This window comes from Akebia trifoliata, chromosome 5 (assembly GCF_017979445.1).
Source record: "Akebia trifoliata isolate Shusen 1 chromosome 5, ASM1797944v1, whole genome shotgun sequence".
Lineage (NCBI taxonomy): Eukaryota > Viridiplantae > Streptophyta > Magnoliopsida > Ranunculales > Lardizabalaceae > Akebia > Akebia trifoliata.
This window is the reverse complement of record NC_141379.1, coordinates 22,732,690-22,804,778: the sequence shown is the minus strand read 5'-3', so window position 1 is coordinate 22,804,778 and position 72,089 is coordinate 22,732,690. Positions and strand designations below refer to the sequence as shown.

Genomic DNA, 72,089 nt, shown 5'->3' with positions numbered 1-72,089 from the left:
TTTTAACTAATCTTAGTCATTATTTCAAAAGTCAAAAATCTCAATTTAATGGGTATGAAGAAAAGGAGAGGCAGAATTGTCATTTAAGTGGAGTTGATTTATTAACCAAGTTAGAAACAATTCATATAGAGTTTGAAAAATTAGCAGGTAAAAAAATGAAAAAGTCTATGAATGATGAGATTCCATGGTCGAAGAGATCAATATTCTTTGACTTTCCTTATTGGAAAGATTTACCACTTTTCCACAATCTTGATGTAATACACGTTGAGAAAAATGTGACTGAAAATCTCTTCGCAATAATTATGAAGATGAAGAATAAGACCAATGATGGCCATAAAACTTGATTAGACTTGAAAGAAATGAAGATAAAAATTTTTTTGTGGCCGATGAACATTAATGACAATGGGGTTTTACCAATTTTTTTTTATAAACTGTCTAATGCGAAAAAAATTAATTTGTAAAACCTTGTGGGATTTGAAAGTTCTTATCGAATATAGATCAAATTGAAAATAAAATGTGAGTTTACAAGAACTTCAATTGAAAATTTTGAAGTAACATGATTATCATATACTTATGTAGCATTTATTACCGGTGTTACTAATGCACGCGTTCAAGATGAAGAATCAGAAGCCGTTGTGTGCCGCTATTTGACAACTCTCGATATTTTTCAATGTTTTATGCTAAAAAAAAATCAATCGTATGAAGTTACAAAGTTTTAAAAGACATATTATCGTATGAAACAATGTGTGTATTCAAAAAATATTTTTCATATTTTTTTTGTTTCTATAATACATTTCCTTGTGCACTTGGTGGAGGAAGCACTGATGTGCGGATCAGTTAGATATTGATGGATATATCCTTTTGAACGGTATGTGGTGATCAATAAGCAATGAATATTTTTATTTGTTTTATTGCTGTTTAGTTTGTAAAATATTATTAGGATGATGAAGAGTTATGAACGATATGTGGTGAACCAAATATTCCCAAATGGTTTTATCACAGAATGTTATCTCATGGAAGAAACAATGATGTATGCTATGCATTACATGCTCGATGATTTACGTAGAATAGGAAATCATCAACGAGGCTAACATATGATTATGAATGATGACTGTGAATCTATCTACTCTATTGATAAGAATGGGAAACACTATGCTCTGAACAATGTGGAGTACGAGCAAGTTCACAAATGGGTACTTTGCCAGTCTATTGAGAATTCTTAATGAGAAAAGTATGCAGCAACAACTCAAATATATTTTTATATCATATGAATCTAAACTTTATTAATTCATACTATCTTCTATAGGAAATATAATGAATACCTTTAAAGTCTTGCGTCAAGGGCTAATAGTCAAAAGACCAGTTCACAAGTAGAGAAGGAAATATCATAGGGTCATTGGGTTAGAGAACAACTACATGATGATTTTAGCCCTTCAATCACAAAAGGGCTTGCTAATGGCCCAAATGCTTCTGCAATTTCATATAACGCATATGTAGTAAATGAGTATGTTTCCTATGCAGCGGAATATGAAATGAATTTATCAACATAAAAATCTGGGGTGTAAATGAAAGCTGTAACTAATTTTCAGGCAAATGCTAGAGATACGAATTATGTAGATGAAGAAGTTACCTATTATGGTATTGTAAAGAAAATACTTGAGTTAGACTACCTAGATTTCAAAGAGATAGTATTTTATTGTAATAGGGTGCGTATAGAAGATTCAAATGGGTATATGGTTGATCAAGACAAAAATTAACGATATGTTAACCTAGAGAGATTGATGAGAAATACAAAAGTGGATGATGAACCATTTATTTTTGCCTCACAAGCAACTCAAGTTTTTTATTATAAGGATCAAAGTCGACCTACAGAAGCTTGGCATGTGATTTTAGAAACTCCAAAGAGATTGAACAAATATGTAGACGCTTTTGAAGATCCTTTAGCATTTGCGACAGATAACGTGGATACTTTATCATCTGTTCTTAAAGATGATATCATTGAAAATGATGATGAAAACTAACTATATTGGTACGTTATGTATATATTTATGACAAATAGTATGTTATAATAGTAATGATATACTTTTATTTCTTTCAAATACAAATTCATTGTTGATATTGTGTAATATTTTTGCTTTGGTTGCTATTTAACTCACTATTTGATTTATTGCTTTCATTTTTAATTTTATTGCTTTTAAATATCTATACTATTTTTTTAATGTTAATCCATACATGCATTATGTCGTTAATAGAGGATTCTGATAGCTCGTCGATGGAGAATTCTGATAGTTCATTAACATCGGATTCTGATAGCTTGGCACCCTCGATTCCTACACGAGTTAGCCATCAGAACTCGTCGATATCAGATTCGTATTCATCATCTGAAACACGCCTCCATCTGAAATTTAATTCTATAGGACAATGCATTGGGGATAATTCGACAGACTTATTAACCAATATAGGCCGTTATGCGATGGTACACATGCCACCTGTAGACACCCCATTTTTGCATCCGCCTGATTAATCAACTCGTCAACCCGATTGCAATGATTCCCAATGATGGATGTGTATTCCATTGCTTTATTTTGTTACCCGATATGTTTCAGAAATCCGGATGAGGTATCTTGAATTGAAAAAACCTTAGAAACCACGCTACGCTAGGAAAATACGATCCCAGAAACATAGAAATCATCATCTTGCAGACCAAAAAGAAGTTTCACGATAAAAATCACTAAAAATTGACCAAATTACCAAAATACCCCTAACCTCAAAACAACCCTAGAGCCTACGTTACGCTTAGGAAAACTCTCTCGAACACATAAAATAACAAATCGGAATCAAATAAATCATTTCGCCAATTTTAACAGAATTCGACAAAATTACGAAAATGCCCCTCATAAAGTTCATGATCATTTCACACAAAAAATTTCATAAATGACACAAACTAATACTTCCATTGAATTCTTACGAAAACCGATTCTAAAACATCCTAGACATTAAAACCAACTTAAAACGTGAAAAGTCCTCTCCGGGGGCAAAACGGTAATTTCACAATTTTCATAATTAAAAAATTCGAAATTAATAAATAAAACATTAAATAATTAAAGTGAAATATTAATGAAATTAATTTAAAATTTTGAACCGAAGAAATCGATCAATCGGATTTTCTAGTAAAATTGTTGAGGGTTCGTGAGATATTTCTTTAAGGACCCCTCCATTTGGGGGTCCAAAGAATTAAAGATTTTTTAGAGGGGGTTCTCCCAAAATTAAAAGTCAATCAAGCAAGACTAAGGTCAAGGTATTAAAGTCAATCAATGAGACTAAAGTCAAAATTAAAGTCAATTAAGCAAGACTGAAGTCAAGATATTAAAAGTCAATCAATTAAGACTAAAGTCAAAACATTAAAAGTCAATCAAATAAGACCAAAAGTCATAATAGAGTTCTAATTAAATAATAACTCAATCTAATAGAGTTCTAACTTAAAAACAATTCTACCTAAAACAATTCTAATTAAAACACAATTCTACCTAAAACAAGTCTAACTAAAACACAACTCTAATTAAAAGAACTCTAATTAAATACTAACTCTATCCAAATCAATCCCTAAAAACATCTATAAATAGAGGTGCTCACACCCTATTTTCGTATCAAATCATAAACCCTAAGAGAAATAGGTCTAGAAGCCCCCATAGCCTCCCATAAACCCTAGTTTTGGAGCCCCAACTCCTTACCTAACATCCCTCCTTTAATTTTAGCCTAGAAAACACCTAAAAGTCCTCCAAAAACACCCCCAAATCCGCAACAAATTTGAAGAGTTCAGATCAAAAAACAATGAGATACCTTGATCTCGGAGATCCGAAATCAAATCCGGAGACAGAACGAAGCAAGGGAGTACGGTATAAGGAGCTATTTTTGTCAGATCTGAGGGAATAAAGCTTGCTATCGGAAAGGTATAAATTTTTATTTTTTTTATTTTTGTTTTTATATAGGCTTTAAGCAATGTGATTTATTTGGGAAGTTAGTAGAAACTGGCTTTGGCCGGGCGGGGTTGGTGCCTAACACCTTCCAACCCCGTAACGTGATCCCCGGACTCTCTTTCTCTTTCGTATATTAGTTTGCCTTTTTTAGAGTCAGTTTGGTTCCTAGACCTTAACAACTAGGTGGCGACTCCCAAACCTCAAGGGTCAAAAGCGGATCCGCGCACCCCCGCGGATCGAGGGCGCTTTCAGTGGCGACTCCACTGGGGACTATTGAGGATCAAACTTGAAAAACCCCAAGTATGGGAGCATTGTCAAGATGACCTAGTTTTTTTTTTATTATTTAGTTCGATTTATTTTATTTATTTTTGTGACTTGATTATAGATGATTTTGGGCATTGCATTTTTTTTCCAATTAAGGATCACTTTTTGATGACCGCTAAATAATGAAAGATTCAAATTGACATATGAAAATGATGGAATGATGAAGGTTGGGACAGTAATGTTAAAACGTTTTTACAAAATATTTTAGTAAGAATTAAGTCTGGGAACCTCTTAATAAAACATAGATCTCATCGAGTAGATTAATTTAGAATCTGAGTTCACTCAATTTCGTTATCGGAAGCTTTAGATATCATCAATGCAAGTTCAATCTATAAATCTGGAATTGTTGCTGAATGAAGGTGGGATAGCAATGTTAAAACGTTTTTATAAATATTCTAGTGAGAATTAAGTCTGGGAACCTTTAATAAAACGTAGATCTCATCAAGTAGATTAATTTAGAATCTGAGTTTACTCAATTTCGTTATCGAAAGCTTTAGATATCATCGATGCAAGTTCAATCTGTAAATCTGGAATTATTGCTGAATGAAGGTTGGGATAACAATGTTAAAACGTTTTTAAAAAATATTCTAGTGATAATTAAGTCTGGGAACCTCTTAATAAAACGTAGATCTCATCGACTAGATTAATTTAGAATTTGAGTTCACTCAATTTTTTTATCGGAAGCCTTAGATATCATCGATGGAAGTTCAATCTGTAAATCTGGAATTATTGCTGAATGAAGGTTGGGACAGCAATATTAAAACGTTTTTACAGAATATTCTAGTGAGAATTAAGTCTGGGAACCTATTAATGAAACGTAGATCTCATCGAGTAAATTAATTTAGAATCTGAGTTCACTCAATTTCGTTATTAGAAGCCTTAGATATCATCGATGCAAGTTCAATCTGTAAATCTGGAATTATTTCTGAATGAAGGTTGGGACAGCAATGTTAAAACGTTTTTACAGAACATTCTAGTGAAAACTAAGTCTGGGTACCTATTAATAAAATGTAGATCTTATCGAGTAGATTAATTTAGAACTTGAGTTCACTCAATTTCGTTATCGGGAGCCTTAGATATCATCAATGCAAGTTCAGATTGTATTTTCCTAATTCACAGAAAATTCGAATTTGTCTAATGTTGGCACAATTAATGTTCCTGAGAGTGAGCTCATCTCAACCATTGTCATTCTATCATCAATGTAACATCTATTGGAATCTCGATTTATTTGGATCACCCAAAAGTGATCATTGATTGGACCTTAAAAATTATAAAAATTATGCCTATTGCAATGTTTGTTTGATCAATTATTATATGCCATGCTCATTAATTGATTTGCCATGATCTTGACAGATATATTGTGATGTTTTGCTTTCATCTTAATTTCGATGTGATGGGTTTTGTATTATTTTCTTGATCAATATTCATTTGATATCCATAGGTGATGACATAATCTAGCCCATGGGCCCATGTGTTTGAAAAAGGCCCCGGGCACACCCCACCCTATTTTGCACACACCACATGCACGTTTACTGTTTTGCACACTTACACATCCTATATAGCCAACGTGGCACTAGTGCGTGGCCCGATCTCTTCGGAGATGCGACGTCATTCATGAAAACCACAACTCCAGTCACGTACCTTAGGGTATATCAAACTGGGGCATCAATATCGTTTGATCAGGTGATTCTGAGAGATGTATTGATGCACCCAGGCTAGAGCGACCTGAGCCTTTACCTATTGTGAGCCACACAGTCACATGTCCCGATTGCCAACGTAGTACTAGTACGTGGTCGGTCCCCTCATGGGATGTCAAACCATTTATGAAAGCTACAACTCTTGACTCGTACCCATAGGTATGTAAAAAATAATCTAAGTATATCAATTGCACTTCTTGGTCAAAACCGGTGCCTAAGCAAGATCTTGCCCCACTGTACCCTACTGTACGAGGGGGATAGACTACGTCTATTCTAGATGAGAGGTATTTAAGTGGGCCCTTGCTCAGCATTGTGCGCCACCTCTCAACTGGAGATCAAACTGGCTGTTTTTGACTTCAGAGAAGTGAATTGAGGTTTTAGATTATCACCTATACGGTATATCAAACCAAGTCACCACGTATCGAAAGGTATATATGTGTGCTTGGGCAAGGGTGGCCAGATAAATTGCATTGCACGTAGTAAACCTAGAGTCTAGAAGCCTTCCTATAGGTCACGATCCGAACTGACTATGGATATTCCCGGGTTGCTTTATTCAATCCAACCAACAGGTAAGTGGGCGGACCGATCCAAAATAATCAAACAAAACCCGCAATATCGGTCCGACCCAATCAGTGAAATATACCGATCAATTTGAACCAATTAAACCAGTTGGCCCAATTGACAAATGGATCAAACTGATCAATACCAAATCAGTTGGACTAATTGGTTTCACTTTTAAAGATCCAGACCACTTTGTATAGAAAAATTCAATCTTAGGATCAAATTAATTTGTTTGATCAAAGGTTCAATCCCAATCAGGGGTAGACCCGCGTCTAACCTTTCTCACTTTCTTGGTCACTATAGACTTATAGTGCATTTGGATTCGATATTTTCCACTGGACTTGGGCTATTCTATATCAAAATTTTAATCATGTGGTTAAAAGTCAAACCTTCATAATCGATGGTTAATTTTAAGTGCCCCTAAAAGTTCTAAACCCTCATCTGTGTCATTTAGGGTCCGTCAGAGTCGTCTAGTCAAAGTACCAGTGTCAAGTCCAAGTAGTCTATCCACCTAGAAGGACCTTCTCGCTTTGTAGATAATTATCCCTGAGTTTTCTTTGAATTTCAATCCAGTTTTCGTCAGTTTTTAAATCCAATTAGTTACGTTAGTCTTTCTTCAACTTTCAAGTTTTAGTCGAGTTTGTCAGTTTATGTTTTTCAATTCCAATAAAATATAGAAGCTTTTGATTATCATGCGTTCAATAACGATGTGAACACAAAATTGGATATGAAGAATGCCTCAAAGCTCACTAATCAAGCTCGATAAATATTTGAATTAAAGTGTACACTCAAAAAGTGTAAATGGGTACTACATTTTTCTTAGAAGAACATGAAAGAATAATAAATTTACCTGAAAAATTCAACAACGTTCCTGTATGGTATTGTGAGAATATATGGATAGATTACACCAAAATAGATCAAATCCTAAAGTTGAGGGTGAAGTTCAAAATCAAAGATTATCAAGAATGATGTAGTTGAAACCATCAACAAAGGTGTTAAGATTTGCAAGAAGGGATTTATCATGTTTTTCATTTAAGAAAAAATAGTTCTCATTCGCGAAAGAATATAAGATTTTTTTTCGAAATTTGGAAAGGGTTGAATGAGTCAACGTCAAATACAAAGAAGTCAATCACACTCAACTTTGTAAAAGAAGATTGAAGATTTCTCTTTATCAGAAAAAGACTGAAGATTATTCCTTCTCAGTAGAAGATTGAAGATTACTCATTCTCAAAAGAAGACCTTACTCGATAGAGCAATCAAGATATCAAGTTCCTAGAACTTTAACCAAATCAATTAGCACTTCATCAAGGGAGGCCTTTTTTGGTCGAACCATTTTCCTGTCTTACTAAGAAAAAGAAAATCTTCTTTAGCCCCTTGCAGCCTCTAAAAAAAATCAAATAGCCTGATTCTTTCTAAATCACACCCACCAACCTTGGGAGGGAATATTAGTATGAACTACGTTTTGACCTGATCCTAAAAGAGAAAAGAAATATTTGGGGTACGTAGGCAACCTGAGAAGTTACTTCAGCCCGGTCATACAAAAAAACTATTCTCTTAAGAAAAATGTTATCCAAAAGGAAAATCCCCTATTGAAAGGTTTAAAAGAAAAGAATGCCAAACTAGGGGCACTAGAAAAAAAAATCAAAAGAATTGATAAAAAAAAAAGAATGCCAAACTAGGGGCATTAGAAAAAAAAAGAGTCAAAAGAATTTACAGAAAATAATGACAAAAAAAAGAAAATATTAGACTAGGGGCATTTTGGGAAGTCGAGCCTTTTACCTTTTCTTTCTAAACCATGTCCTAAGCCCACCTATTAAGTCCTCCTGAATGCTTATTGACTCGGTTAAGGTGCAGGGAACCAAGAAGTTGTCGAGTTAGTTATTCAAGATCATCAAGAAAAAAAAGAAAAGCCCACTAAGTCAAAAACCCGAAAAGGCGATTTAGGCAAAATTTAGGGCATAACTATAAAAAGAAAGCCTGCTAGGTTGAAAACCTGAAAAGACGACCTAGGCAAAAATCAAGGCATCATTAGAAAAAGAAAAACGAAGTCCGCTAGATTGAAAACCTGAAGAGGCGATCTAGGCAAAAATTACGGCATCATCAAATGGGAGGAAATGTCCCATCAAGAAGAAAAATTCAGAAGGAAGCTTGTGCAGAAATTAGAAAATACAGAACCATTCAAGCCACAATATTCATTTTTCAGCTAAGAGCTCACATCCGATGAAGACAATGTTGAAGTCAAAAAAATTAGAAGTCATCTTGAACATTGTAGGATCTTCAAAAGTATGTTTACTTGTTCAAGTGTTCGCTAATGGAAGATGTAGAATCATCGACCACTTTGAAGAGAAAGATATTCTATTCTAATATTTATCAAGATTTTTTAAGTCCAGCTCAAGCATTTCTCAAAAATAATGATCAATTCTTTATTGTACATATGATAATCTTAAGAGTCTTAAATTTAAGAGAATGTCAGTTCTTCTATCTGTCATACATCAGAGTCCGTATTTTTCAAGCGTAATCCATTCCATCAGTCTCGTAGTCAATTCCCAGTTAAAGTCAGCCTTGAAACTAGGGGCATTTTTGAAGGTCATTTTAATTCCAAAGTTTTTATTCTTAATCACATGATAAAAAGAAAATCTTACAAAAACTTAAAAGTCTGGCGAAGCCCAATGATAATTATGAATCCAGATGCATGATAAGCCAATAAAGGCCTGATCTTTTAAACTTTGAGCTTGATTTTGAATCATAGAATGAATTAATAGGATTGTTTAAATTCCTATAAATCTAAGCCCGAGAAACGTGACTTAGTAAGTTCGAGTCCGAGAAACGAGACTCCAACTTTTTGAATCATAGAATGAATAGGCTTTTTGAAGTGCCTACAAACCTAAGTTCGAGTCCAAGAAACGAGACTCCAACTTTTTGAATCATAGAATGAATAGGCTTTTTGAAGTGCCTATAAACCAAAGTTCGAGTCCGAGAAACGAGACTCCAACTTTTTGAATCATAGAATGAGTGGACTTTTTGAAGTGCCTACAAACCTAAGTTCGAGTCCGAGAAACGAGATTCCAACTTTTTGAATCATAGAATGAGTGGGCTTTTTGAAGTGCCTACAAACCTAAGTTCGAGTCCGAGAAACGAGATTCCAACTTTTTGAATCATAGAATGAGTGGGCTTTTTGAAGTGCCTACAAACCTAAGTTCGAGTCCACGAAAAGAGACTCCAACTTTTTGAATCATAGAATGAATAGGCTTTTTGAAGTGCCTATAAACCTAAGTTCGAGTCCGAGAAACGAGACTCCAACTTTTTGAATCATATAATGAATAGGCTTTTTGAAGTGCCCATAAACCTAAGTTCGAGTCCGAGAAACGAGACTCCAACTTCTTGAATCATAGAATGAATAGGCTTTTTGAAGTGCCTACAAACTTAAGTTCGAGTCCGAGAAACGAGACTCCAACTTTTTGAATCATAAAAGGAGTAGGTTTTTTGAAGTGCCTACAAACCTAGGTTCGAGTCCGAGAAGGTAGACTCTAACTTTTTGAATCATAGAATGAATAGGCTTTTTGAAGTGCCTACAAACCTTAGCTCGAGTCCGAGAAACGAGACTCCATGTTTAATAGGATTGTTTAAGTTCCTGTAAACCTTAGCCAAAGTCCGAGAAACGAGACTCCAGCTTTGTTTGAATCATATTGAATTAAAAGGGTTGTTTAAGTTCTTTAGCCCGAGAAGCTTGGCTACAATAGGCTCAAGTCTGATAAACAGACTCATACTTTTTTCGAACTCTAAAAAAGAATTTCAAATAGGATTTAACGAAGTTCCTACATTGTTATGACTCCAATTACTTTATTGTTCAACCTTGCCATGATTGCTTTCGTTGCATAAGCACATTTCAATTTTGAATCATTATTGTCAGTGAGAGATGATCTCTAGGACCTGACACATTTTTACTCAGTTTCACATAGTACACACACTCACACTTGCACTTTTTAGTCAAGGAGAATTCTTTAAAATTCAAGGATCTGACACTGTCAGTGAAAGCTCGTGCTTGAGGACCTGACAACATTTTTGTTCGGGGAGAGTTTTACTCTCAAGGATCCGAACACCCCGACAAATTGCTAAATCAGGCTACAAAATGAACTGTCACTAGCTTTGGCATTCGGATATCGCACTATCTACCGAAATAGATTTGCTATCTAGTTTGCTTCAACCCTCTGCCAAAGAGGGGCATCTGTAGACACCCCATTTTTGCATCCGCCTGATTAATCAACTCGTCAACCCGATCGCAATGATTCCCAATGATGGATGTGTATTCCATTGCTTTATTTTGTTACCCGATATGTTTCAGAAATTCGGATGAGGTATCTTGAATTGAAAAAAACCTTAGAAACCACGCTACGCTAGGAAAATACGACCCCAGAAACATAGAAATCATCATCTTGCAGACCAAAAAGAAGTTTCACGATAAAAATCACTAAAAATTGACCAAATTACCAAAATACCCATAACCTCAAAACAACCCTAGAGCCTACGTTACGCTTAGGAAAAACTCTCTTGAACACATAAAATAACAAATCGGAACCAAATAAATCATTTCGCCAATTTTAACAGAATTCGACAAAATTATGAAAATGCCCCTCATAAAGTTCATAACCATTTCACACAAAAAATTTCATAAATGATACAAACTAATACTTCCATTGAATTTCTTACGAAAAACCGATTCTAAAACATCCTAGAACATTAAAAACCGACTTAAAACGTGAAAAGTCCTCTCCGGGGGCAAAACGGTAATTTCACAATTTTCATAATTAAAAAATTCGAAATTAATAAATAAAATATTAAATAATTAAAGTGAAACACTAATGAAATTAATTTAAAATTTTGAACCGAAGAAATCGATCAATCGGATTTTCTAGTAAAATTGTTGAGGGTTCGTGAGATATTTCTTTAAGGACCCCTCCATTTGGGGGTCCAAAGAATTAAAGATTTTTTAGAGGGGGGTTCTCCCAAAATTAAAAGTCAATCAAGCAAGACTAAGGTCAAGGTATTAAAGTCAATCAAGTGAGACTAAAGTCAAAATTAAAGTCAATTAAGCAAGACTGAAGTCAAGATATTAAAAGTCAATCAATTAAGACTAAAATCAAAACATTAAAAGTCAATCAAATAAGACCAAAAGTCATAATAGAGTTCTAATTAAATAATAACTCAATTTAATAGAATTCTAACTTAAAAACAATTCTACCTAAAACATTCTAATTAAAACACAATTCTACCTAAAACAAGTCTAACTAAAACACAACTCTAATTAAAAGAACTCTAATTAAATACTAACTCTATCCAAATCAACCCCTAAAAACATCTATAAATAGAGGTGCTCACACCCTATTTTCGTATCAAATCATAAACCCTAAGAGAAATAGGTCTAGAAGCCCCCATAGCCTCCCATAAATCCTAGTTTTGGAATCCCAACTCCTTACCTAACATCCCTCCTTTAATTTTAGCCTAGAAAACACCTAAAAGCCCTCCAAAAACACCTTCAAATCCGCAACAAATTTGAAGAGTTCAGATCCAAAAATAATGAGATACCTTGATCTCGGAGATCCGAAATCAAATCCGGAGACAGAACGAAGCAAGGGAGTACGGTATAAGGAGCTATTTTTGTCAGATCTGAGGGAATAAAGCTTGCTATCAGAAAAGTATAAATTTTTATTTTTTTTATTTTTATTTTTATATAGGTTTTTAGCAATGTGATTTATTTGGGAAGTTAGTAGAGACCGGCTTTGGCCGGGCGGGGTTGGTGCCTAACACCTTCCAACCCCGTAACGTGATCCCCGGACTCTCTTTCTCTTTCGTAGATTAGTTTGCCGTTTTTAGAGTCAGTTTGGTTCCTAGACCTTAACAACTAGGTGGCGACTCCCAAACCTCAAGGGTCAAAAGCGGATCCGCGCACCCCCGCGGATCGAGGGCGCTTTCACCACCTTTCTATTTTTCTTGGAGAAAGGTACCGATGGAGTTGCTTGAACTTATTTGGTGTCTTCTCCAGGTAGTTTAAATATTCTTTTAATTAGTTGTAATAATAATGAATATTTTCATTATATTAGAATTAATATTTTTGTTCATATTTTAACAGTCCCATTACGACATTTCTGAAGACTACAAGAAGTTCTGCCTACAGAAAGTTGGCCTTGCAAGGAGAGATTAGAAATATTGATTAGAGAATGAATATTATAGAGTTAGTAGTACTGATGCAGAACGAAAATTGAATAAACCCAAAAGTAGATGGATCAAACGGGATGATTGGGAGAAGTTTGTCGATTTAAAATCGATATCGGCTAACCAAGAAAAGTGTAATAAAATGAAAAACTTCGTAACAAAAGTAAAACTCCACACACAACCTGTGGCACCCCGCTAAATACTAACACAAAGTCTTATGTCAAATCTCGAGGCACCAGGTGGTGCTTCGAAATTTCAGCATGGTCTCCTCTGTTTATGTTAGTATTCCAAGGCGTTCAACGTATTTTACCTGATAAACAAAATTTACATCATCTTGTATATACATACAAGAATAGAATTATAACGAAAAATCTATATACATCTAGCCATGAAGATAGATCAGAGTGCGAAGGGATAAATAATATACAGGATTACTCTGAAAATCCTTATTCTAACAAAAATCATAACGCTCAATACAAAATCTATAATATTCCTGGTCTAACTGATACCACTAGGGGGTGTAACCCCAATACTAATAAGGTCCCAATAATTCGATTTTATGATTTTAATTCCATGAATATTATCAAGTATAAATGTCAGTTCTTATAAATAATAACAAAATATATGAAATTTCCAAATTAATGAAGCTAATGAGAATTTCTTGCTAATTACAGGTAAATAAGGTGCATTTGGAGACCAACAAATCATATAACGAATGTTGTTAGAATGTGCAAACAAAAAGAAAGCATCCAACAAAGTCTCAAAAAATTTCGTCCCCACGTCATCGCGCCGCCATGGCACCCTAATGCTCCACGGTGATCTCGAGGAATCTTACCTCGAGATCTATACTGAAGTTTTTAGATGGTTCGGCCGTTGTAACTGAATGGTCCTTTCGAATCAAATCAAGCAAAAAAAACTCGACCAGACAACCCGATCACGAATGTTATAAATTGAGGGGTTGTCTATAGAAGAAGGGGTCCCTCTTAGGTCCATCTTGGATCATCAATCTCTATTTTCTCTTATTGTAATTCTCTACAATTCTCTGTAGTTTTCTTTGTTCTTTGAGAGAACTCTTGATTGTAGTGAGAACATCAAGAGTGATTTCATCATTTAATATTTTTTGTAATTCTTTGGAGAATCATTTAAAGAAAGGATCAAAAGTGCAGTTTCATCTTACATCATCTTTTTCATCTATCATCTTCTTCCTTTTGTTATTGTTATAACTATGAACCTTGCAATGAGTGGCTAGTTCCTCCTTAGAGAGATCAAAGATGCCGAAGTAAGTTCATCCGTCTAATGTAGTTTTAATTCTATATTCTTGTTTTACAAGTTTATTATTCTGAAAATTCTTCTATGATTAGATAATCAAACTCACATTTCTGATTCAAACATTGATAGCCATTGCTTAGATAAGTTCAAGAACGGCTATGCTTTGTGAAGAAGCTAAATATAAGTTAGACAATATCAATCAAATTAGGATTTTCATGAATAACCTTTGGTTACCTTTGATGATTAAACTGCTCCACCTTCCGATCCATGAGCAATGACTTGCTACATGGATTGAGTTATTCTTAGAATTAATCTGCATTATGGATGGGTTGCAAAGATTGAATTGACTTGTCTAATTCCTTTTTCTTATATCTTCAATCTCTATTTTCTATTTTTATTTCAATTACAAGTTAATTTCCATCTTATTTGTGCAACATATCTGTTTTGTTTTTCAATCAATTTGTTTTAAACTTTGTTTTGGTTTACAATTCAAATTTTAAGTGACTCTCAACTATCCTTGAGGAACGAATCTGACTTACTCAAAGTCTATATTTTAATATATATCTCTGTAGTCCACATCAAGTTTTTACATCGATCAAATTAGCACCGCTGCCAGGGACAACAGCTTGATTCGTTTTCAATTCGGAAAGAGTTCAAAATAGATTCGAAATAGAACCGAGACTCATTTGCTTGAAACAGACGCTAAACGAACATAAACAATCTTCAAAATATATCCTTGGAATATTAGAAACTAGTTCCAACTGAAAAAATTGATTTTCGTCAAAACTTCACCGCTCAGCAGTAGCCTCCTAGTGCTCCGCGGTGACGTGGCAACCTTTGCTGTTGATTTTTGTCGAGCAAGTTTCTGACATCATAGACATTGTAATGGAAATATTTATTTTCTTTTCTTACCATTTTGACTTGGATAATTTTGTTACTTTCAAGTGAATAAATCGACGGAAGTTGACGAAAGGCGACACGTGAAATTTTTATCCACCAACTCAGCTTATTTGCCAAAAAGACAACAACTTTCCAATTTTATTTTTATTAGAAAACAAATTGTATTAGGAACTTGAATTTGTAATAATTTTTTTTAATTTGATCCGAGAAGGCTCGGCTTGTAATAATTCTAAGAACAGACAACAGTGGGATGAAACTATCTCGACCCCTTGGGTTCGTACATCGAAATTAGTGTTGGTGGCCCGAGTTGATTCAGATTGTTCATCCCCCGTCTAGAACGAGAGGTAATTTTCACACCACCCACGCAACTCTTGTTAGTGGGTTTCTGTATTGATTTTGGATGATTAAACTGTACACGTCGATCTACACATAATCATAAGGACACCCTTACGAGGATGACACCATAAGATAAGAATCGGATTTCATCACCGATATCTTGCCTTTTTAGGAAATTGGATTCACAGTCACAAAATTAATTAAAATTGGCTAGACTTGACTCTAGGTCCCATCGAGCTCATTAAGCAAAGCTAAACAAAATTGTACCAACTGCACTTCTTGATCATAAACAGTGCCTAAGCACAATCCTACCCCGCAGTACTACGTGTATTCGGGAGATAGACACACGTTTATTCTAAACCAAAGGTGACTTAAGAGTGTCCTTGATTAGCATTGTGCGCCACCTCTCACCTGAGGATTAAACTAGCTGTTTCCGATTTCAGATATTTGGGTTGGAGGCTTTGATTAATTCTTTGAATAAGTTAGGAGCTATCTAGTCTTAGGAACCCAATAATCACGTGTGAATTCCTCCCTATCTTGTGTGCAAATCAACAGTGTATAGATACAGAACCCCGAGCAGATTTACATCATCATGGAATTTAGTAGAGAATCTGTGATCCCGTACATCTTATGTGATAATTATGGTCATTCTTCCAAGTATTGTCCAAGTCTGCCCATGTTTCGTACTACACGGGCCAATATGCATAATTCTCAAAACTCGTATTAGATGCCGACATCCAGTTCGTTCGACCAACCATACCATGTAGATAATTGGTTTCCCTCAGATTCCGTACGGTGTCAGAACGAGTTCACTCAAGGTAGTCATTTTGGTAACATCAGGATTTTTATATGCATGACACCTCGATGATGAATCCAACCATAATTTCTTAACAATCATATGATTCTCAACATTTTTCCAATTACAGAACTACAGAGCCTAAGCCAACATCCACTCACTCATATTTATCTTCTCCTTAATCATCGTCATTAGAGTTTATGATGTCTAAAATCTTAATTCAACAACAACAACTGTTAAATCAACAACAACAGTTCAACCAGCAACAACAACTCCATCTACAACAATGGGACATGGGTCAAGCCTTAGTCAACATAGGAATTCAATTGAGTCACCTAGCGTTATCTTTAGAAGAAGGAAAATTTGATAAATTTGAAAATGAGGATGTCTCAATCCTAGAAAATCCACCATTTTTTCAAAATACCCTTAGTGACTAATTCAATTTTTTTGAGGAATTCGATGATTGTCTATTAATAACTGATAACCCCATCTCAATGGAAGTTCAAAAACAAACCAATGAGGTTACAGTTCCAACTGCAGCAATGATAAAAGTTCAACTAGGTCCGTTTACTATGCCCTTAGAAGACATAAAGAATGGTCAATTTGCAAATGAAATAACCCATGAGAGCCAATCAATGTTTCAAATTCCCAATGAGCAAGTTGATTGTACAAATTTGGATAAGAAAATTGACCCACAATTAGAGGAGACTGTTGTCCAGGAGGAATCAAAGACCAACTCTAATTTGTTAGTCACACCACTTCTGACCATTACTGATCCAACTTTGTATCCCATCCAACCTATCATTTCGTAAGAGTGTAAAGACCCTTCATGTCTTACAATTTCCACTCTATTTGAGAATACGATGATTGAAACTTATTTTGAAAAAGTGATGACACTAAGAACTGAAGACAAACGAGGGTTGTTGATCATTTTAAAAAATCATTTTCATATCTTAACGATGGTAAAAATATGTCTGCCTATCATTTGGGGTGGGAAGTTGATCGCCATGTCTATCAAATTGGATACTAGGAAAATACCTAGGATTCAGACCTTTTGATAGGTCTGGTTGAAAACATTAAACTTAGTGCTGTTTGAGAAGCAACCCATGTGTTTTTGTTTTAATAAGTAGTGTAGTTAGGAAACAAAACTGTAAAAAAAAAAAAAAAAAAAAACCTTCCAACCGTAATCCCTTTCTCATTATCTTCCTTTTCAAAGTCCACTATCAACCAAACAAATCAATCAATGTCACTAGGATTACAGCCTAGTTAGCAATTGTTGATTAAGTAATAGCAATAAATGTTGGTCTACATTGAGGAGAAGAAGGCACAAGCCACTAAAAATTTAGATTTAGATTAGAACGTTTTTAGGTTATTTTTCTATTTTAGGTAGGATTTCTTTTATGCAAAAACCTACTTCGAAAATTATCATTGTTATAACTTTCACTCTTAATTGTAACAAGATCAAATCCGTTTCAGGTGTAATCTAACTTCTTTCTCTTTCCTTGCTGCTTGCATATTGAGGATAATATTTCATTTAGGTTTGGGGGTATTAGGTTAGCTCATAATTGCATAACATTTCATTCTAGTTTAGTTTCATGTTTTCAGAAAAACAAAATTATACAACACTTTCGAAATATTTTTTTCAAAATCTTTGTATGCACTTTTTACATATGAATTTCAAATCTCGGCCTCATGTCCTAACTTTTGATCATTAGTTCTTTTTGGTTATTCCTCATTAAGAAAATCATGAAAGAATTACTTTAAAATTTTACTTCTGATTGAGTACTTGGAAAAATAAGATTTTATGGAACAAAAGTTGACCCTCTTCTCTATCTATAGTGTTAGGGGAAACCTAATCTAGTGAAGTATGACTTCTTTGTCTTTTGGTTGGCTGGTTAGAAGAAAAATAGAACTGGAGTTAGTATCACTTGGACAACAACCATATGATTTGATTGGGTACCTTGAAAAGGGCTATCTGCTTTTTGTAAATAGAACACCAAAAAAAATGGTGACGCATGAAATAGTTGAAAAAGAAAAATTAAGAAGTAGAAAAATGCAAGAAAAATGTTAAAGATGGCTAAAACTGCAAAAATGAAAAGAATCATAGTGAGACCAAATAATGCAACAGAGTGAAAGCCGTCAATGGTAAAAACGTGAGTAAACTGGAATATCACAGAGAAAGTCCCTTAGAGGTATTAAAGTGAACATCCACACTTCTCACAATATTAGACAAGATACTTAGTTTCGAGTAGAACTTAGGTAGAACCGATCATTCTTAGCAGTTAAGAGGTGAAATTTTGTTCCTAAAAAAATGTTGTTTTTAAAAAGAAAAAAATCAGAAAATCGCACAAGCACTCAAGTTATCTTTGAAATTTTCTAAAATGAGGAATAAAAAAATAATAATAATTAGAACTTTGTTCAAACGTAAACGACCTTTGATTGATTTATGAAATGTCGTTATGTTCACTTTACATACTTTGATTTTGATTTTAATATTTTTGACAAACGTTAGAATTTTGTGAATATATTTACAACAAACCTTCACAAGTCAAACTCGTCCACTAGGGGTAACCTAGGGGTTTATGGGCTTACTGCATATGCTAAATGCAGTCGGAAACCTCACGAAAGAGGTGTTGTTTATACTTAAGTTTAGCTCGGGATTAGCAAAATTAAGGTTTGGGGGTGTGGTAAGGTCCCAATAATTCAATTTTGGGATCGTAATTCCACGAATATTATCAAGTATAAATGCTAGTTCTTATAAATAATAGCAAAATATATGAAAATTTTAAATTAATGAAGCTAATGAGAATTTCTTGCTAATTACAGGTAAATAAGGTGCATTCGGAAACTAACAAATCATATAACGAATGTTGTTACAATGTGCAAGCAAAAAGAAAGCATCCAACAAAGTCTCAAAAAATTTTGTCCCCACATCACCGTGTCGCTGTGGCACCCTAGTACTCTGCGGTGATATCGAGGAATCTTGCCTCGAGATCTGTATTGAAGTTTCTAGATGGTTCGACCGTTGTAATTGAATGGTCCTTTCGAATCAAATCAAGTAAAAAAAACCTGACCCGACAACCTGATCACGAATGCTATAAATTGAGGGGTTATCCCTAAAAGAAGGGGTCCTTCTTGGGTCTATCTTGGATCATCAATCTTTGTTTTCTCTTATTGTAATTCTCTACAATTATCTGTAGTTTTCTTTGTTCTTTTAAAGAACTCTCGATTGTAGTGAGAACATCAAGAGTGATTTCATCCGTTAGTACTTTTTGTAATTCTTTGGAGAACCATTTAAAGAAGGAATCAAAAGTGCAACTTCATCTTACATCATCTTCTTCATCTATCATCTTCTTCCTTTTGTTATTGCTGTAACTATGAACCTTGCAATGAGTGGCTAGATCCTCCTTAGAGAGATCAAGGATGCCAGAGCAAGTTCATCCTTCTAATGTATTTTTAATTCTATATTATTGTTTTACAAGTTTATTATTTTGAAAATTCTTCTATGATTAGATAATCTAACTCACATTTCTGATTCAAACTTTGATAGCCATTGCTTAGATAAGTTCAAGAACGGCTATGCTCTGTAAAGAATTTAAATATAAGTTAGACAATCTCAATCAAATCAGGATTTTCATGAGTAACCTTTGGTTATCTTTGATGATTAAACTGCTTCACCTTCTAATCCATGAGCAATGACTTGCTACATGGATTGAGTTATTCTTAGAATTAATCTGCATTATGGATGGGTTGCAAAGGCCGAATTGACTTCTCTACTTCTTCTTTCTTATATCTTCAATCTCTATTTTCTGTTTTTATTTTAATTACAAGTTAATTTCCATCTTATTTGTGCAATAAATGTGTTTTGTTTTTCAATCAATCTGTTTTAAACTCTGTTTTGGTTTACAATTCGAATTTTAAATGAATCCCAACTGTCCTTGAGGAACGAATTTGACTTACCAAAAGTCCATATTTTAATCTCTATTTCTGCAATCCACATCAAGTTTTTTCATCGATCAAATACTCACCGGGTAATGAACTCTAGTCGTTTATCTATCCCACCAGATGGTCCCCACTCGTTGGTTCTACACTCGCCTCGTCAACTACAGGCTTTAAAACTAAAACAAAATAGAAAGGGTAAGTAACAATGGTTACCCAGTAGAGAAACAAATAATTTCTACCAATAAACTTTTCCTAACATGAATGAATAAACATACTGAATCATTTTAATATAAACAAAGTTTTATAGAAGAAGCTACAATTAACTTGTACAAATAGCTAGGGATGAGCAACTAAACGTTTTAATATTGACATTACATCAATCAACAATACTCAGTATAATATTTTCTTTTTATACCAATCTAATTGACCAAATGAAAATATTAAACATGCATTTCATTTTATATATAAAAATAAAGTAACATTACATAATACACAATGGTGGAGTAATGAAATTAGAGAGTTGGGATTCAAGACTGGATTACTCCCAGTCAGGACATGATGTTATAATTCATTATTGACTTTTAGTTCTTGATTTTGTGGTCGGTCGCTGCACTTACCATACTTGGTTGACCATTTATTCAGCTTAGGCTGGCCATTTGACGTGATTGTAAGCAATGGGTCTCTTTTCGATGTGTCAGGATATTCGACTACTATAGATTGTTAGTGATCACTGACTAATCATCTTTATCTATATCTATCAGGCGTGCATGTGATTCTCAAATATACAATACATTTGTATACGACCACCTTTACATTACAATTTCACTGATAAAAATAAATAGGAATAAACATAGATTCCAATTATGACTCCACTCTCATACGCGTTCCATACCACGTATGAGTTTGGTTGTCCCTACCATATATCCCAGGATAGTATATCACTCCGGATGATATGACAGACTATCCCTTCAGGTATTCGCAAACTTTTTAACAGTTCACAAAATATCTATATATATATATCATTTCCTTTCTTTGAAAATAAATAAGAAATTTTCTTTGAAAACAAATGAGAAATTAACATTACAAAGTTGAGAATGGATATCTAGTTTCCTACCATGCAACTGTGGCCATGCGGTCTAAAATAAATAACAAAATAGAAAAGTAACCAGCGCCTCGTGCTAATAGAAAGTAAATAAACATGCAACCAATATCATTATCCCTGGATATTCGTTCATCAACCCACACATAGCATCACAATGTAAAGTGCAAATATCACCCATCGGGTGTGACTATAACATTTTACCGTTTCATACCATTTTTCCCTTTTTTCGATTTTTACAGTTTTCAATATTTCAAATACAATAATCATTTTCTGACATTCATCAACTTAATATTAGTTCAATGTTTATTAAAATATTTTTCAAACCTTAAAATTCATTTTTATCAGTTACACTAAAAAATTATAAAATTTATATCAAGGGTCCGAGCAGTGCATAGAACCTAACTGGCCAATACAAAACACGGTGAAATATCCTACACATGTTTAATTTGTTATAAAATAGAATTAAACATATCAAATATACAAGTTCTGTCGTGAATTTGAAATGACCAATTGAATTCTATATTTTTGGAAACATATCACAAATTTTTGTTAAAATCCTAAATACAATTTTCATAATCTACGATTACTAATAGAAATTGAGAGTTTCTTACAATATTTGTGCGAAATTGAAGTACGTGTGCGAAAATTGAGACGATTGATGCAAAAAATCGAGGTAGATCAAACTTCAAGGTGGCTGATTTTTTAATTTGACCCAGTAGTTTCAAAGATCTCGATGCCGTCGTCCTTTCTCCCTTCTACGACGAAGGACGATTTGACTTTATAATAGATGAAATCTAGGATCGAAGTTTCGAAACTCCCATATCACATACGACTGATTTTTTATGATATGAGGTGAAAAAGAAGAGAAAACCAAAGAACATTTGAAAACGTCCTCAATCCGCAGGGTGTGCAGATCCGCTTTTGACCCTTGAGGTTTGGGAGTCGCCACTTAGTTATTACGGTCTAGGAACCGATCAATGACTCTAAACGGATAAAAAAACTAATCTAGAACCAACAAAGCTGAATTTGGGGATCATGTTACGGGGTTGGAAGGTGTTAGGAACCAACCCCGCCCGGCCAAAGCTAGTCTCTACTAACTTCCCAAATAAATTACATTACTAACAACCTAGATAATAATAAATAAAAAAATAAAAAAAGTTATACCTTTCCGATAGCAAACTTTATTCCCTTAGATCCGATAAAAATAGCTCATTGTACCGTACTTCTTGCTTCGTTCTGTCTCCGGATTTGATTTCCAATCTCCGAGGTGAAGTATCTCTTCTTTCTTGGATCTGAATTCTTAAAGTTTGTTAATAGATTTTGGGGTGTTTTTGGAGGGCTTTTAGGTGTTTTCTAGGCTAAAATCGAAGGAGGGATGTTAGGTAAGGAGTTGGGGCTCCAAAACTAAGGTTTATGGGAGGCTAGGGGGGACTTTTAGACCTACTTCTCTTAGGGTTTATGATATTATACGAAAATAGGGTGTGAGCACCTCTATTTGTAGATTTTTTTAAGGGTTGATTTTGATGGAGTTAGTGTTTAATTAGAATTTTTTTAATTAGAATTGTGTTTTAGTTAAACTTGTTTTAGGTAAAGTTGTATTTTAATTAGAATTGTTTTAGGTGGAGTTGTGTTTTAGTTAGAACTCTATTAGATTGAGTTATTATTTAATTAGAACTCTATTATGATTTTGACTTTTGGTCTTATTTGATTGACTTTTAATATTTTGACTTTAGTCTTAATTGATTGACTTTTAATATCTTTGACTTCAGTCTTGCTTGATTGGCTTTAAATTTGTGACTTCAGTCTTGCTTGATTGACTTTAATACCTTGAATTTAGTCTTGCTTGATTGACTTTAATTTTTTGGAGAACCCTCCTCTATTATATCTTTAATTCTTTGGACCCCCAAATGGAGGGGTCCTTAAAGAAATATCTCACGAACCCTCAACAATTTTCGTGAGAGCCCGATTGATCGATTTTTTAATTCAAAATTTTAAATTAATTTCATCAATGTGTCACTTTAATTAGTTAATATTTTATTTATTAATTTCAAATTTTTTAATTTTGAAAATTATGAAATTACCATTTTGTCCCTAGAGAGGACTTTTCACATTTCAAGTCGGTTTTTAATGTTCTAGGATGTTTTAGAATCAATTTTTCGTAAGGAATTCAATGGAAATATTAGTTTGTGTCATTTATGAAATTTTTGTGTGAAATGGTCATGAACTTTATGAGGGGCATTTTCATAATTTTGTTAAATTCTGTGAAAATTGGCGAAATGATTTATTTGGTTTCGATTTGTTATTTTATGTGTTTTAATGAGTTTTCCTAATCGTAACGTAGGCTCTAGGGTTGTTTTGATGTTAGGGGTATTTTGGTAATTTGGTCAATTTTTAGTAATTTTTATCGTGAAGCTTCTTTTTGTTTGCAAGATGATGATTTCTATGTTTCTGGGATCGTATTTTCCTAGCTTAGCGTGATTTCTAATGTTTTGTCAATTCGAGATACCTCATTCGGATTTCTGAAACACATCTGGTAACAAAATAAAGCAATGTAATACACATCCATCATTGGGAATCATTGCGATCGGGTTGACGAGTTGATTAATCAGGCGAGTGCAAAAATGGGGTGTCTACAGATGCCCCTCTTTGGCAGAGGGTTGAAGCAAACTAGATAGCAAATCTATTTTGGTAGATAGTGCGATATCTGAATGCCAAAGCTAGTGACAGTTCATTTTGCAGCCTGATTTAACAATTCGTTAAGGTGTTCGGATCCCTGTGAGTAAAACTCTCCCCGAATCAAAAGGTTGTCAGGTCCTTGAGCACAAACTCTTACTGACAGTGTCAGATCTTTGAATTTTAAAGAATTCTCCCTGACTAAAAAGTACAAATGTGCAAATGTGTGTACTGTGAAAAATGAGTAAAATCTAAGTATAATTTGAGCATAACCTGAGCATAAACTGAGCATAGACTGATCATAAACTAGGCATATCTGAGCATAAACTGAGCATAATTCCAAGAAAACCCTCGGCGGTAACTGAGCAAAATCCAAGATAACCCTTGGCAGCATCTGAGCAAAATCCAAGATAACCCTTGACGGAAACTGAGCAAAATCCAAGATAACCCTTGGCGGCATCTGAGCAAAATCCAAGATAACCCTTGGCGAAAACTGAGCAACATCCAAGATAACCCTTGGCGGCAACTAAGCAAAATCCAAGATAACCCTTGGCGGCAACTGAGCAAAATCCAATCCAAGATAACCCTTGGCGGTAATTGAGCAAAATCTAAGATAACCCTTGGCGAAAACTGAGCAAAATCCAAGATAACCCTTGGCGGCATCTGAGCAAAATCCAAGATAACCCTTGGCAGCAACTGAGCAAAATCCAAGATAACCCTTGGCGGCATCTGAGCAAAATCCAAGATAACCCTTGGTGGTAACTGAGCAAAACTGGCAGAGGAATGAAGGAATTTTGGAAAATAATTAATGAATTTGGAGAAGACTGATTGGAATGAGTTGGAGAATGAATAAATTTGAAAGATAATGAATCTAGAAGAGAAATGATCGAATCTAAGAATGATTGGATCTGAAAAAGAATCTGGAGAACGAAATAATGCCATATCTCCTATGTGAGATCCAAAATGCTTTTGTTTGAACCTCAAGGATTTATCAAAAAGTTTTATGAATTTAAAACCTGAGTTTTTATTTCTTTTGAACCGCAAGAGTTTTTCGAAAAACTGTTATGAAGAAGGTAACCTTAAGTTTGGGGTTCTCATTATCTCTTAGGATTAACATTACTCAAAAACAAAACGCCTCTAGTTTGACAATGAACATGGCCTTGAAAATAATTGAACACATCGTGCAAAAAATAAAAAAATGCCCTAGTGTAAGGGGGAAAAGAAGAAAGAAAATGCCCCTTATATGAAGGTTTGAAATAATTGATTACCACAAGTTTCATAAAGACTCAATTTTTAATTTTGATTAATTTTATTGAAGGTTTTGAGTCAGGCTCAAGAGTACAAAATTATTTCCTTTCGAGACTCATCATAGAATTCACCCTTATCTCCCTTAGTTCACTTGGGGGAGTAAACATTTTCAGATCGATCGTAGACAAGATACTTGTGGCTTCTGAGTCTATGCCTGATTTAAGCTAAGTATTGAACTTGATTATTCGGACTTCTGATGTTTCAGCTCGGACCGCTCTCAGTTTGAGATTTTCTTTTGTTTTTTCTTTGTTGCTCTAACTTTTGCCTAGATCGCCTTTTCAGGTTTTCAATCTATCGAGCTTGCTCTAACTTTTGCCTAGATCGTCTTTTCAGGTTTTCGATCTAGCGAGCTTTTTTTCTTCTTTTTTCTTAGCTCTGATTGTTGCCAAAATTATCCTTTCAGATTTTCAACCTTGCGAGCTTGTCTTAATTTTTGCCTAAGTCGCCCTTTTCGGGTTTTCAACCTAGCAGGCCTTATCATTTTTTTTATCTTTTTCTTCTCCTCTGAACTTCTAGAGTTATTGTCTGATCATGCTTTGCTATCTTCCTTGACTTTTCGCACGGTACTTAGGAGGACTTTCATGGGTAGGCTTAGGACTGGGTATAAAAAGAAAGGGATTTTGAGACTCAAAAACCCAAATGCCCCTTATGTGGCATTTCCTTTTAAATTATTTCTTTTTCTTTAAATTTTCTTTCCTATTTTGGATGATATTTCTTTTCTTTTGAATTTTTTCTTGATTTTTTTTTTATTGTGTGGGAAATATATTTTTTTATTTTGATGTGGTCGGGCCTGAAGTAACGTCTCAGGTTGCCTACGTACCCCAGAATTTTGGGATCAGACCAAAACGTAGTTCGAATCTTCCCTCCCCTAGGTTAGGTGATTAGGCTGAGAAAGAAAAAGGCATAATTTTTCTTTTTGAAAAGGCTGCAAAGGGGTTGAGAAAGGATATGTTGAACTGGGTAATAGGAGAATTGATTTGGCCAAAGATGGCCTCCTTAAATGTAGTACCGTTTGATTTGGTCAAGGTTGGTTGGTTCTGGTAATTCGATTCCATCATGATCTTGAAGTCTGACAGCTTTTCCTGGTAATATTTCCTTGACGATGAACGGACCTCCCCAATTTGGTTTGAACTTCCCCCTAGGATCAAAAATAGGTATCCTGTTCTCTTTGAGTACTAAATCCCCGACTTGTAAGTGACGGGCCTTGATTTTCTTGTCAAACGCACGAGCGATTCTTCTTTGATAAGCTTACACGTGATACAACGTTCTTAGTCGTTTTTCTTCGATCAAATTCAACTCTTCATACCGTTGACGAACCCAATCTTCTTCTGACAACTGACTTTCTAACAAAACCCTGAGAGATGGAATCTCCATTTCAACTGGCAAGACTACTTCCATGCCATACACTAAGGAGTAGGGAGTAGCTCCAGTGGAGGATCGAATTGAGGTTCGATATGCCCATAATGCAAATGACAGTTTTTCTGACCAATCTCGATATGATTGACACATTTTTCTGAGGATAGTCTTAATATTCTTATTAGCTGTTTCGACTGCTCCGTTAGTCTGAGGTCGGTAAGGAGATGATTTATGGTGTGAGATTTTGAACTTTGAACACAATTTGATAATCTCAGCCTTGAAGTGCGACCCGTTATCAGAGATCAGCTCCGAAGGTACCTCGTATCGACTGATGATGTTCGTTTGAATAAACTTTGCAACTCGAGACGCAGTGAGGACAGCATAAGAGGCAGCTTTGACCTATTTGGTAAAGTAATCGATGGCAACTAGAATATATTCGTGCCCGTTTGATGCCTTAGACGATATTTTACGAATAATGTCAATTCCCCAGACTGAGAATGGCCATGGTGAAGTCAGACCCACTAATTGAGATGGTGACACATGCATAAGGTTCGCATGTATTTGGCACTTATGACAGGTTTTGACCATGTGATGACAATCTGTTTCCATCGTGGGCCAGTAGTATCCTTGTCTCATAATCTTCTTAGCTAACATTTTCCACTCATGTGAGGGCCACATTGTCCTGAATGTAATTCAATTATTATCTGTTCAGCTTGATCTTCATCAACACACGACAAATGGATCCCATCATAAGACCTTTTGTATAAACTTCCTGCGCACAGGATAAATTGAGATGCTAATCTTAATAGGTCTGTCGTTCCTTCCTCGATGCTTCTTCCGGGAATTCTTGTTTTTCCAACACTTTCTTTATATCGGTGTACCATGGCATTCAATCAGGTAGTCGAGTAGCAATGTTTATCTGATGACAGTATGCGGGTTTGTCTTTAACTTCAACAGTGATCGGTCTCAATTCCATGCCAGGGGGTAAATGGATCATTGAAGATAAAGTTGCTAAGGAGTCAGCAAATCTGTTATCCTCCCTTGATAAGTGCTGGAATAGGATAGCTTTAAACTTATTGACTAAGTTTAACAAATACTCATGGTAAGGTTTCAACTTTTCATCCCTAGTCTTCCATTCTTCCAATGACTGATGTATGACCAAGACTGAATCCCCAAAAACCTCAATTTCTGTAATGCCCAGGTTCAAAGCAGCTTCGAGCCCTGCGATGCACGCCTCATATTCAGCCGTGTTATTAGTGTTCGAAAATTATAACTTAATAGGATAGGAATATGACACCCTTTCGGAGAAAACAGGACTGCCCCTATTCCATACCCATTTTGATTGGCGGCTCCATCAAAGTATAACTGCCATGTTTGGTTCTGCGGTTCTTCTTTAACGTGTAAGATGTTCTCATCTGGGAATTGATCGACAGGCCTTATTCCTTCTACTACAGGGTGATCTGCCAAGTATTCTACTACAGCTTTCCCCTTGATAGACTTCTGTGTAACATGCGTGATGTCAAACTCTGATAGCAACAACAACCATCGCGTGGTTCTCCCTGTCAATGCCGATTTCTCAAAAAGATACTTGAGAGGATCCATCAGAGATAATAGGATAATTGAATGAGACAACATATAATGCCGGAGTCTCTGAGTAGCCCATACCAATGCTAAGCAAGTTTTTTCGAGAGTCGAATATTTTCGTTTATACTCTAACATCTTCTTGTTGATGTAGTAAATGGCTCTTTCTTTACGAGTATCTTTGTCATACTGTGCAAGCATGCATCCCATAGCTTCTTCTGTGACTGACAGATAAAGAAGAAATGGTTCGCCCGGTGTGGGTGGAACCAAAATAGGCGGGTTTAAGAGATACTCCTTGACTTGGTCGAAAGCCTTTTGACATTGCTCATTCCAAACTGTTGGTTCATTCTTTTTTAGAAGCTTGAAAATAGGTTCGCAGACGTTGGTGAGTTGAGCGATGAACCTGTTAACATACTGGATTCTGCCTAGAAAACCTCGAATCTACTTTTCAGTCTCCAGCGGTGGCATCTCTTGGATAGCTTTAATCTTTATAGGGTCTACTTCGATCCCTCTCTGATTGACTACAAATCCCAATAACTTTCCAGAAGTTACTCCAAATACACATTTCTGTGGGTTAAGGCGGAGTTAGTACTTTTGAATTCTTGTGAGAAACTTTTCTAACGCAATAACATGCCCTAGTCGTTCTTTAGATTTGACTATCATATCATCTACATAGACTTTGACCTCCTTGTGTATCATGTCATGTAGTAAAGTCGTGGCTGCTCTTTGATAGGTAGCTCCAGCGTTTTTCAAACCAAAAGGCATGACTTTGTAGCAGAAGTCCCCCATTGCGTGATGAACGACGTTTTTTGCATATCTCGAGGATCCATTTTTATCTGATTGTACCTTGAAAATCCATCCATGAAGGACAACAAAGCGTGCCCTGCTGTACTGTCCACTAGAACATTTATATGTGGTAAAGGGAAACTATCCTTTGGGCTTGCTTTGTTTAAGTCTCTAAAATCCACACACATTCTAACTTTTCCATCCTTTTTCGGTACCGGGACGACATTGGCAATCCACTCAGGGTATTCTACTACTTCCAAAAATCCAGCGTTAATCTGCTTCGTAACTTCTTCTTTGATTTTCAAATTCCATTCCGGCTTCATACGTCGAAGTTTCTGTTTGATTGGTCGAGCATCAGGATATAACGGAATCCGATGTTGAACAATATCTGTGCTTACCCCCAGGCATATCCTCGTAAGACCACGCGAACACGTCTTTGAACTTTCTGAGCAAATCTACTATCCCTTTGCGTTCATCAGGAGATAAAGTGACCCCTATAAGAATTTCTTGAGGACTTTCTTTTGTTTCGAGGTTGATAACCTCTACTTCCTCTATTAGAGGTTGAGCCCGACGTTCCTCTTCTTATTCAAGTAATTTGATTATTTCAGGGGGAGGTTCTTCGTCAGAAGACTCTCCCTCCGAAGCCAGATTATTAGTTAAATTATTATTGCGCTCGGGATAATCAAAAATTTCTTTCATTTCATTAAAAAGAGATGGGGTAACAGAACTCATTGCAGACTTGACAACCTCACTTGACTCAACAGGAAAAACACTCACTAGAAATAACAGACTCAGCAGAAACAACTAACTTACTTGACTCAACAGAAATAAAGGACTCAACTGGCATGTCAGACTGAACAGGACTAATGGGACCGACAGACCCAGCCTTGACATGCAACACAGGATTGATTACATGATAATTTGATAAAGACCCAATAGCGGGTTTGATTACAGACTGAGGATTTGGGATTCCTTTCTCAACTGACAACACTAAGATACCATGATCTTCAATGAATAGTTGATCTATGTTGAGGGAGTCCAGATCGAGCTGCCAGTCTTCAACTTTCTTCTCCTTAACTTCTATGCTTGCTTCCTTTTCTGGTCATTCCATGCCAAAAAAGATTTCAAACCCCGACAGACGAGTACCTGTGATGTGATCAATGAACGGCTCTGGGAACCCACAGTAGCAGAAGTCTTCTCCTTCTTTCACAAAATAACCATTGATGGTATTTCGATAGGGCTTCATTTTAATGAGATCTGTGGTACGCCTTTGCCTTTTAGCAATGGTCTTATCCCGTTTTGTCTTCCAGTATTGGGCCCAATCTTCCTTAGTAGGTTTATATCCTGGTTCGAATGTGCCGATGGCCTCTTTAGTCACTGGTGCCTCCTTAATACCTTGCTGCTTGCGACCTAAGCCCATACCAGGGAAGAATCTCATTTTTTTGAATATATTAGCCATGTAGCAATTAGAGGTATTTTCCATTGGAAAATATTCTTTCATGGCTTGATCCCATTGGACTGAGCATATCTTTTCAAATTCGAACCCACTGAGCTCTACTCCCTGTTGTTCTGGTTGAATCTCAAGCAACGGCTCATCCTTAGCCTCAGTATTTTTTACGATCCCTACAATTTCAGCGTCTCCATGAAGAGTAATTACTAGCCCATCCTTGATAAACTTGACCTTCTGGTGTAGCGTAGAAGGGATGGCTTTGATCTGGTGTAACCATGGTCTCCCTAACAGTAAATTGAAAGAAGACTGGATGTCAATGACCTGAAATTCCACAGGAAATTCAGCTATGCCTGTGGACAGTCGAAGGTGCAAAATTCCCAGTACATCTCTCTTGGTGTTATCATAGGCCCTAACACCTTTATTAGTGGGCTTGAGATCTTCAGCCTTAAATCCGAGACAAGTAGCCGTTTTCAGCGGGCAAACGTTCAGTGCACTCCCGTTATCAATCAAAACCAGAGGTACCCTCATTCCGTTACAGTCAACTGTAATGTGCAACGGCTTAGTGTGGCTTGCCCCTTCTTTTGGGAAATCTGAGTCCGAGAAGGATAGGATATTCTCCACGTAAGTTGCCCCCACTATACTGGCCAGTTGATCTGGAGAAGTATCAAGGGAGACTTGGGCTGTGTTTAGTGCTTTGAGAACATCCTCCCTATGAGCAGTGGAAGCCATGAGTAAACCCCATACTGAGATATTGGCCCATGATTTTTTCAATTGTTTGATCACGGAGTTATCTTCTTCGATGTTTTTCTTAGTGGGATCTTCTCCTTCTTTTCTTGCCAGGACTGCAGGATTATCAACACAGAGTTTTTGTGGCTTAAAAACTCTTCCCCCTTGAGTCATATGTCTAACTTCATCACAGGAAAGGGGGAAAGGCTCATCTTCCTCAGTCAACAAGTATGGATCTTCGTCTGTCAAAGGTACAGGGCTTTTCAGATTCATTTGGGCCAACAAGTAACTAGTGAATGCGGGACTATCATAACGAGGCGGAGATAGACAATATGTATCATCCGAAGTTAGATCAAATGGTTCATAATTCGTAGTGAAAACCTCATCAGTGAAAGTTATCTCGGTAAGGGGGTAACTAGGCGGTTTGACTTGGATTGGATGGATAAGAGAGATGGGATCGAACAGCAATGAGGTATGAGAAACCATATTTAGGGTTGGTGGAGGTTGATAGGTAGGTAGTGGATTAGTGGTGACATTTGGTGGGCTAGGGATCGTGATCTTTTTGTTATCAATAAGGTTTTGGATGACATGGCGCATGGTGATACATCGATCCGTGTGATGGCCAGGATTTTGATGAAATTCATAGAATAAGTTGGGGTTGTGTCCGGCTGGCAAGGGATTTGGTAAAGGTCGGGGTTGGATCGGGGTAAGCAACCCTTTTTTCAACAGTTTTTGCAAAGCTACGGTAAGGGTCATCCCTAAATTGGTAAATTGACGCGGAGTTCGAGGTTGATTTGGGTGAGTCTGGTTATTAGTCCGGGCCGGGGGTTGAGCTGGGGTAACTGAGGTATTGGCGATGTAAGTATGGTTGATATTGGGTTTGGGAACATATGGTTTCTTAGGCTTGTTATCTGAGGGGTTAGAAAGGATCCCAGAGGTAAATGCATCCTCGAGTTGGCTTCCGGCTTGCAGCAAGGATTCAAAAGTAGGGAGGTATTGAGCCACTAGGTGCTGAGCATATCCTTGAGAGAGGTTCTTTAGGATAATCGCTACTTGTTCCTTCTCCGAAGGTCTATCCCACATTTGAGAAGCCTTGGCCCTCCAACGACTAATAAAATCGGTGAATGTCTCCCCATTTTTCTGTTTAGTTGCTTTCAAATCCCTTCTTGAAGTCTCAATCTCAGTACTGTATTTATAATGATGCCAGAAGGCCTTTGACATGTTCTCCCATGTACCCACAGTAACTGGATCTTGAGACATTAACAAACGTAGTGCTGATCCTGATAAAGTCCTTTGGAACAATAATGTCATCTGTTCGTCGCTGAGCCCCATAGTGCGCATGTTGGTAACATATACCTTAAGATGCGTTTTCGCACACCCTGTCCCACTGAACTTATCCATTTCAGGCATCACAAACTTCTTTGGCAAATAGATTCTAGGGATGCGGTTCAGAGCTTCAATGCCTGCTGCAATTTCATCAATACCCTTTATACTCTTCATAGCTGACTCCAATTGAGACATTCTATTAGATAACGCCGGATTTTCATCAACATACTCTTCGTCTCCATCGAGCTCGAAGACTTCACGTGGACGTTTCTCTTCAACCTTTTTTCCTTTTGGGTCATCTAGAGGATTTCCCGTCGATTCCGAGGTCTGTTCTAACATTTCCACTTTGCCTTTTATATTGCTGATATCATTGGCAAAGGCTGCCAAGATCTTATGGATCTCCGTGAGCTCAGATTCTGACGCCATCTCTACTTGTTGACTTGGTGCTGTGGTTTGTTCTAACCGACTGGACTTACGACTCCAACTAGGAGGTGGACGCTTGAGTTTGGGCGCAATGATAATCCTATATGACCCCATCAAAGGTAGATTTAGTCAATTTCAATATTACCTCCTTGATAACATTTTAAAAAATCATTTTATTGAGGTTTGTGCACCAATCCATTAATTAATCCATTCACACAATGAGTATTCGAAAAGAAAATAAATATTTATTCAAAAAGAAAGATAGTTTTATTGAAAATGACTGACAAACAATATGTTCTTATTAAAACATCTTTCAACAAATTTGATTTGAACTATTTTTACCTGGATGCTTGACTTTGTCTTGATGGTCATCAGGATTGCTGTTAGGCTTGACCCTCTTGGCTCTAACAACTGGCTCTCTGAATTCTGCTGGTCCGTCTGGATACCCTAAGGTGCGCTTGTTCCAAGCTTTCTCAATGAGGTGTACTAACTTTTCAGTCAAAGGCTCGGGGGAAAAGAAAACTTTGTGCTGAGGTAAGGATAACTCTGTAGGTATATCGTACTGTTCTGGGATCAGATTAGGATGGTAAAAAGAAGTTTCTTCTAAACCAATCAGATGGACATAGTAGGATCCTTTGGTTCCTAGAACAGGGGGATCAGTCATCCACCAAGGGCACCTAAAATGGATATGACAGGCAAGGCGAGAGTCTAACCATTTGCTCCAAGCTTTGACTGAGTTGTGACGCACTAACAAGTTTCTCTTGGAAAAGTGTTCTGGCCCATATTCGAGGTTTGAAGGAACCTCTATGATTTTGAGACGGTCACAAAGCCACATATAGAGTAAGTAGGGGCTTCCCTTGAAGCTTTCCCGCTCACCATTTTTTATGGCATCTAAACCTGAGAAAGTTTCAGCTAGGATGAGAGGGACGGGATTGACTTTCCTTAAGAGTTGAGAGGCTATATCTATGAAGGACTCAGGGATAGTTTGGCCATCACTATTAGAGGTCAATATGTATTGGGCTAGGATTCCTAGGCATAATCGATAACCTCTAGTGGCTCGCCAGGATTTGGGTTTTACATTGATAGGGTGACTGCGGGAGCGATACAGGCCCAGTAAAGGTACTAAATTCAATCTCCCGTCATGGACTAAGACCTTGGCTTTTTCCTTGGAAATGTTTAGTCCTGTGGCGAGTTCACCAGAATATCTGGTCTTCAATGAGGGCCTGACTAGATGTCCTGAAGTGGATATCCTCATGATGCCGCAATAATCCTCGTGAGTAGGGCATAAATGCATATACCCCATATGGAATATGTGGAGGTAGGGGTTCCATCGTTTAGCCATGGCTTGTAAGAGGTTCCAATCTATCTCAAATTTGTGGAAGTAGAGAGCACTCCTCAACATGAATCTCCCAAAATTGATCTTCTCTACAGGGTGCATTCCTATGACGGTTGTTTTGACTAACTGATCGATTGGGTTATCGCCGGCGGCTAACATCTTGGTTTGACACAAAAGGGGATTTTAGTATTCTTCCAAGGTCCATGTAAAAGATCAATTTTTTATTTTCTTTTGAAAAATCTTGTTCTTATGGAAAATATTTTCTAAAAAATATTTTTTCTTGGAAAACATTTTTTTTTTTGAAAACTTTCTTTTCTGGAAAATTCGATTTCCATTTTGATTAAACTGGCCGGGTCCACCATGATTGTTGGATCGGGATGGACTAGGTCATTATTGTAAACGAATGGATTCTTTACTGGGTCGGTGCACCCATTTTAATTTTCAAAAACAACATTTGATCCTTGAGGACAACCATATACTTTGATCTCATCATTCACAGTACTCACATACATTCATCAATCAAAAGGTTCCATTCAATAAACAACCCGGGAACACCCACGATAAGTTCGAGTCGTGACCTACAGGGAAGGTTTCTAGACTCTAAGCTTACTACGTGCAATGCATTTTTATCTGGCCACCCTTGCCCAAGCACACCTATATACCTTTCGATACGTGGTGATTTGGTTTGATATACCGTATAGGTGATAATCTAAAACCTCAATTCACTTCTCTGAAGCAAAAAATAGCCAGTTTGATCTCCAGTTGAGAGGTGGCGCACAATGCTGAGCAAGGGCCCACTTAAATACCTCTCGTCTATAATAGATGTAGTCTATCCCCCTCGTACAGTAGGGTACAGCGGGGCAAGATCTTGTTTAGGCACCGGTTTTGACTAAGAAGTGCAATTGATATACTTAGATTATCTTTTATACCTACGGGTATGAGTCAAGAGTTGTAGCTTTCATAAATGGTTTGGCATCCCATGAGGGGAACGACCACGTACTAGTACTACGTTGGCAATCGGGACATGTGACTGTGTAGCTCACAATAGGTCAAAGGCTCAGGTCGCTCCAGCCTGGGTGCATCAACATACTTCTCAGAATCACCTGATCAGATGGTATTGATGCCCCTAGTTTGATATACCCTAAGGTACGTGACTGGAGTTGTGGTTTTCATGAATGATGTCGCATCTCCGAAGAGATCGGGCCACGCACTAGTGCCACGTTGGCTATATGGGACGTGTAAGTGAGTAAAACAATAAACGTGCATGTGGTGTGTGCAAAGCAGGGTGGGGTGTGCCCGGGGCCTTTTGTTTTTTTAAACAAATGGACCCATGGTCCAATCGACCCAATCATTACAATATGGGTTACATGAATATTCAACATAAGCACTATTCCAATCACATAAATATTTAATCACGATCAACATTATGACCAACATCAAACATGTATTCCAAATGATATTATGGCATATTAAATAGGCAATTAACATGAATGAATAATATGGTCTGAATTATTGAAATAAGCCCATGGTTCCAAGTCTCAACAAAATATATAGTCCAATCAACAGAAATCTTGGGGCGACCCGAAATAATTCAAAATTTCTAAGGGTATTGAATTGAGGGTATAATAATGATCGATGAAATAAAGAGGATATATATATATATATATTTTTTTTTTTAAAAGAGTTGATCTTAATGAAACCAAACAAGACAAAAAGATATACCCCCCAAGTTGTTGTCGGCAAACATTCAAGACTCGAGTTTTCTTTTCGAAAATATAATTTTTTTCTTTTTTTTTTTAACTTTTTTATCGAATAAGTTAAACCCCTTAATTAACAGAAAAAATGTCCGAAAAATTGTGTTAAATTTGCAAGATCCTATTTTAACTCAAACTCTCGATCGATGCTTTCCAATTAATAAAAATCTGTAAATAGGACAAGATTGGCTTAATGGAACAACATGGTATAACAGATTTTCGGAACTAAACACGATTGACATTTAATCCCAATGACTTAGGTCGCTGTTATTAAATCGATATTTGGCGATTAACGTTGTTGGTTATCCAGAACCGAAAGCGCAAAAGAGAAATAACCGATAATTTGGACAAAGTTAATCAAGCAAAAAATGCAGAGAAAACATGTCCGAGTTGCAGTCTTATAAACTCATGGAGTTTCATGAGGATGAATTTTCACCTCAGCCTGCTGCGATGAAAATTCTCTCCATGAACGGTCTCTTGATAATTCCGGTCCTTTGTTTGAAAGAAAGAGAGAGAAACCGAGATTGAAACAAATCTCCATAAAGATCCTCACATTCGAGATCAACAGCATCTCCCTCACCAAAAACGACTGATCGGCAAAAGAACCAGCCACCAAACTCGAGACATGAGATGATTTTTGAGTGAAGAAGATGCGCAGTAATCAGAAAACAGTGCCCCATACCAGTCCGTTCGTTCACCACTTTCTCGTTCGGTCGCGAAGTAGAGGACTAAGACAAGCCCAAAACAACTAATATCTAGATCGTTCGAGCTTTATAAATCAACATATGGAGTTTGGAACCCTTTGAGCAGCAGAACTCTCTGTCGAGATTGATAGAGTCGAATGGGGAAGAAGACGTTGGAAATAACTAATTAAAAGAAAAAAATAGAAAGGTTTTTTTTTTTACTTAAGACACCCCATTTAAAATCGTTGAGTTTTAGAAGCTTTAATCGGCTTGTACTATGGACACACCACTAAGAGGCTGCTGTTGGCAGAAACTTCAAAGGAAATTTAAAAAAAAAAGAAAAAAAAAAAGTCTATGTGCTGTCAATGGGCAGCACATTTTGCCAACTAAAAAAAAACTAAACAACTAAATGATAGACACAAAAATTTTCTCATCTTTCTTTTGTTTTTTTTTCTTTTTTTTTTTAAAACACATTATCGAATAACATATCAAGCATGTTTCTCTAACATCGTTTGTTATCCAAAAATGGATCGACATACCTTAAAAAGAGGAAGAAAAATAAAAAAAAAAAAAACTTTTTTTCTTGTTTCATTATTCCATCATCATTATTCTGCCCTCAATAACATTATTCTTTGAAATTTAATATTATTTAAAGTCACCCTAAGTGACTCTCGATCGAACTATAAAAAAAACACATACCACATTAACTTACCCGGAATTGACAGAAATTAATGATTGGGTCAACAAATAAATGAACAAAAAATGGTAACCTAACAATAATAAGAAATTAAAAAATTAAATAGAAAAGAAAGAGGGCAAAAAGAAAAAATAAAAACCAATAAATTAAAATCTAGGTCAATGACAATATTCCCATACTTGGAATTTTTCAAGTCTGATCCTCAAAGGTCCCCAGTTGAGTCGCCACTGAAAGCGCCCTCGATCGGCGGGGTGGGCAGATCCGCTTTTGACCCTTGAGGTTTGGGAGTCGCCACCTAGTTATTACGGTCTAGGAACCGATCAATGACTCTAACTGGATAAAAAAAACTAATCTAGAACCAACAAAACTGAATTCGGGGATCATGTTACGGGGTTGGAAGGTGTTAGGCACCAACCCCGCCCGGCGAAAGCCGGTCTCTACTAACTTTCCAAATAAATTACATTGCTAACAACCTAGATAATAATAAATAAAAAAAATAAAAAAAGTTATACCTTTCCGATAGCAAACTTTATTCCCTCAGATCCGACAAAAATAGCTCCTTGTACCGTACTTCTTGCTTCGTTCTGTCTCCGGATTTGATTTCCGATCTCCGAGGCGAGGTATCTCTTCTTTCTTGGATCTGAATTCTTCGAGTTTGTTAATGGATTTTGGGGTGTTTTTGGAGGGCTTTTAGGTGTTTTCTAGGCTAAAATCGAAGGAGGGATGTTAGGTAAGGAGTTGGGGCTCCAAAACTAAGGTTTATGGGAGGCTAGGGGGGCTTTTAGACCTACTTCTCTTAGGGTTTATGATTTGATACGAAAATAGGGTGTGAGCACCTTTATTTATAGATTTTTTTAAGGGTTGATTTTGATGGAGTTAGTGTTTAATTAGAATTTTTTAATTAGAATTGTGTTTTAGTTAAACTTGTTTTAGGTAAAGTTGTGTTTTAATTAGAATTATTTTAGGTGGAGTTGTGTTTTAGTTAGAACTCTATTAGATTGAGTTATTATTTAATTAGAACTCTATTATGATTTTGACTTTTGGTCTTATTTGATTGACTTTTAATATTTTGACTTTGGTCTTAATTGATTGACTTTTAATATCTTTGACTTCAGTCTTGCTTGATTGGCTTTAAATTTGTGACTTCAGCCTTGCTTGATTGACTTTAATACCTTGACTTTAGTCTTGCTTGATTGACTTTAATTTTTTGGAGAACCCTCCTCTATTATATCTTTAATTCTTTGGACCCCCAAATGGAGGGGTCCTTAAAGAAATATCTCACGAACCCTCAACAATTTTCGTGAGAGCCTGATTGATCGATTTTTTAATTCAAAATTTTAAATTAATTTCATTAATATTTTAATTTAATTATTTAATATTTTATTTATTAATTTCAAATTTTTTAATTATGAAAATTGTGAAATTACCGTTTTGCCCCCGGAGAGGACTTTTCACGTTTCAAGTCGGTTTTTAATGTTCTAGGATGTTTTAGAATCGATTTTTCGTAAGGAATTCAATGGAAATATTAGTTTGTGTCATTTATGAAATTTTTTGTATGAAATGGTCATGAACTTTATGAGGGGCATTTTCGTAATTTTGTTAAATTCTATGAAAATTGGCGAAATGATTTATTTGGTTTCGATTTGTTATTTTATGTGTTTTAATGAGTTTTCCTAATCGTAACTTAGGCTCTAGGGTTGTTTTGATGTTAGGGGTATTTTGGTAATTTGGTCAATTTTTAGTGATTTTTATCGTGAAGTTTCTTTTTGTTTGCAAGATAATGATTTCTATGTTTCTGGGATCGTATTTTCCTAGCGTAGCGTGATTTCTAATATTTTGTCAATTCGAGATACTTCATCCGGATTTCTGAAACACATCTGGTAACAAAATAAAGCAATGGAATACACATCCATCATTGGGAATCATTGCGATCAGGTTGACGAGTTGATTAATCAGGCGAGTGCAAAAATGGGGTGTCTACAACATTGAGTGGGTTTTATAGAGAATGAGGCTGTGGACGATTTTCCATCTGCGTCGAAGGTCGAAGACGGATTGTTCGTGACGAATCAGAGTTTGAAGATTTGAAAAAAACTAATTTCTTTTTTTTTTTAAATTGCAACTTATTTTGGATTTGTTGGAATGACGATGAATAGTAAAAAATTTATTTATATAAATTTTTGGGACGAAATCGATATTTTACCTATTGTTTCGTTTGACGATAATTTGACCGTTCGGAATCCAAAAGTGACAAATGAATACTCTATTTTGTCTAAATTTTCATTTCAGATCTATTGGTGTAGTTCAATTTTACAAATTATGTCTCTAACAAAAATTTACTTTTTCGGTCCGATGGAATCCTAAAATTGACGTCGTTTTCTTTTTTGACGATAATTCGACTTTCTAGGCTCCAAAAATTATAAGTAAATAGTTCATTTTCTATAATTTTTTATTATAAATCCAATGATGTGATCAAATTTTAAAAATTCTTGCTCTAGCAAAAAATTATTATTTTAACCTAGTCCAACTTGAAAATCGAAGATTTTGCAACTTTTATGTTTAGACTTGCATTTGAGCGTACTTATAGGCTAACATATGTTTTTCGACTATTTTGAATCTAATGATGAGGTCAGATCTCATTAAAAATGATTATAACAAAATCCTAAAGTTTTATTTGAAGTCCCACTTTCAGGATTTCTCAAACTTCCATTATTTTTTTCCTTGAGATACCAATAAAAAGGTAACAAAATGGTAAGTATTAATCTAATTATTAATTTATATACCTTGTTTCAAATGTTCATTAATTTATATTGCTTTTATTGATGCATTTTTGTTTTCCTTACAAGTAACAGAAACAAGTTAAGATTGTATGGATTTGGGTTGGCCTTAATTTCTTCTTGTTTGTGGGTTATTTTTTTATGAGAATGTATATATAGACATAATTTTGATAATGATCAAATTATTTATAAGTATTAATCTAATTATTAATTTATATACTTTGTTTCAAATGTTCATTAATTTGTATTGCTTTTATTGATGCACTTTTGTTTTCCTTACAAGCAACAGAAACGAGTTAAGATTGTATAGATTTGGATTGACCTTAATTTCTTCTTATTTGTGGGTTGTTTTTTTTTATGAGAATGTATATATAGACATAATTTTTGTAATAATCAATATTTTGCACATTTTTGATGTGGCACATTTTTGGTCTAAACAGAAAAAAATATAAGACGGGTGGTCGGTAGCGCACAAAAACAAAGCTCTTCATCGATAGTCATACAAGGAGTGATGGTAGTGCTCTCACTCCTGAGTTGGCCAAATCCTTCGTAAGTGATGTCATTTTTTGGTCAAATTTTTTATTTTTATTTTTGAAAAAATTACTTATCATCTTAATGTTTTCATTATTTTGTAGGGTAAATTAAACAATTTTATTAAAGAAGATCTTAGCTTTGCCCATAAAAATATCGACCATGATCATATTTCCATTGTATGTATGACTTATATTATTTAATTTTGATTTTTTTATTTACATGCATTATATTAATCGTAGTTGTGCATAGGTGTTTGGGAAAAATGGAAAAGACAGAGTAAGAGGTATGGGAGGTGGAGTTTCAAAGACTTCATTACTGTAGACACCCCATTTTTTCATCCACCTGACTTGGCGATCCGTCACCCGGTTGCTGTGGATTCTTAATGATGAGCGTAAAAAACTCGAAAGCTTGTGAGAAACCTCCTTCCAATCCCCCCTGTCTTCTGATTTTATTATATTATTTCTCCTTGCCACGCAACATAGAATTACGCATGCTTAGGATCGCTACACCATACACGCAACTTAGCAAGCATGTACGCTTAGGTTCGCTACACATTTGGATAACTTAGAGACCTCGCTATGCTAGGAAAACATGACCTCGACACTTAAAAACAATCACGTTGCGACTGAAAGAAACTTCACGCCAAAATTCACCAAAATAGACAAAAATTGATAAAATGACAAAATATCCCTCATGAATTTTGGACCTTCGAAAAATCTCGAAAGTACCTCCGTTGCATTCAAAACATGATTTTGAGTCTAACGAGACCCAAATCGATGAAATCAGAGAAATTTATGAAAAATCGCAAAATGACCGTAACGCCCCTCGATGTCCGACTCTTAGAAACCTTGACGCTTAGGAAAACACAATTAAAAAATTAAAAGACTTCAACAAAAATCTCGAATAATCAAAATTAAATTTAAAATTTAAAATTTAAATCAATTAAAATTTACAATCAAATAAAAAAATTTCAAATTGAAAATAACCATTAAACTAAAATTAGAATTTAATCGATAACTTAAAATTTAAGATCAACTTAAAATTCAAATTAAAATTCAAAATTAAATCAAAAATAAATTTTAAAATCAAATTAAAGATCAATTAATTAATCCGAATTAAAATTCTATCAAAACCCAACTAAAGCCAATCAACAAATTAAAAAATCAAAATTCAAGCTTAAATTAAACTCAATCGACCAATCAATATTCAAATCAAAACATAATTAACCAATCGAATTAAAATCTTAATTTAATCAACCAATTGAGATCGAAAAGTGAAACACAATTAATGTATCAAATTAAAATCAAATCAAAATTAAAACTTATAACTTAATCCATCAACTAAAATTAAAAATCAAAATTTAATTAACGATTATCCACCAAGGTACCACGTGTCGTGAAGTATGGGATTATGATCCCTTTCCTTCTAAACTCAAAAAGAGAGATATTCTCTCTATTGGTTCGGTCAAAGAAAGAAGTAAATAAAATAAAAAAGAAAGAAACAAATAAACAAAAAAAAACGAAGAAAGAGAAAAAATAGAAAATAGTAAGAAGATGCTATAAAAATGAGAGAGCTTCTCTCTTAAAGGAGAGGGGATTGAACATTTTTGAAGCCATCAAAGAGGGTTGACGTTTTTGGTACAGAGAATAAAAAAAAAAAGCAAAAAGAAAAAGAAGGAAAAAAAGAGAAATGAGAGGGACCCCACTGACTTCATCTTCTCCAACCACCATAGTCCATTGCTGCCTCTTCTTCTTCCCAAAAAATCTGCAACACCTTACTCCATTGCTACCCCTTCTTCTACTCAAAAAAATCTGTAATACCACAGCCCCTTGCAGCCCCCAAACACCTCTCCATATCCTTGCAATATAGCCTCCATTAACAACCCATTTATCACGTTTTTACAGTCCCAAAATATCACTTTTTTCCATCACGTTTTTCAACCCTTATTCATCACGTTTTCAGCCCCCTTTCACTTAGTTTTTCGGTCGTAAAACAGCCATCCTTCACCACGTTTTTCAGCACCATTCACTCAATATTTCAGCCTGTAAAACAGCCATCCTTCACCACTTTTTTCAGCACCATTCACTAAATATTTCAGCCTATAGAATTGCCCCCACTCATCATATACAGCAGCCCCATCATCCTCTCCATTAACGCATAACAGCCACTGATCTTTTCGCTTCATTACGACATCCCCACTACTTATCTCAGATTGTTTATATATTCTGAAGGAATCACGATAACCAAGTTCCACAGCTTCTCTCGGATTGCTTATATGTATTGAAGGAAATCACGACAACCACTACAGTTAGGAGACCACTTTCGCACTTTGTTTTATCTCAATAACGGTGCCTAATTCACTGTAGACAAGGTGAGATTCATTAGCTAATTTTTTATATTATTTAATGGGTTTGCGATATGTGCAAATGATTGTGTCCATTGGATTGTGATCTCGATTTGATGATTTACCAATCTCCTTTCTAACATAATTTGATATATGGTTAATCACGTATTTATTGTTTGAATGAATGTAATTGTAAATTAAAACTCAAATCAATTTGGAAAGGAGATTGGTGGATTAATTTGCCGGTTTTGGTGTTGATGGATTGATTGAATTAATTCTTACATATCAAGTAAGTGAACCGGCTCATTGGTTTTGATATTATCGAGTTGACTCATTGGTTTGACACTATTGAACTGATTCACTAATCTAGATATAATTGACTCGTTATTTTTTTTTGGTGCACATAAGATATTTAAAATCGATTTTTTAATAAAATTGTGACATGAGTCAACTCGCAGTTTTATTTTGTGTGCATAGAAGTTTTGAAATCTTTTGTTAATTGAATTGACATGTAAATCGATTTGCTTCTTGTGCACATACAAAATTCAAAATTGGATTTTTAATCAAAGGGACAGCTGAGTCAACTCACTATTTTGGGGGAGGCATCGAATGTGGCGTTGAGATTTCATGTGAGAAGTGGCCATGTGAGTCAACTCACTGATTTGTGTGAGAATGGGAATTTCAAAATTGAATTTTTAATAAAGTTGCCACGTGAGTTAATTCATTGATTTCTATGTACATTGGAATTTCAAAAGTGATTTATTAATAAAGTGGCCACGTGAGTCAACTCACTGCTTTTTTATATACATGGAAAGTTAAAATCATTTTTTTTAACAAAATGAGCATGAGTCAACTCACTGATTTGTGTGCACATATGGGTTTAAAATCAATTTTCTTTTTAATAATAAGCATGTGGATTGACCCATTGATTTCTATGTACATTGGAATTCCAAAATTGATTTATTAACAAAATAGACATTGAGTTAACTCATTGACTTGTATGTGTGCATAGGAAACTAAAATTGAATTTTTAATAAAGTTGTCACGTGAGTTAATTCAGTGGATATTGGGGTGTGAAAACTTATTTTACTTTTCAAAATGTTGTCAATGAGTCGACTCGCCGATTTATGTTCACGTGACAAAAATGGATTCTTGAAAATTCACAACTTGCTAATTTTGGGGATTTATGGGTTTTTCTTTGATTTGGTGATTTTCCTAAAATCATGGTTTTTTATTTTTGGAAAATTTATATTTATAGATTGCTAATTTGGGAAACCCAATTTTGATAATTCTCTAATTTGGAAAATCCCTTTTTCAAATTTCTAATTTTGAACTCTCAATTTAGGAAATTTCTAATTTCTAATTTAGAAATTTCGTGAATTCTCAAATTAGAAGTTTCATATTCTCAGTTTTCCACTTTAGAAAGTTTTCACAAATTCCTATTTTGGTCGATTTGAAAAATCTTCACATATTTGGGTTTGTAATTGAAGCATAGACCGGAATTAAGGCTTTTCAAATATTTTCATCTTTATGCGAAATTCGAGAAATTATATGATATTTTAGAAATATTGGTCTTAAGATTCGTTTAGCACATTCGATATAATTTGATGATGATGGTGACGATGATTTGATCATAATTTTGACTTTAGTCTCTACCCGTTGACCGTAGGACAGTTTGGATCGTAGTAAAGACCGATCATCTCGATCGGACGGGTTCGATGCCTAACACCTTCCGAAACCCGTAATCTGACCCCTTACCCATTTCTCTGATCCGTGGACCGACCCGATCCATTTTGGATTTATTTTTGGTTCCTAGACCTAAATTAGGTGACAACTCCTTATTCCCTAAAAGTCCCCAATTTACCAATCGGACCCTTATCCATCATTTGGTGGAAAATGGGTTGAGGCGATTTCAATTATCTTATACAACTAAAAGTCAGAATTATACGAATAAATTTGAAAAAGACATGGTTAACTTAACTCAACTAGTTCATGCACTAATGAAAGATAAAAAGAAGAATAAGAACAAACACAAAAAGAAAAAATCATCTACATTTGAAATTGGAGTTCCTTCTACTCATGTAAGATGTAAAAACACTCTAGCTTTAGAGATTCTTTATTTAATTCATATAAATGATGGATTTTAACTTCATATCTAATCATAAACAATAATTTTATTTTATAGGCGACATCAGATTCCACAATTCCTAATAGGCGAGGAGGTAAAGAACCAGTATAAGAATCATTACTATTATTGAATAATGATAGGATATGCTTATTGATGAACTTTAGAAGGAATATGGTCTATGCCAAAGGAAAACTAGTAGATCCTGAGAAGTCAGATATGGAGTATTATTCAATTTGTATCGATGAGATCATTGATTCTTCAACTGAGCTAATGCATAGAGCTGGACCCCAAGGGATTTTACTTGATATTCTTTGTGGTAAGGTGATTAGATGGCCTAGGAGCCATTGTCATGTATTTTGATGGGTATGAGGTAATTTCCATAAATCTCAAATCTGTTTTAGATTTTCCTAGGTTGAAATAGAATTACAATCTTGATAGTCTTGGGTTTTTTCAAGGGATGGAGTAGATGCAAAATCTATTCAAAGGGAATCCAAGAGGTCAAGGATTGATGGTGCGAATGCCTCTAGTGGGGGGATCTTCTGGCTAGGGCCTTATGGATATTGATCATTGTTGGTGTGGCATCATTGCTAAAGGTGGAACTCCCCTCCAACTTCATTCTTTTTCCTCTTCTCCCCCTTTTCCAATAGTACTTCTATAATTGTATTGTGTTTCCTCTTTTACTTCTTAACCCCAAAGAGGATGACCATTCTGTTGGCACGGGCAAAATTATTTTTGTTTTCATAATAGTAGCCTGTAATTGACAATATTTATTTGTCATTTTTTTTTATTGGGAAGATATAGTTGATGCTTTCTAATGCAATTTGGTTTGCATTTATCATGCCAATTTGTTTTTTATCGTTATGTATGCTGTAATTTTCCCCTGCAAAAAAATTTGGGTGATTTTGATTAAGTCACTAGTTTTTTTATTTTTGGGTGTTTATATTTCAGGATGTATCCTAAAAAATAATGTCATTTTCTCATCATGGTCCACGGGCTGTTTGCGTTCTTTCGGCAAATGGTGCTATATCCAATGTAACACTCTGTCAAGCAGCAACGTCTGGTGAAACAATAACTTATGAGGTTTGTGTGGCTATTAATTACCTTATGCCTGCCCCTTCATTCTAAAATTGACTTGATTTATTTGTGCTGGACTTTCCACTTTCTTTATATTCTGATTGTGGTGCATGGGATGTTGCAATCATCTGACAGAACAATTTTTTACCCCAAGATAACTCTCATATGACATTCATAAAAGATTGTTCCCACCCACTTGAATGTGCCCATTCTTATGGTCCTAAATTTACTGAGTTATTCAATATATACTTCCTGAGGTACTACAATCTGCCATGAATTTTTTATGCTTTTATGTTCGTGAGCTTATCAAGAAAAAGGAAATGAGTAAACCTGCATTCATAAATACTAAATCTAAAATTGACACTATTGGAAGTTTCAAATAAGAAAATAACATTGCTGGCTTGTAATGAAGTAGTTTCATAACCAATTTTGTGCAAGCCTAGTTGCTTCATGTCATTGTAACTTGTTCATGTAGCTTTCTTTGACCGACAGACAAGGAACCCCCGTCTTCTTATCTTCATGTATGTGGGCTACCTGCCTTGTTCTGAATAGACGAATAGGAACAAGTTGAAGAAAGGCGCGCGAGAGAGAGTTGATACTAAACTCCCCTCTTCCACAATTAGGTGAAGACTAGGAGGGCTGGAAACCCCAACGGGAAACCACTAACCACTGGTGCTTATGTTTTTCAACTGCATTGTATCGTACTATGGGAGGGGTCCGTACCTCCTTTAGATAGATAAAGCCCCTGTGCTCCTTATGACCATGCATTAATTTATGTGTTGCAAACTTGATTTGTATGTGCCACTATGTCGATTTACCTCTCAAATGCATTGAATGCATATTAATGAATGCTCCTAACATGTCCTAATCTAACTATAAAGTATTTGTTTTTCACCATTATATATTTTAACTTGGGGATAGCTATTTCAGTCTCTCACTAAGGAAAAAAACAAATAGATGAATGAATGGATTGTAATATCTATTGGCCTATCTACAATTTTTTTTGCTTAAGAAGGATTGACATGTACAGCTTTGTCCATCAATTTTCAATTCATATGAATAACCAATGATATTGTTCCTTTTGTGGAATATTCTGGCTTTACGTGTTTTTGTTTCTCTAGAGACAAAACATGTTATATGAAACTCCATTCTTTTCTAATGCAAGGACGATGTGAAATCATGTCACTTTCTTGTTCATTTCTGCTCTCTGAGAGTGGGGGCCAACGCAGCAAAACAGGTGGACTGAGTGTATCCCCAGCTGGCCGGGATGGTCATGGTCTAGGTGGTGGTGTGGCTGGACTTCTAACAGCGACATCCCCAGTTCAGGTCTGTATAGTTTTCTATTCTTTGAAGTATATATTTTCTTTTTGTTCAATGGAATAATAGTGTTTTTACTCTTATGCAAGGTATTAAATTTTGATTTTGGTCAGATTGGAAATGGAACTATTTTGATCAGTGTGGAAATTAAAACAATTTTTGGAAATAATGGAACTGACAGAAATATTGAAGAAATGTTCATTGACCCTATAGAAAATGATAAAATAAGTATTCAAAACACATTAAGTAAACAAAATACAATAAACAACCATATGGATTGTGAAAATGAAGAACAACATTTTGCTATATGTACGTGCGGAAGTATTGAGAGTCTGACAATGAAAACTATTTTTGTACAAATGCAAATGGTTTCATGTGTCTTCAATGGTTTCAATCCTTAAAAGCTAAATTTTTGCAGGCACTCATTACAATCAACAATCATACAAAGTTAGCGACTCTTTCCCCCTTAAGTGGATAAACAAGAAGTGGAGGGAAGGATTTCATGTGACTTCAATGGCTACTGTTGGAGCCAATGGGGTGTTATGTCTCGCAATGCAGGCTTTAGTGATCAGGTTTAATTTCATTTCTCATCTAATTTTTTATTTCCGCCAAACACGTCCTCTAAATGCTGTGATGCAAATGGAAAATATGACTCCATTTCAAGAATATTAATCATGAGGAGAGCATTCTACGCTGACAGAAGCTCAACAACAGCGGATTCTGGTAGTAGTGGGAGTGATATAAGCCATGAACATGTTGAACTTTAATACAACTAATGTTCACTTTGTTCTTGCATCAATGTTGCCTTGCTTCAGGAGTAGGAACAGATGGAAAGTCAAGAAAGTCAATTGCACCATCCCTACTGGAGCAGAAAGCCAGGCTTATAGACCATGATCTATAACCAATCTGTCAACAACCAATCTATCCATACCGTCTTGGAGATTTATAGACCATGATCTAGGAACAAAGTCAAACATGCTTGTGCAGCCAACATCTTATTCTGTGGAAAGCAATAAGATTGATATAGAGTTTCAATATGAGAATGGTCTCTTCTCAAACTCACTGTCAGAAATATTTAGTAAAAATTGTAAGTTCTCTTTTTTCATATTAATGCCTGCTCAGTTCCCTTTTATTTATTTATCTTTGTAGTCTTCCTACAGTATAGTAGAAAAACCTTATAGATTGTTTTTGGGGCGTTTCCCCATTCTTTTTTATTTTTAACTTGGCCCGTTTGATTTAATTTGGTGGTAAATTTAGGTACACTTCAAAGATGCTTTTGACTGCTATTGATGAACGCCATCAAGGAACTTACGATTTCATTTACTTGCCAATTGACTTTAAGGCAAGCAAAGTTTTTCCACTCTTTCTCTCTTTTATCTGCCATTCAAGTGTCCATATATTAGTTTACCGATTAATCCACAACCACGCTAAACCATTTAAACCCAAAAACCCATGATCATCAATACCAAAGCAAAAAAAACAACATAACTGACCTGCTGGACTAACCAATTCAGTATAACTGACTTTGACTAACTATTGAATATAACTCAATCTAACAAAACTACTCCTACTAAATACAACTCCCTGCACATCATGAAATTGTTGCCCCACTTACTATTTCTGACTGACCGACTGATATGGTGCAAAAAATAGTTACATCCATATCATGTACATTCATGAAAATTCTAGTTTAAAACTTGAGATTCCACAATTTATGACTTGTAGAATCTGAATTTTCTGAAAACCCACTTGTAAGCATTATTCAAAAAGAAAAAAATCTGATGGATTTTGAGTCCAAGTTGGGTTTTGTTCTTGGATTGTGCAGGATGATTAAAGAAAAGACAAATATTTGGAGTTGTGACAATTTTTGAAGTGTTGTTGTTGTGTTCTAATACAGTAATACTATTACTTAAGGAGGAGATGTCAAGGTTGCCACTTGCAGTTGTGCCTATGTTGTTCTGTAGTTAAACTGGCACCTTGGACTTGTAAACAACATGCTGAAACTGAGGCTGCATTGGCCAAAGAAAAGGAACATGAGTTAATATCAGAGGTTAAGTGGTTTGAATTGAGTGTAAGTATATTTCGTTGTACTATAATCGGGCTGGTATCCATTTCAGCAAAGTTTGTGCTGAAGTTGTTGATGCTGAAGTACTCTCTTCTTGTATTATAAGAAGAAAAACACAAGTGATCAGAAGACAAAGAAGAAAGTTTTGTTCTTCATATGTAATGTTATAACCATTGTGAACTCTCTTATAGATGAAGGGTCCGAATGCTGTCTATCCACAATGGCTTGACATGCAGCAGAGATGATGACACCCCATAATGTTGTTGTAGCTCCGATCCTTTACAGGCTTGGACTAACTCAATAGTTACGAGGGAGAAGCACGGATTGTGTTGGTGCCTATAGCTTTGACAGTGCAAGTGCCATGGCAGAGCAGCTTGAGTCAGCTGGGCAAGAACCCCTCGATTTCTCTTGCACCATCATGGTTATTGGAAAGACAGGTGTCGGTAAAAGTGCAACTATTAATTCAATCTTTGATGAAGTTAAGTTCAGCACGCGCAGATGCATTCCAGATGGGCACAAAGAAGGTTTAGCATGTCGTGGGAACCATTCAAGGAACTTGATTCGTTTAAAATTGAAAGTGGGATTTTTTTTTAGACTTCATTACATTGATATATGTAAATGAAATCTCAGGAATTCTTCCAAGATGTGAGATTAAAATTTTGACTTATAACTTTGATTTATATAAGTAAATTTTTTTTAAAATCTTATTATTCTTTAATTCTATGAATTGAATGCAATTGGTGTGGATGGGATGTGAATGTCGATGTGGATGGGATATGGATATGAATGTGTGATTTTTTTCGTAGGTATAGGTTGAAATGATCTTTAAATTAAGTCGACGGCCTTAGTTTAGTGAAAATATGGTAAGAATCCCATATTCGATGACCTCTAATCGTTGAAAATATGTTTTTCGACGGCCTATAGCTATCGAATATATGTTTAAATCCCAGATTCGATGGCCTAAAACTGTCAAATTTATAAAAATTCTTTGGTTTCAGCCGTCGAATATTTTTTTTGACAAGGCCCAATTTGATGGTCAAATTTGACGATTTTGAGCCGTCGATATTTGAATATTTTCACGTAGTGATCGAATACTGTAAAATTTATTCATTCAAATATTCAACATGACTTTCATTATCCTAATAGAAACTAAACAACAAATATCTCAAACATACATATTCATGTTAAATTATAATAGGGTATGATTGCTTACCTTGTGCCTTCACAATTTAATCTTTGATTCAATGTGTTGGAGGTGCGTACTTTAATCCACATTCCTTATAGCTTTTGAAACCCCGATGAAATCAATCATTTATTGCTAGACTCATCTTCCCTCTTTTCTCTATGTGGATCAACTGAGTTAGTGATTGATATATATCACTTCTCTTATTTAGTTATTTTTGACAAATCGTTATGTGTTCAACGTCCTCAATATGGGGTAACCGATCCTCTCTTATGGATGAAGGTTGCGGGCCTAGAATCAATTTATAATAGGTTTCCTATCCATCAAGGTCTCCTACTAATCTTTAAAGACTATATAATTCTAATTATATTGGATTTCTATTAATATCGATATTCCTAAATATCATAAAATCCTTGTGCGATTTGAAAATAAAATTGTGGAAGTCAATTTGACCAAGGTTAATGAGGTCACAAATTACATGGGTTTCTAACATCCTCCCATTTGGCCCATTAGACCGATTGTGCTAATAATGAGCTTCAAAAATATTTTGAAAAAGACTGAACTTCAGGATTCTATAGTTGAAAACATTTTATGTGTGATCATGACTTTTAAAATCATCAATATTCCTAATATATAATTAGATTTCTTAATGTTATATTTCGATTAAATATTAATGTGAGTCATGATGGTTGTATGTCATTTATACCATACTTCCTTTCAAGTACCACGCCATCAATACCTTATCCAATATAGTCTTTAATCGTGCCCCTTTCATTTGTCTTATCAAAATATTTCCTGTATCACTTAAGTCCAAACAAAATATACATAATATAATTGAAAATAAAAAATAAATAGAAACATAATTTTATTTACTACTAATATTAATGTCAATTACATAACTACTTCAAAATAATCTATTCCATATGCATTAAAATTTTTCCCAAAAGACCTATCCTAATAATATGTTCTCTGTAAACTTTTAGTGATACTTTTTTTTGTTAATGGATCAACTATCCTTTAAGTAGTAATAATATTTCTATTAACATTAACTCTTTCATGATTTTTTCTATAACTACCAAATACTTGACTTCCATGTGTTTCGTACCGTTTGAGTACTTTTCATTCGTAGAGAAAAACACAACTGCAATACTAAGTCAAGATCTTAAACTACTAAAGTGAATTGGATGTGTTTATACTATTCTGAAAAGTTTAATTCAGCAAGGACTGGGATGGTAGACGCATAAGAATGAAACGAATCGGGAACTAAAATTTTATAAGAACAATGCTCTAATTAATGCTTTAAGTTATATTAAATAATGATGAACTCATTGATATCACTTGAATTTATCCTTTGGGTTAAACTAGGTATATTTATTGTTCACCCATTTAAGGATAAAATATAATTTTATTCACCCTATAAGACTAACATAATTTATATAATTTATTCAGTCAGTTTTGTTACATTTGGGTATTCAATCCTAGTTATGTTAAATTATATAGATTATATTATCTTACCCAGAATTCAATTAGTTAAATGAAATTCTCTTTTGGGCTAATCCTATTTACCTAATTGAGTCTACAATTGTAAATATTGTTGTTCATTAATGTCACCTCGATGTCCAAATTTAATACAACTACATATTTTATAAATTTTACTAATTAAAGCTACTTTGGTGGTTACAAAATTAATAAAATTTACATTTCTCCAAATTGTTCAATAATATTTACATAAAGTTTTGATCAATAAAAAATCCAATATCAAAACAAAATAATATCAATAGCAAAAATTAAAATCACATGCTTATATTAAATTTGAAATTTGAGAATCAAACATTTAGAAATATATACACATATGGAAACCAAAATTGAATTTTATACTCACATGGCCTCGAAAATTTTCAAAATCATAATTGGCATGTATACATATAAAACTCAAAACGAAACTTGTAACTTACGTATATGTATGCTTAAACAATATTCTAAAATCAAAATCGAAACATAAATGTGAATATCGAAAATTCCAATATCAAATATACACATGAATAAACCGAAAATTCTGAATTTGAATATGCATGTGTAAGCCAAACAATTTTGAAATTGAATATTCATGATGAACCAAAATCTAAAAGTGAATATAAACCGAATCTATATTTGAACATATACATGTATAAATTAGAAATTTGAAATGGAATACACATTGATAACCTAAAATCTGAAATTGAATATTTATTGATAAACCGAAAATTTGAAATTTTGTAAACATGGATAAATTGAAATTTTGAAATTGAGTATACATGTATGGACAGAAATAAAAAATTGTATATACATGTGAAAACCGAAATTTTGAAATTGGATATACACATGCAAATCGAAATTATGAAATTGGATGTACATGTGTATAAATCGAAAATATGGAATTTTAACATACATGTACAAATCGATAAATTCTGAATTTGATTATATGTGATATAATTCAAAATCTAAAATTTCAATATACATGAACAAATCAGAAACATTGAAACTGAATATATATTTTAAATTAAGGAAAACTGAAATTTAAGATGTATGTGTAAATTAAAATTTTGATTGAATATACATGTATAGTTCAGAAAAACCAAATACTGATTATATTTATATAAACCGCAATATATTAAAATCAGAAATCCTCAAAAAAATTACCGATCGTATATATCTATAAATTTGATAACCCAAAATACCGATCGAATATATTGATAAATCAGAAAATCAAAATATAGATTGAATACGTTGTTAAATCAGAAATCCTAAATACCGATTGAATACGTTCATAAATCAGAAATCCAAAATATTGATTGATTATATATACAAATCAGAAATTTCGTGCATTAGTTGAACCTATATAAAATCAGAAAAATAAATTACCAAAATTGAAATTACACACATATATGAAAATTCAACAATCTTGGTCATACGATGAGATCAAGAAATTAACACTAGAATTTTATGAAAATATTTTATTCATGAATAGTAACCAAGATATGGAGATTTAAAAAAATCTGGCTTTGATACCACAAGTTGTAAAATTTATGCATTCAAATATTTAACATGACTTTCATTGTCCCAATAGAAACTAATGAACACATATCTCAAACATACACATTCATGTTAAATTATAACAGGGAATGGTTACTTAGCTTGTGCCATCACAATTTAATTTTTGATTCAATGTGTTGGAGGTACGTACTTTAATCCACGTTCCTTATAACCTTCGAAACCCCAATGAAATCAATCCTTTATTGCTAAACGCACTTTCCCCTTTCTCTCTATGTGGATTGATTGTGTTAGTAATTGATAGATATCACTTTTCTTATTTAGTTGTTCTCCACAAATTGTTATGTATTCAACGTCCTCAATATGGAGTAGCCGATGCCCTCTTATAAATGAAGGTTGAGGGCCTAGAATCATTCTTTTAGTGGTAGGTATAGGTAGAAGACAAACTTTTATGTGACATATTAAATTGGTATTTTTTTTCTTTCATAGTATGAGATTGAATGCTATAGTGTGGATGTGATTGTGTACGAGTGGATGAGATTGAGTCTAGATATAGGGATTTGGATGTGATGGTGTGGATGTGGTAGGTGCAGGTTGAAGACCATTTTGGGCATAGCCCTACAAATATAAACAAATCAGTTTTGCTTTTACTCAACAAAAATTCAACGGCCTAGAGTCGTCGAATTCTTAAATAATTCCTAGATTTCTACCGTCAATGGTTGTCAAATTTATAGATTCGACAATCCATAGCCATCGATTTTTTGAAATTCGACGGCCCAAGCTTGTAGAATTTATAGATTCAACGGCCATAGAAACGTTGATTTTATTTTCGACAAGGACCATTTCGTCAGGCAAATTCAATGAGCAAGGCTATCAAATTTTATAGAATTTGATAGCTTTGGGTCATCAAATATCAAGCATTTTAAAGTGAAAAAGGTAGTGGTGGTGATTGGTCGTGGTGGGGGTTGTGCTGGCTGTGGCATGGTGGTGGTGGCATTGTGATGGTATTGGTCGTGGTGGTGATTGAATGATCGTATAGTGGTGTTGATGGTCTATTTGTATTTCTATTTTTGTTTCTACATATATATAGATAAGGCACTTCTTAAAGCAAAAACAAAAAGAAGTTTAAAAAGAATATATATTTAGATATAATGTCGATTTTACTAAAATCGATGTTATATATGTTGTATAATGTCGGTTTAATTAAAACCTGACGTTATATAAGTCATATAACTTCATTTTTGATAAAACCGACGTTGAATACATAAATATAATTTGAAATAAAATTTTTATTGGTTAACATTCAACGTTGGTACATTAAAAATCGACATGATAACTAAATATAACATCGGAATATAATGACATTATAACCCTGATTTTCAGACGTCACTCGATTTAATTTTGGTTTTTTAATTCACGTTATAGGATTTTTTCCCTTACTTGTGTGCAAATTAATTGGATTAGCCGAGAGGCCTATTTATTAAATATTTGATCTGACTCACATTGGGTCCTGGTTCAACCTGAACCAGGACCCAATACCTTGATTTAGTAACTTTACTAATTCTTAGGACTGTGATTTTTTTGGTACCTACATATAGCAAGCAACCAGGACCCAATACCTTGATTTGGTAACTTTACTAATTCTTAGGACTGTGATTTTTTTGGTACCTACATATAGCAAGCACCATTGAAAAACTCAAATATACTAAGAGAGTTGAGAATGTGGTATTTTTGGTACTCTAAAACTTTTGTTAAGGTGAAAAGGTATTAAGAAAGAAAAAGTATACTAATTGGACTAACAAAATGCATCTCAAAACTAAGTGGGGATTTAAAAAGAAATTCCCTCCCATAGGATGTATTAATTAAGTAAATCTTCTTATAAATTTTTTCTATTCCCAAAATTAATTATCCCTACCGTGCTCACAATCATAAAGTAGGAGTGTAGGACTATCAATGTATAGAATTGGATCGGATCAAGGATGATTTATTGTCAATCCGATAAGGATTTGGACTTAGAATGGATCTAATAATTAATTAAACAACAGATCAGACTCTCATTGGATTGGGTCTTCTTCGGATCGGAATAATAGGATCCAAACGTGATGTAATAATACAATTGGATAGGTCCAAACTTGATTTTGTTATAAAGCAATAAATTTCACATATTCAATGTAGTATATATTGAGAAATGCTAAACTGATTTATGGTAAAAGGAAAAAAAAAAAACTCAATGGTTATGTGCACACTGGTGCATCAGCATAGTATTTTTGTTATCGGTTCCATCCGCGTAGTGTTGAGCGTAGTATCATAGGAAGTCAGTTTAGAATGACTCTATAATACTAGTATACTTTTTCACATTTTATTGGATTGGGTCCTAGCCAAATTAGAACATGATTGAATTGGAACCTTATAAGATATCAAATCAGAACCTTACCAAACTTCGAATCCTCAATGTAGAACCGAAGTTATGACATCAAAATGTATCAGATTTAGGTTTTGATCTGATTCTTTAATATCCTTGCATAAATTCATATGTTTAAGATATTGTAAGCTTAGCCTACATCAAAATGGATCAGATTTCGTCAATTTTATTTTCAATAAGGGCCATTTTGTCTCATAAAATGATTTAGACAAATGTGATGAGCTCCCTCTGCCTCATACTCTCATTCAAACAAATGTGTTCTCTGTTCTGTCTCGCTTTTCTCTCTCTTATAAACTCACCAACTTTTTCTTTGCAAGAATATAAGATTTCTTGAGTTAAGAGGAGGAAGATGAGAAGAAGAAGAAGAATTAAGAAGTCCTGTCATGTTTTTCCACGGCTTTCTTGAACTTCTCCTCTACTAGGTTCTTAATACCCTTCTTAGAAGTTCAAGAAAGTCGTGGCAAGACATGGCTGAGTTAGGGCTACGTTTATCGTCCTATTTATCTTTGCAGTGGCAGATTTGATGGATCGGAAGCTATTTGATGAAGATCTCTCTACATGCATCATGGTAATTCTTAATTTCTTTTTCTAAACACATATTTCAGCTTTCCTTAAAGTTGGCCCAAGTCATAAGCATCTCGTCTCCTAGACCTAATTATCTTCTTAGAATTTGAGTACTTTAAAGAGAATTCCTTGAAATTTTTTAAGTTTTTATCTTCATACATATGAGGCAACCAACAATTGTTAGCATGCACGAAGGAGAGGAAGGCACAATTATATCTTTTTTTTTTTATTTTCTGAAGAAAACAATGGAAATTGTTGAATGAATTACATTTCTCATAATATATAGGGCAACACTTTAGTATCATGTATGAAGGAAAGTATGACATTATAATGTCCATTTTAATTTTTATTTTATGTTTATTTTTTTTCAACCATCGAGGCATTCGGCCACTTAGAGTACTTGATTAATCCCCTCCCATGACATTCATTAGGTAATTTCTGAGATAAATCTCCAAGGGTGGCCCCTTGTGAGGAAACTCAAATTCAAGAACTTCACTTCTTGAGATATGATCTTAACCATCTTATAGATCCTTGGGGTATTTTATTTTCTGTTTTAGATATAAAACGAAGAAAACCCATGACAGAAACAATGAAAAATGGTTTCAGAAGACAAATATCTTTATTTTACTTTTAATTTTTTAATTTTGTGGTTTGGGTGGATGTGTTCAGAAGAGAGGTTATTTATTTATTACTTTTCTGACTGTTCCTTAAAATTGATGAAATATGTGTTATGAGCAGAGAAAATCCCTTACTTCATATTTAATGGGTAATTTACCAAATAATTACTTGTATTTTGTTTATTACAAAAATATTACTAAATTATGTGTATTAACAAAACATTTATGTATTTTCCTTAAAGGACCAAATTGCCTTCATAAAGTAGATGCCAGATTTTACATAGGAAAGAGAAAGGAAAAGTTAGATTTGACATAGGAGAAAGAAGAGAGAAGACAAAAGCTTCTTCTACAAGCTTTATCTTCCCTCTTCTTCCATTTTCTTCTTTCTCTTCCCTCTTCATTTTCGTCTATGTGACCAATCAGAGCCTAAAATATTTTTACGTTTAGCCGAGGTTGAATGCATTATCTTCTTCTTCATCCTTTTTTCCTTCTTCTTTACTCAATTTTTGTTGTTGTATAAGGAGGTATTAACGAGTTGCTACATAAGGCATTAAGTTGAATTGATTTTGACTTTGTTCAACCACCAAAGGAAATGAATATGATTTTCATATTATTCTTCTCATACATGCAATATATGATTTCCATCCACATTTTGAATGCAAGATAATCAATGCCAGCTTCATTGACAACTGTAAACATCCCATTTTTCCATCTACTTAATTCGATAGTTCGTCACCCAATTGTTGTGGATTTCTAATAATAAGCGCAAAGAACTCGACAAATTGAGAGTACTGTTTTAACTTTTCTTGTTTCTAGTTCTTTTATCTCTTTCACTAGTTACGACCCGATATAGAAAATTACGCACACTTAGAACCTCTACACCTTACACTCGATTTAGTAAGTATGTACGTTTAAGTTCACCACACGTTTCAATAATCTAGAGACCTCGCAACATTAGGAAAATGTGACCTCGAGATTTATAAATAATCCCATTAAAATTGAAAGAAACCTCATCCAAAATTTCCTAAAATTTGTATAAAAAAAAACGTGACAAAATGATGAAAATACCCTTCATAAATCTTTTATCTCTGAAAAGTCTCGAAAGAACTTTCATTGCCCTCAAAGTATGATTTCGAGTCTAACTGGACCTAAATCAGTAAAAATGGAAAATTTCACTAAAACTCACAAAATACCCTTAAATGTCCAACTTTTACCTAGAAACCTTAATTCTTAGGAAAACGTGACCGAAAATGAATTATCGAAAAATTTACGAGCATCGAGAAATCTAGAAAACTCACATTTAAAAAAATTAAAAATTTTCATATGAAATGACAAAAAATAAATTAAAATTTTTAACCTTAATGACTAAATAAAAAATTTTTAAGCTTTAACTAAACAAATAAAAAATTTTAATCTCTAATTGATCAAATAAATTAAAAAAATTAACTTTAATTAAACAAACAAATTAAAAATTTTAAAATTTAATGAACCAATCATATTAAAACTTTGATCAACCAATCAAAACGAAAATTGAAATTCAATCAACCAATAAAATAACCTCAATCAAAAATTTGATTTTAAGTAAATATTAAAATTTGTTACCTTAATTAACCAACCAATATACAAATTAAACTTAAATCATCCAATCAAATCAAACATCAATATTGAAATTTTAAGAACTTAAATCAACCAATAAAATAAAGCATTAGAATCTTAAGAACCGAAATCGGCCAGTCAAATCGAGCATTAAAATCTTCATAACCTAAATTGAACGATCAAATCAAAACAATATTAAAATTTAACCTTAATCGTCTAATCAAATTGAAAATTAAAATTAAACTCAATCAATCAATAGAGAACTACTGAATCACGAATAACATGGGATCCCACATCATTTTACAAGAAATGTGAAGGAGAGGAATTTAAATAAATAAATAAAAGGAAATTTTTTTCAAAATTAGAAATAAATCTAAACGTCCTTACAAAAAACGTAGAGGAAAAAATGTTATAAAGAGGAGATTAAAAAATCGGTAGAAATAAATCTAACTTCCAAGAAATTTTTGAGAAACTAGGAAGCAAAAAATTGGAAAGTGAAGAAAAAAAGGAAATATAAAATGTTATAAAGAGGCATTTTCCCTCTCTCTCGACCCTCCACAACTCCACATTCTCTCCTATCTACTCCATCTCTACAATGTTTTTTTTTTTTCTTTTTTTTTTCACTCCCTTTAGGTCTCCTAACGTGGCTAGACAAGATAAGAGAGAAAAGGTTCGAAGAAGAAGGAAAAGACGCGAACAAGAACACGCCCTTAGCAACAACCATTGTTCTCCCTCTTCTTCTTCTCCACCTCACCCCAACAACAGCCTCATTATTCCTTCTTCTCCACTACACCCCAACATCAGCCTTGTTACTTCTTCTTCTCCAGAATGGTCCCTTACGATAGTCATCACACCTTCATCTCCAATGTTCTTCCGCAACTACATCCTTTTAATGTTTCTAACGGTTGTCTCGAGTTGCGCTTGAAGGAACACGTAGCAACTATTATTCATAGAGGTAAGTCAAGTTTTATTTTATGTTCATCCTCTTGTACATATATTTTTATTTCTTTCTCTTCATTGATTCATTATTTTTTTTCCTCAATCATATCATGTAGTTTATAAGAAAATGATTTTTTTTTTCTTTCATTTTTCATACTGACAAGATTGGATAGCCCATTTTTTCAATTTCTTTTTCTTGTTTCGTTCAAGATCATCATGTTAGAATCAATTTTTTTTTAAAGGTTGTTTGAAATTTTGATTTAAATTGCTTTAGCTACTTTTGTGTCTGGAAATAAAATATGTTCAATTCGATGAATTTTGGTATGCAATGCATTGAGTGATGATTTGGGATTTATGCCATACGATGAAGTGTTTGTTAAATCGGTAAATGTTCAAAATGACTCTTTTGGGAATTTGAAAATTTGCATATATCTATCTTGTTAACTTACAATTTACCATACATCCATAATTTTCCGATTTAGAAATTTCACATTTATTCATAATTTTTTAATTTGAAATTTTTTTGTTTATTTATAATTTCCTAATTCGGGAATTTTGCGTTTATTTTATAATTTTTTGATTTGGGAATTTTTCATGTTTCATCATTCTCCAATTTAGAAATTCTACATATGTTCGTAATTCCCTAATTTAGAGATCTTGCATATATTCGCATCTTGTCAATTTGGCAATTATGAGTGACATGTCATATGCTACTAATTTGTGGAATTTTGGTATCCATATTTTATCGATTTGGTAATTTTATGTGATATTGAATTTTCAATTCATTGATTTACCATGTGTTCATAATGTTTAAATAAAAAATATATGTATGAATTTCCAATTCACTGATCTGCCACATGTTCATAATGTTTAAATAAAAAATATATGCATGAATTTCCAATTCACAAATTTGCCATGTGTTCATAATTGTTTAATTCAGAAATATGTGCATGAATTTCCAACAAGAGGAAGAGGAAAAATAATTCAAAAATTTCATGGTTTGAAGTGTTAATCACTTTTAAAAATCACCAAATTTTATCCAAGATTTCAAATGAGTTCTGTGCTACGAAGTTAAGGATTTCGAAAAGGCTAACCCTGCCAAACCGTGCTTGGGTAGCCACATTCTGCACACAAAAAACTTCAATCCATTCAACATTTTCAACTGTTTTGCAATGAATCATTTCGGATTAACCTAAACTTCAACTCAAGAACTTCTATCCATCTTTCAACCTTCAACCACTACATCTTTTCTAACCGTCTATCCTGAACAAAAATTCTCAACACTCAAGTTACTTCTCTTAAGAATCAAGATCATTCAAGAAAATTAAGGGATAAAGTTGGTATAGATTACTTTTATTTTTTATTTTCAATCACTTTCATCTTCTGCTTCTAACCCTCTATTTATTTTCTAAACACTTTTATGATGTAATGCATACCCTCTCCCACCTTCTGCAGGTTGGACTTTGGTTCAACCGAAAAGGTAGGGGTTGAAGCCTTCTTTTTCTTATGATATATCTTATGCATCATATTGTACACCATGCACCCACTTACATATGCTTGGCCATGATAAAGAAATGTGGCACCCTCTTATTGGGTCGAAATGCTAAGTTTCTAGTTTTGCATAAATGCATTAAAGTTGTGGCATTAAGGGAACTCCATCAAGAAGTCTTTTTAAAAAGTCCAAACCAACATTCCTATTAATGAAAAATAATGTAGACTAGATGAACCATCATTTTTCATAGGATGTTCCTAATGTCACATTGACATCAAAACCCTTTTCTAAGGGAATATTTTTATATATTACACATACCTTCTCTATTCTCTAACCGGGCCTTTCTACTTGGATCTTAGGTAAATCATACATTTTCTATATACGAGAGTCACTACAATGATAAAACTAATTTCAAAATCATTTTGGGTACTCATTCACACCAATTTTCAAAAAAGAATTGTAGTGACTCCAAACAACATAGCATCGAGGTTCTATGATGAACAACTCATGTATACAATTTGGCAACTCCACTAGGGATACTAGTGTGTCCAAATTGATTTTACTTGATTACTTTTTTCTTTAAAAAATATTCAACTTTCTTTCTTTGTTTTTTTGTTTCTAATATGTTTGTTTGTTGATTGTTTTCATTGTATTGACTATCTTTTTTTTCTTTATGGGAGTACATATAATATTTATTTCTTTATTTTGTTTTAATTCAAATTTGTAAGGGTTGATACACATTCGTAAATGCACTTATCCACATTCACTTCATAGTTCAATTCACAAACCACCCCTCCTACTTAAAATCTAACCCTGGATGCCGGTACTCTCAAGCCCCCTAGATAATTCATTTAGGGAGGCGGGAAGGTGAACATCCACCCTAATCACCAACTTAAGAAGTGTATATTTCAATATGCATGGAAGTTTGAAGATTGGATAACCTTAAACCACTTATAACTACATGCATCAATACAATTAGAGGCACAAGACACAAATGTTTCAAGATGTATCAACCCTTAGGTATCTTATAATTGTTTTGTTTGCCTTTGAAGGCAAAGTTGTAATGCCCAAAAAGGCATAGTTGTATAGACCCTAGGATTTCTTTTGTTTTTTACCTTAGGCAAAAAGGGATAAACTTTTTTTTTTTCAAAATTTATTTGTTTTTGTAACTTAATTGCATGCCAACAAACAAGTAAAACAAAAAAATAAAATTATAGTGAATATTAACTCCAAAATAGTGGACAATGTATTGAACAATGGGCAACAAGTTAATTTGTTATTCAAAATATAGCTACTGGTCCGTGAATACAACATGGACTGAAGAAACCAACAAAGATATGTACTTATAGTACAGACTGGAGAAATTTATCTCAGTCCATACTATAAGTTCGGACCAATATTTGCCTACGGTTTGAAAATTTGCTCACTAGAGTGGGTGCCTCCCTTGACCAATTTTCAGGCCCTAAAGCCCATTATCCATACCTCATTACCCAAGCTTTCCAATTTATCGAGTCGAAGCCAATTTTCCAAGGATAATTTAAGTCCTTTTTAGTACCTGCTTCTCACCTAGCCACCCATGAGGGTTTGTTATTAACTACCATGTCAGACAGCCCACTATAGGTGCCAAGGTTCGATTTCAACCCACTCTGTCTTAATGAAGCCTAGAAGAAAACATACCACACTTAGGTTCAATCAATCATCAAGTTGACCCAAATTGCGTCCATATCCATCAAGTTGACCATAATTGGATCCATATCATTCAAGTTGACCCTAATTGGGTCATTTACCACTTTTTGACCCTAACTGGCTCATTTACCACTCCTTGACCCTAAACGGGTCCACGGCCATCAAGTTGACCCTAATTGGGTTATTTACCTTTCCCTAAAGCTAATTGGGTTTACATCTATTAAGTCAACCCTAATTGGGTCCTCATTCATCAAATGGACCCTAATTAGCTATACACATTTTCCTCAACCCTCGTTAAGCCCACATCCATCAAATCGACCTCAATTGGGTTATTTACCCCTCCCCGACTTTAATCAAGTCTACTATTCTTTTTTGACCACAATTGGTTCTATCATCTTCATCAACCCTAAAAAAGGCTATTACCCACAATTAACCCAAAATTGGGTCCACTATCAACAACCCCAATTCCATGCTAACAAATATCTAGCTCTATGCTGACAAACTTCTAACTTCTTACTGACAAACCCTAGTTCCGTGCTGACAAATATCCAACTTTATATAGATAAACTTCCAGCTCCGTGCTAACAAACATCTGGTTCAGTGCCAACGAACATCTATCTTCGTGTTGACAAACCCTGGTTCCTTGCTGACCAACATCCAACTCCGTGCTAACAAACTTCATCTCCATATTAACAAACATCCGGTTCCATACCAATCAACCTCCAGCTTTGTGCTGACAAACATCATACTCAATACCGATCAACCTCTAGCTCCATGATGGTAAACCTACGGTTCTGAGTCGATGAACCTCCAACTCCGTACTAAAAAACCCCAGCTCTGTATTGACAATCCTTCGGTTTCATGTTGATGAACCTTTAGCTCAGTACTAACAAATCCCATCTCCGTGCGGACAATCCTTCGACTCCATGTCAATGAACCTCTAGCACCATGCTAATGAACCCCAGTTCCGTACTGATCAACCTTCAGTTCCGTGCCGACTAACCTCCAGCTCCATGCTAATAAACTTCCAGTTCTGTACTAACAAACCCCAATTACGTGTTGACAAACTCCAATTCTGTGCTGATGAGCCTTCACAAATTCAATATCAAATCCAATCTAATGCTTTCTTATTTCAACTTTACCTATATTAACCCAACTTTATCCAATAAAACATCTTGCATTCTCATCAGTCCCTGATTTTGACAAATGTCAACCGAAAATGATGGTCATATCTAAACCATCAAGGGAGCCACTCTCCTGACCTATCTACCCTACAGAGGAGGGAAAAATCCTCAAGAATTGGGAGAAATACCCAATCACTTATGAGATCACGATGGGATTCAGAATCCTTACGACCTCCAAAAAAATAGTATTAGTAGAATCTCACTTGCCTGAAGACCATAATGAGCCCTTGTGCTTGGAGCAAGACTATTTTGGGGGCTCACTTTTATCCTTAATAAATTTGTATGATTTTTTTTTATCTTGTTTCAAGAATTCAAATAGTTCACAAAATCCAACAAAATAAAAAATGTTTCAAAAACTAAAAAAAACAAATATTTTTAAAAATCCAAAAAAATAAAAAATCTTTACAATACCAAAGGTTTTTAAGGAATTGCCTTAGCTGAATGAGTCTTGTGACAAAACAGAGTATGATAGAAACGAATATGACGTCAATCTTGAACTCGACTTCGACCTCATGGGAATTAATGAAGAATTAGAGGAAGATGTTGAGTATCCTCCCAAAGAAATCAAATAACTCATAGAACGTCATGAGAATGGTGTTTAGCCAAATATAGAGGATATAAATTCAATGAACCTAAGTATTGATGATGACCCACAAATTGTTAAGATCGGAGTCCTATTAAGGATTGAGCAGAAAAAAGAGTTGACAAAGTTTTTAAAATAATACCAAGATGTCTTCGCATGGTCCTATCAATACATGCCCGGTTTAGACATAGATTTGGTTGTTCACAAGTTACTTATCACGCCGGAAAACAAGTCAGTCTAGTAGAAATTGTGAATGTTAAAGCCAGAATGAACAGTTAAGGTCAAAGACGAAGTAATGAAGTAGTTTCAAGCAGGGCTTCTTACGAAATCTACCCATCCTAAATGGTTCGCTAATGTTTTTCCTAATTTTTAATTTTCTTCTCTAAGCACCAATTACCCACGATCAAAATAGACTCAAATAGAGAACATTAAGGTTCTTTATTACATTAATTTCTACACAAAATCACTTAAGCAAGGATGCACTGCAATCAGGAAGACCAATCAAGCAACCATGAAAAAATTGAGATCCATATGTTTTAAGATCAATGTGACGTAGTCCAAATCCAATGTGGCATAATCCACCTTGGTTGGAATGCCCTAATTTCGCTCCAATGTGCTCTGCACATGACATTATATGTAAGAGTGATAACGACTATTTTTGGATTGTTCTAGAGCACCTCAAGTCTATAAATAAATCATTTTCCCAATTAGGAAAGAGTCTTGGATATTTTTCCCTAGTCCTCGGGCTCTTATCCCTTTTCTTCTTCTCTCCCAATGCCCTTGATAATTTCTCTATAATTTTCATTTTCTAGTTAGGTATTAATTCAACAACTTTTGTAATTTCTCAAGGAGATAGTCAATCTCAATTATCATGAATACAAGTATTGTTTCTTTTACTTTCTCTTGTATCCTTGCCATGACCATAGGCTAGACTCCCTCCATTAGTGAGAAGAGGAAGCCTAAGAGTAAGCTTTAATTCTATGTTATTTCTTTATCCATTCATGTTCTTCATAATGTTTATAGGATTTACTTCAAGGTTTTATCCAACTCTAATGGATCAAAATTTTAATTGAATATTTACACATTATATGCTTGACTTAGATATTCTATGCTTAGATAAGATCAAATAAAACATGCTTAAATTAGATCTTTGGTGGTAGGGACTTCACATATTATTAAGTAAAGGTGTCCTAACTACAGTATTTTCTCAAAACTTCATGGCATATCTTCTAACTTAAGGAGCTCACACCAAGTCCTTGTGATTAAGTGTAAAGAAGGATAAACTCAAATACAATTTTATGTGTTAATCCTAGGTTATTCTAATCACTAATGGATGTTTTATTTTTTGTTTACCTACTTTAATTTTTTCTTCTATTGTTTTAATTTTCAGAAACATTTTACTCTCCACTTTATTTTACAAAAATACAAAAATAGGTTTAGAGTATAACTTAAATTAACTTTATTTCTTACTAACATGGTAACACTCCCATTTTTCTTGAGTTCAATCCCTCACTTTCCCACAAGCTAAAGAGAGTATAAATATTAATTTTTTATGAGATGACAAACAACATTAGAATTTTCATGTCTCTATTGGGGAAAAATGTAGTTGTTATAAGTTGGTTGAACTTAATTTTATTTCTTTTCTTGTCATTTCCATTTTTATTTTTTATCGATCCAAATTTTTTTAGAAAATCAAAAAAATCTTTGTTCATTGCAATTAAGAAAACAAACTAAGATCTGTATGAAACATTCAGACTCAAATCCATAGATTTCAATATGACACAATGCACTATTCACTGTGCCACATTGATTCTAGAGAATTGAATCTTCGTATTTTTACACTAACCATATTTTTACTTTTGAATTGTATTAGTAGGTTCAATATTTGTTTTTTCATTTCTATTTTGTTCAATTTTTAACACTCTATTTCTTTTATAGATTGGAGAATTTTTGGACAAAAAGATAAAGTTCAATCCATTAGATCTAAGATTCATTCCATCTTGCTGTGTTTTTTTTTTATTATATATATTTTAGTTAGGTTTCTTTTTTATTTTAGATCCATTTGTATTAGAAATGTTGTAAAACTTTTATTAGTTCATTAATTATCCAAGAACGCTTGGATTATAATAGACTAGGGAAGGATGTCGGATGGACATACTATCACGACTCCTTAGGTTGGCACACCAAAAATTAGTACTGGTGGCCTAAGTCGATTCAACCCGTCTTCACCCCATCTAATGCGGGAGGTAAATTCAAAACATCAACACCTCTCATTGCTAGTGAGTTACTGCTTGCCTTTGTTTGTTATTTTCCACTTACATACACTTGGATTAGCTAATTAAGTTTAATAAAGAGCACCCCTCTTCTAGGGATGGCATCATAAGATAAGGATTGGAGGTGATTACCAATTCCTTACTCTAATTAAGAGAATCAACTCACTAATCATCCAATCAAACTAATTAAAATCAATTAAACTTGACTATAGGGCCCAAGAGCTCAATGGGAGAAATCTACTTCAAGTTGTGCCGATTGCGCTTCTTAATTATATTTGGCATCTAGTAAGATCTTGTCTTTTTAAGGGGATAACTCAGTCTATTCGAGAAAGGAAGGTGATTTAAGAGTTCCCTTGCTTATGCATTGTGTGCCATCTCCGATTTGGAGATCTGAATGATCCGAATTTGATTTCATAGAATCGAGTCGAAAGGCTAGTCGCATAATTTCTAACTAGTTAGAAATTGTCTAAAGTTAGGCAACCTCTCTAAGTCCAATCTTTTCTTTCTTTTAATTTTTTGATCAACTATTTATTTTAAGCGCTTAATGGACATTTGAAGAGTGTAGTAGTTTAGTCTCTTGATCTTAGATGGAGAATGATTATGAGTTTGTCATGTCGAACATATTGAGCAAGGTAGATAGTCTAAATAATAGAATCAATGCTTTCTAGAAACCATCGATTCACAACCAGCTCCATAAGTCCGAGTATGTCATAGGAGTAGATGGAGGAACATGATCCTTATGAGTCTTGTGCGAAAGCTATGATCACATAGTCGAGTGTTGTCCAAATTTATCCATCATGAGGAATAGACAGTCCCAAATATTTCATGAGTACACTTGTTATTTGATACCGACCCATTACCCGTTTAGTCAACCATATCATTCAAAAAGTTGGTCCCCTCCCAATTTTTCATATAGACAGAACGACTTCACTCGAGATAGTTTTTTCGGCAACCATACGCACGACAACTCAATAATTCCTCCACAATCTCACTCAAACTTTCAACCATTCATAAAGCCTCAATCGATGTACAATTATCCCACTTCCACTTTTAAACCACCAATCACATTAAAATCCATGATGATAGAGTTGCTAAATTAGCAACAACAACTCATTTGACAATAACAAGTTCTCCAATAACAACAAGAGAATGCTCAAGTTCTAGTCCATATGGAAACACAATTACGGTACCTAAAGTTATCCTTAAAAGAAGAATGAAAGTTTGATCAATTAAAAAAAAAAAAAGGATATCCCAATACTAAAAGATCTCCTACTCTTCAAAAATACCTTTCGTGATGAATTTCAATTTCACAAGGAACTCCATAATTATCCATCTATAGTTAATAACCCACTTCCCTCTGAAGACAAAATAGATATCAATCAGGGTACAACACAGACCATAGGGAAGATTGAATTATAAATAGAGCAACAAGTTATCTCTTTAGAAGACAGTAATCCATTCCTGGAAGAAACAATCTCACAAAACCAATCTTTGGAACAACTTCTCAAGGAAGAAGAAATTTACCTAGAGTTGTATATCAATTTATTTTCAAGAGACAATCTTGTTTTAGAGGAAATGATGACCAATTTTGATCCTATAGTTACACCAACTCCTAAGAGTCTAATCACCACCAATAGTGAAACCTCTTTAGAAATCGATTAAAACATGTACTCCGTCCAAACTATAATTTCACAGAATTATAAGGACCCTGTCGATCCTATAATCTTCATCATCACAGGGAACATAGTAATTGAACAATTTCTTAAAAAGGTGAATTCTTTAAAACACATCAGTAAGATATTGGGTATTTTACAACATAATTTCCATATTGTTCAAGCCATAAATATTTGCCTAAGTTATACACGGGATGAAAAATCAATTAAGGTGTCAATCAATTTGATGAAAGGAAAATTCATTTCAATAACACCTTTTCATAAGTACAGTTGAAAACATTAAACTTGGCGCTGTTTAGGAGGCAACCCATATAATTCGAGTTGAGATCTTCAACTCAAATAAGTCTAGCTGAAGACATAAAATTTAGCGCTATTAGGAGGCAACCTATCTTTTATTTCTAGTAGTTATTTTTTCTTGCGTGTTTATCCAACATAGTCTAGGTTATGAGCATAATATCTATAGACTTCATACAAGCGACATTGCGACAATGGTGAATGGTGTGTTATCTCATTTCAAGAGATATTGTATTAATATCAACAGGACTTTAGGATCTTTTCCAGGTACTATCCAAACCACTTCATTTACTTCTGTCAATTTCAATTTTGTATATGCATGTGCATGTTGAAATATTGAGGACAATATCATGTTTAAGTTTGAGGGTGTTTGAATCGGATTTCTACCTATTTTCTTTTGCTTTCTTCTCCATTCTATTGTAAAAATCATAAAATTTTGAATAAATAACATAAATGTTTTTGGCGACTTTGTTGTATTTTGTTCAAGATCTTAGTCTGTATCTTTAAGCACTTAGTTAAAAATACTAAATCAATCTTTGGTTGGTAGCTTTGATTTAGAGTCTCCATTTCTATTTCTCTTAAGTAAAAGTTATAACAAAGTTACTTTTTGTTTGTAGTTACTTCTAACAAGGTTACCAAGAGTCTAAGTTGAATTAAGTGAGCTTTTTACCTTCTTTCTACCTAAATATAAGAAAAAATTAGGTTTGATGAACTTTGACTTCCTTGTTAATTTGGTTGGCTGGTTAAAAGAAAAATAGAACTGGTTGAATATATCGTGAACAACAACCATTAAATTAAACTAAGTACCTTGAAAAGGGCTACTTGTTTTTCTTTAAAAAAAAGTGAAAAAGAAGTACAAAAGAAAAAGCAGAAGCAAAAGAGCTAGAAAAAAAAATATTTCTCGAAGTGAAAAAAAAAATTCAAAGTTTATAAGTTTAAGGTTTCAGTAGGGTGAAAGCCATCAAGTATAAAACGTGAGTAGACTAGAATATCACAGATAAAACCCTTTAGAGATATTAAAATGAATATCCACACTTCTCACTATCCCAAACAAGATGCTAAGTTTTGAATTAAATCCTAAGTTAATCCAACTATTCTTGGGTAGATTGAAAGTTTTTTTGAACTCACTCTAGGAAACCAAATCTCTAAAATTTTTAAGTTAGAATTACTATTTCTTAAAAGTCAATTTAAGTCTAAGTTTTGTAATAAAGAAAATAAGAGTAGGGAATCTATACCAAGTATTACTTCCAAGTGACTGACAAATCTTGAAAGAACTTGTACATTAAAATATAAGTTTTGATTTTTACCATTATTACTTCAAAAGTTATTTCGAATTTTGTGGGTATATTCTCTACAAACCCTCACAAGTCAAATTCGTCCACTAGGGGTAACCTAACTGTTTAAGGGCTTACTACATTTGCTAAATACATTCGAGATGCTTGTAAAAGTGACAAATTTATTTTTTAAGAGACTAGAAGAAGATAAGTTTGGAGATGTGATCAGTGCCTCAAAATACTGATTTATCCGTACTTTTTCCAAGCATTTATGTCAATTTTTGTCCTTATTTTATTAGATTAGATGAATAAATATGTCAAGCCTTAATTTATCACATTTCATGTTATATCATGTTAATTAGGTTTAACTGCATAAAATAATTATAAATATCAAAAAACTGATCACGTGTGTTCACTGTACATGTCAATAATCAACTCATCCAAAAACACACAAAATCACTTAAGCAAGAGTACACTGCAATCAAGAAGACCAATCAAGTAACTATGCAAAATTTGAAATCCAAATATTTCAAGATCAATGTGGCGCAGTCTAACTAGGTTAAAGCGTCCGAATTTCACTCTAGTGTGCTCCGCACGTGAGATTATACGCAAGAGTGAATTCCAAAGCACCTCAAGTCTAAAATAGATCATTTTATGTGGTGCCCCGCCAAACGCTAACACAAATCCCAAGGCCGCCTCAAGGCACTAGGTGGCGCCTTGAAATTTCGAGATGGTCTCCTCTGTTTATGTTAGCGTTTCACAGAACTCAAACTGATAAACCAAATCAAAACAATCCTGATAAAGTAACATATCCATAATGAATAAAAAAACAGAAGACGAAAGATTTTATGAACAACAAAAAGCAAGGTCAAAGTTACGCAAAAAAGGATAGAGTTATACAGGATTATAAAATTTTTCTCACTCTAACATAAACCTAACACTCAGCCCCAAAAACATAGACCTCTCCTAGGACGAATAGAATCCTAGAAGAAGTAGTCATGATGCTCACCGGGTAACAGACTCTGATCTTCGATCTAGCCGACCAGATGCTCCTCGACTACTAGTTCAACACCTGCCTCACCAACTATAGGCTCTACAACTAAAAAACATGGAAGGAAAGGGTGAGTAACAATGGTTACTCAGTAGGTCCACAAACAATTCCTACTAATAACCTAACCTAACGTGATCGAATAATCATACCACATTGATGCGTATGATTTATGCTAGCAAGTGCACTAATCGTTTCAAGAAATAATATAAGATATCATTCCCACGAGGATTAAGTTACTAAGTACCAAAAATAATCACCTAAATTACTACTTGATGAATCGAGAATTGTAGAATTGCAAATTGAAATAACAATGAAACAAGAAAGAATGGATTCTTATGGATTAAAAATCTAGGGCTTTCGACTTCACTACAGAGACTCCTACATAATTGATTATTCAAAGTAATACCTGCTTTGCCTTATTTGGAGGTTTAATTCCCTAAACCAACTAGTGTTTTCTCTCGAAATACACTAGATTACTCTTTAAAATATTAACTCAGCACATCTCTATGTGAATTTAAATACCAAAGAGTCATAAAATCTGTGGAATTATTGTAAATTGAATTACTAACCTCTTAGAACATGCTAAAGTACCTCTACCGTTCATTCATTCCAACGTGATCTATTTTATTGATCTAACCTAGATTCTAATTCTCATTATAAACCTATATCAATAAATCAATCAAAACTTTGGCCTTCAGATTTGATAACATTAAACTCAAAATAGACACACAAATAAGTATTGCAAAACAAGGAATTAAATTTGAATAAAACAACTACGA

At 34.3% G+C, this 72,089-nt stretch overlaps 1 long non-coding RNA gene across 5 annotated transcripts; it reads left to right on the top strand.

Moving 5' to 3' along the window:
• Nucleotides 1-42,109: 42,109 nt before the first annotated feature.
• On the top strand, nt 42,110-50,187 carry LOC147401663 (uncharacterized). 5 transcript variants are annotated; one of them, XR_015178631.1, is made up of 8 exons: nt 42,110-42,892; nt 45,051-45,363; nt 45,449-45,586; nt 45,942-47,393; nt 47,803-47,956; nt 48,200-48,471; nt 48,642-48,726; nt 49,210-50,187. It is a non-coding gene; the product is annotated as an uncharacterized LOC147401663 (long non-coding RNA). The 5 variants fall into 5 exon arrangements; XR_015178629.1 differs by having other exon boundaries at nt 42,116-42,892; nt 45,051-45,586; nt 45,942-46,073; nt 47,233-47,393; nt 49,210-50,171; XR_015178630.1 differs by having other exon boundaries at nt 42,111-42,892; nt 45,051-45,586; nt 49,282-50,187.
• Nucleotides 50,188-72,089: the final 21,902 nt, after the last annotated feature.